At 38.5% G+C, this 72,089-nt stretch overlaps 4 protein-coding genes across 14 annotated transcripts in view; all 4 read left to right on the top strand.

The window, feature by feature from the left end:
• The first annotated feature begins 8,512 nt into the window (after positions 1 to 8,512).
• On the top strand, positions 8,513 to 9,809 carry LOC307157282 (endonuclease domain-containing 1 protein-like). Its single transcript, XM_079869160.1, has 2 exons — positions 8,513 to 8,870; positions 9,037 to 9,809. The coding sequence occupies exons 1-2, from the start codon at positions 8,562 to 8,564 to the stop codon at positions 9,691 to 9,693; spliced, it is 966 nt and encodes a 321-aa protein (XP_079725286.1). The 5' UTR covers positions 8,513 to 8,561; the 3' UTR covers positions 9,694 to 9,809.
• Positions 9,810 to 15,031: 5,222 nt separating this feature from the next.
• Positions 15,032 to 21,653, top strand: LOC307170621 (H-2 class I histocompatibility antigen, Q10 alpha chain-like). Of its 2 annotated transcripts, XR_013823410.1 has the most exons (8): positions 15,032 to 15,187; positions 16,794 to 17,066; positions 17,158 to 17,445; positions 17,524 to 17,805; positions 17,946 to 18,077; positions 19,325 to 19,372; positions 19,878 to 19,958; positions 20,635 to 21,653. XR_013823410.1 is itself a non-coding variant. In XM_079891808.1 (7 exons), exons 1-7 carry the CDS (start codon positions 15,097 to 15,099, stop codon positions 20,673 to 20,675), a joined length of 1,155 nt encoding a protein of 384 aa, XP_079747934.1. In that variant the 5' UTR covers positions 15,032 to 15,096; the 3' UTR covers positions 20,676 to 21,653. The 2 variants fall into 2 exon arrangements, 1 of the variants encoding a protein (XP_079747934.1); XM_079891808.1 differs by lacking the exon at positions 19,878 to 19,958.
• Positions 21,654 to 28,836: 7,183 nt separating this feature from the next.
• Positions 28,837 to 46,379, top strand: LOC307164590 (H-2 class I histocompatibility antigen, Q10 alpha chain-like). Of its 5 annotated transcripts, none has more exons than XM_079881581.1 (8): positions 28,837 to 29,153; positions 31,557 to 31,829; positions 32,171 to 32,458; positions 34,880 to 35,161; positions 35,295 to 35,451; positions 40,238 to 40,284; positions 40,478 to 40,590; positions 44,045 to 46,379. In XM_079881581.1, the coding sequence occupies exons 1-5, from the start codon at positions 29,009 to 29,011 to the stop codon at positions 35,354 to 35,356; spliced, it is 1,050 nt and encodes a 349-aa protein (XP_079737707.1). In that variant the 5' UTR covers positions 28,837 to 29,008; the 3' UTR covers positions 35,357 to 35,451; positions 40,238 to 40,284; positions 40,478 to 40,590; positions 44,045 to 46,379. The 5 variants fall into 5 exon arrangements, with proteins under 5 accessions (XP_079737707.1, XP_079737708.1, XP_079737709.1 ...); XM_079881584.1 differs by having other exon boundaries at positions 28,869 to 29,153; positions 35,295 to 35,373; XM_079881582.1 differs by lacking the exon at positions 40,478 to 40,590.
• Positions 46,380 to 62,148: 15,769 nt separating this feature from the next.
• Positions 62,149 to 72,089, top strand: part of LOC307145602 (ankyrin repeat and fibronectin type-III domain-containing protein 1) — a 14,886-nt gene continuing 4,945 nt past the window's right edge. For 2 of the 6 annotated variants that reach the window (XM_079848931.1, XM_079848933.1), the window contains exons 1-11: positions 62,149 to 63,442; positions 63,532 to 63,724; positions 64,740 to 64,940; positions 65,060 to 65,173; positions 65,300 to 65,397; positions 65,480 to 65,570; positions 66,953 to 67,051; positions 67,136 to 67,223; positions 68,326 to 68,455; positions 68,698 to 68,820; positions 69,627 to 69,848. In XM_079848931.1, coding sequence (XP_079705057.1) covers positions 63,290 to 63,442; positions 63,532 to 63,724; positions 64,740 to 64,940; positions 65,060 to 65,173; positions 65,300 to 65,397; positions 65,480 to 65,570; positions 66,953 to 67,051; positions 67,136 to 67,223; positions 68,326 to 68,455; positions 68,698 to 68,820; positions 69,627 to 69,848 — 1,512 coding nt within the window. In that variant the 5' untranslated portion in view covers positions 62,149 to 63,289. Of the gene's footprint in view, positions 63,443 to 63,531; positions 63,725 to 64,739; positions 64,941 to 65,059; positions 65,174 to 65,299; positions 65,398 to 65,479; positions 65,571 to 66,952; positions 67,052 to 67,135; positions 67,224 to 68,325; positions 68,507 to 68,697; positions 68,821 to 69,626; positions 69,849 to 72,089 lie in introns of all 6 variants that reach the window. The other 4 variants (XM_079848930.1, XM_079848932.1, XM_079848934.1 and 1 more) reach the window with 4 other exon arrangements.

The raw sequence follows: 72,089 nt of genomic DNA on the forward strand, positions 1-72,089 counted from the left end.
AGAAGACTTTAACAGACATGAGCACAAAAAAGTCAGTTTAATATGACACACAGACATCAACAATCAGCGTATGAATCTCAACAATGGTGACAATCAAAAGTACTTTACTGCAATGCATGCTGGGTACCAGCATAGTACAAAACTCCCAGCATGCATTGCAACATGAATAAATTATGCAGCTGAATTGACCTATAATTTTATTTGATTCTAAATATTTGCTTTTATTTTTTGCTGTTGGTTTTGTTGTGAATTAGTAGCTTTTCAGTGATGTTCTGAATTAATCTGTTTATCTAAATATTTGTGATTGTCACCATTGTTGAGATTCATACGCTGTTTGGTGATATCTGTGTGTGTCAACAAAGGCTGATTTTTAAATGTCATATTTGTTAAAAGATTTAATTCGATCGTTATATTTCTGGAACTAATGTTGCAGTAACACAGGGTTTGTGACGTGAAAATATTAATGAACAACATATTTGTTAGATTATAAAAACCTCAGTGAATCAGGCTATTTCATGATGATTATAAATCCATCAACAGGTAACCAGCATCACCTGATATCATTTCACTTTAACTTTCTTTGCAGCTGCAAATGTGTTTGACTAACACACTGTCACAGTGGCTAAAAAAGACAAAAGGTATGATAAGAGTTAAGAGCCCAACTAATGGAAGCACTAATCACTGTTATGGTGACTTCAAATGAAACACATTAGAGTTAAACCTCTGTTAATTCTCAATAAAACTTTTGTAGACGTCTGACAGAAATAAAGTCAGTCTGGTTAGTAATAAGGGAAGCTGGTAATGCTGTTTGTGGAGTTGTTTAATCCTCCTCTGCTGAGATCTTCACAGATTTAATGTCTTCTTTTCTCTTCAGTTGATTTCATCTTCGACTGTGTCTGAAATTACTCCATATTTAATATACACAGATTATTTTGGCTGCGATAAGGTCCAGTTCTGGTTTATTTCTTTACTCTTGGCTGACATGTGGCATTGCTATGCAGAGGTGTAAAGTCCAGGTTCAGGAAGTAAAAGTCCTCCTCAGTATTTTGTTCCAATCACCTGGATTTGCTATTTCAGACAGGAGAGAGAACTAATTAGTGAAATCAAATGACTGAGTTTATGGGTGGAATAAACATATGTCAGGACTTTTACTCTTTGGCCCCTGGATTACCCACCTCTGCCTCTTATACACTTGTTGGGAGTTGGTTCGTAAAAATGAGTGTGTGTGTGTGTAGGCAGGGCTGTCAGTGTCGCTAGTGGGGTGAAAGGTGTGGACAAAATCCAGCAGTTATACTATATAGGCCCCTGTTGTATGAATAATTTTAATATTTATATTAGTTGTTTGCCTGAGATTTAAATGCAAACCACAAAATCATGCAATTTGGTTAAATCATTTTCTAAATTTCTGCTTCTCTTACCTCCCTAAAAATGGTTTAGTCCGATCTAAAGTATTTATTAATTATTCAGTCAGTGAAAAACACCAGAAGGACCCAATAAAATTGTAAGTCCCACCCCAGCTCGTGAACAGAACCAATCAGAGTTGAGTCTGCAGTTCCTGAAGTGAACGGTGAACTTGGTGGAAGAGCAGGAGATTGACTGACAAAATGTCGGGGAAAAGAAATCATAAATCAGGGTATCAGAAACGCCATGAACAGAAGGAGAGGGAGGCCAGGAGAGTTGTTGTATCCCAGTCGATCAAGACGTTCTTAAAGACAGGTTGTTTTGTTATTTCGCTGGGAATAAGAAAACTACCGTTTACAGCCTGCCAGTCCTGTCACTCTTCATTATCAGTGCGCTCCACAATCCACCGAATGATTAAGTGGTCAAAATTCCTGTCTTTTTACACTATTGTAAATAGAGTTAAAAAATTGACACGAGTCATGACCAAGCGTCCCACACAAGCCCTGCAAAGCTTGTCATAAACCCCGCCTCTCCGTGTTATTCAAAGTGACGTGAGACCAACTAAACAATTAAATTACACTTCAAATATCTTTTTTCCAAAGGTGGTTTCTGCCATTTCCTGTAGTTTTTATCACGCTAATGTAAGTTCAAGTGTCTGTTTCAAAAATAAGTTGGATTTTAGTTAGTTACGTGATGCTATAAAAATGGTGGCGTGACGTCATGATTGACAGCTGTGATTGACAGGTTCTCTTGTTGTACTGCAATCAATTTTTTAAAAAGTGCACTCAGGTGCATTCCGCATTCTGCGATAGTGAGGGCGGAGCGTTGATTTCGCGGATTTACTTCCTGCTCACTACTGCGCAGGTCTGTTCCCGAGATCGCTACTGCGCAGACTCAAACCCCAAGATGTCAGCGCCATAGGATTCAACGGAGAAAAGTGAAGCACATTAGAAACTCTCACTTCCTGGGGTCGAGCATACTGCGCACACTGAAAAAAGTGAAACATCAGTGCAATTCATTCAAAATATATATTTACATTGGTCCAATGGAAAATTGTGATTTTCAGTTTATACACTCTCAGAAAATAAAGTACATAATTGTACCTTTAGGGGTACAATGGCTTGTCACTGGGGCTGTACCCTCAAGGGTACAATATTGTACCTTAACCTTTAAAAGAAACGGTACATATATGTAACTTTTAATGCTTTTTGATCCTCAAAAAGTTACATATATGTACCTTGAGGTCCAACACTGATGTGTTAATTGAACTCTCCTGGGAGTTTATATGACTCCAGACTCAAGAGTGTTAAAGTTAATGAGATAATTAAGTGATTAATTTAGTGATGATTGAGCATTATTGAAGACACCTGATGTTAACAAGCAGAATCACTGAAGGAGGAAATCACTAATTGTAAGTTACCATTAAGGTGACGGGTGTTTGCTTTAGTTGGGCTCTTGACCTTTATATGTTTACTTTAAATTTTGTTTGTCTGCTGTTATTGATTTATAACAGTCAGATGAACAAAGAGACAATGTGATCTGATAGCGTTAGTTATGTTTTGACAATCATGTTGTGATCTAAAAAATGAAACTTATTGAGATAGTTTGGTTTAACTTGTTAATTACAGCAGCTTGGCTTTCAGTAATTTTCATATAATCCAAAATATATAATAAACATTGGTCTGATCAAAACACTTTCAAATTAATTTATTATGACCGCCGCTAGCGTAGCTAGCGAAAGCGGTCATATAGGGATTGTCAAATTTTTTTTTTTTTTTTTTTTTTCGTCACCTTACTGAATTTTTCGTCAACGATACCAGGGACACCGAAACACCGGGGAACATGAAATTTGGTGGGCATGTAGCCCCACTAGACTTGTACGGAAAAATTTCTTTTGGTCCCCGGGGGCCACTCCCCCCCCCCGCGCTGGGCCCCCCCAAACCCCAAAAAATGCAGTTTTTCCTAAATAACTACCTGAACCGTGGCACCGAGGATGAAGAATTTTTTATGGTATGTTGGTGTACTAGACTTTTACGGAAAAATTTCGTTTGGTCCCCGGGGGCCACTTACCCCCCCGCGCTGGGGCCCCCGTGAATTTTTCTTCAACGATACCAGGGACACCGAAACACCGGGGAACATGAAATTTGGTGGGCATGTAGCCCCACTAGACTTGTACGGAAAAATTTCGTTTGGTCCCCGGGGGCCACTCCCCCCCGCGCTGGGCCCCCCCCAAACCCAAAAAAATGCAGTTTTTCCTAAATATCTACCTGAACCGTGGCACCGAGGATGAATAATTTTTATGGTATGTTGGTCTACTAGACTTTTACGGAAAAATTTCGTTTGGTCCCCGGGGGCCACTTCCCCCCCCCCCCCCGCGCTGGGGCCCCCGTGAATTTTTCGTCAACGACACCAGGGACACCGAAACACCGGGGAACATGAAATTTGGTGGGCATGTAGCCCCACTAGACTTCTACGGAAAAATTTAATTTGGTCCCCGAGGGCCACTCCCCCCCCGCGCTGGGCACCCCCAAACCCCAAAAAATGCAGTTTTTCCTAAATAACTACCTGAACCGTGGCACCGAGGATGAAGAATTTTTTATGGAATGTTGGTCTACTAGACTTTTACGGAAAAATTTAATTTGGTCCCCGGGGGCCACTTCCCCCCCCACGCTGGGGCCCCCGTGAATTTTTCGTCAACGATACCAGGGACACCGAAACACCGGGGAACATGAAATTTGGTGGGCATGTAGCCCCACTAGACTTCTACGGAAAAATTTCGTTTGGTCCCCGGGGGCCACTCCCCCCCCCCCGCGCTGGCCCCCCCCAAACCCAAAAAAATGCAGTTTTTCCTAAATAACTACCTGAACCGTGGCACCGAGGATGAAGAAATTTTTATGGTATGCTGCTCTTAAGGGCCCACATCAACCTAGCCCATAATTACTCATTTGTGATTTGCGCCCCTCCCATAAAAAATGAAAATGCAATATTATTCTGCTTTAATCGCCCCTATCTTCAGTGGAGATGTTCAGAACTGCACCATATTTCATGTGTATGATTATCTTGACATCCTCTGGGGGTATCCTCTGCTAAGTTTTGTAGAATTTCATCCATGGGGGGGTATAAAATAAATTCATTTATGTGCACATTTAGTGACTGTACACTCATCGGCCTGTAGATGGTGCTGTTGAGCGAAGGGTTGCTGGTTTAGGATGATACTGTCACACACACACATGCAGGAATACAAACAAACGCAAGCATGCACACACACTGACATCCACACGCACAGACACACACCCATACACACACATACAAATCCACATGCACAGACACACACACACAAACACACACGCGCACACATGTACGCACACATACATACACGCACAGACACACACACACACACACACACACAGACACACACATACACAAACACACACACAGACAGACATGCACATACTATTACTTTTTTTAGGTATATACATAAACACGCAATACAGCCAAATTACTCCACATCATTTATTTTTGTGGAAAGCCAGTGCAGGCCTGAGCGGCGGTCATATTTTGTACCGCGATGCGGTACATCTATGCTGCGTTCCAAACCGCATACTTCCCTACTATTTAGTATGGGAAAAAGAGTAGGCGAGCGAAAAAGTATGTACGAATCCAAAAGAGTAGGCGAGAATTACCTGGGTGACGTACGAATTATCGCGAGATTCGGACTTAAGTGCGTCCCAATATGCCTACTTTCCTACTATATAGTAGGCGAAAACAGTACGTGAAGGAAGCAGTACGTTCGAAACATCAGTATTCATAAAAGAGTAGGCGAGAAGTTCCCGGATGGCTTACTTCTTCCGGCCAGATTTTTGAGTGCTCATCCGATGGATACTCTTCTATCCCAGGAGGCCACGCGAGAGGATACGTCATTATAAAACATCGCAGAGATCAGCGACGCGGGTGCTTTCAAATGTGAGTAAACACGTTCCTTTTGTTAAAATTGCATGTGTTGAACTACTGTAGAGTAAACTGTTGAATTGTTGAAGGTGTAAAGACGTTACACAGTATAGTATAGTTGTGATTTTGCTGTAAAAACACGTTTTATTATGTATAACGTTAGCTAACAGGGGAGCTCCAGTAAAGACACGTTACGTCTCTAAAGTGGATTTACATAAACAAACCATACATCAAAGACGCTTATTTTAAATGTCTATTTACATCTGACAGGAAAATCTTGAAATATCACAACATGAAATAGACATCTGAGTGAAATGTGTGCTATTATGTAGAACAAATCTATAAAGTAACTAACGTTAAACATAAGTTATCTATTTTATTTGTCCATTAGCCTACTGTTGATAAATTGAGGAACATTTATGTTGGATAAAAAGTTAAAACAACCTCAACATGTAAATGTAGTGTTGAGTTAATAAATCATAGAGGTAACGTGGATCTTGTCTGGATGTTACAGGGTCAGATGAACAGATGTGTGTTTATCCAGTGGAGAGTGGCTCATGAATCTGAATGCTGCCATCAAAGGCTTTGCGTGAGTATACTACAGAAATGAATAACAACAACTATTTCAATATTAAGTTGTAGTTTATTTTAATTATTGTAATTTCAAACAGAGCTATAACATCACCTTTCTGATTCTTGATTTCTGTGCATTTGCTGCAGATCTTTTGTGGTGGAGCAGGACCTGCAAGGGAAGATGATGGCGGCATTTGTGGAAAAAAAGCGTTTTTGTCTTCTAAATAATACTGAAATCAAATGACATTGTGTGGTTAAAATTACTGCTTTTGTGTTATGTTTGTGCATTTTGTAGGATCTGAAATGTGAGCGGGCTGGTGTGAGCACTGAGGATGAAGAGCACAGAGCTGAATCCTAGAGATGGTCCCTCCATCACTCCACTTGCCTCAGATTGTGAAGCACAACACATCACGCAACAACCTCCGGCACAAGGGAACGGCACCTCTGGCGGTCAGCTGATTCATCAGAATAAAGCCGCAGAATGGGAACCGCTGTGTTGAGACGGCAGAAGGATGTGGGGTTCAGCGCCTGTAGCCTACATACATGATTGTAGTTTGAATAAAGCTTTGTTTCATGTGTTGACTTATGCATTTGTTTATTATGTGATGGTGACTTTCATTCATTCTTTTACTAATTTATTCATATTTCTCATTGTTGTCAGTAAATAAAATATAATTATTTAATTAATGTTTTATTTAATTGTTTGAAAGAAAATGTAGATATGTTCATTATATACACATCTAGAGTGTATTCAATCATGCATAGCTATGTCATATGACATACATTACAATTTGTTTGTTTTATTGAATTATATAATTTTCAGTAAAAAGTCATATAATTAAGTATTGGTCAGCATTTATCGTTGTTATTATTGTATGTTTTGGGGTGGGATAGAAATGCAATTCATTCTGAGGTAATATTAATTTTTAATATTAATGATACTTACATTTTTCGAGTATAAAATCAACAGTTTTCCTCCAAAGGCAAATCTTCGCACAGCTGCCCTTTGTGCAGACATTACAAACGCTGAGGAAACCCGTTCTAGGTAGGGCTGTCGAGTTACTGATGTTATGAGATCTGTAAAAAATCTCATATTATGTATGCAAACCCATATATATATATATATATATATATATATATATATATATATATATATATATATATATATATATATATATATATATATATATATATAAAATGGGTTTGCATACATAATATGAGATTTTTTACACAGGAAAAAAGAACCTACAAGGTTGAATATCTTAATATATATTTTCTTAAATAATTCATTATAATACATTTAAAAAACATTTTTTTGTTATTTATAGGCCTGAGAGATGAAACGACAGTTAAATTCAACAAGAAAAAGAGGAAAAAAATAAAGCAGTTAGCCACTTTTGCTTGTGGATGAAAATATTTGGATATAAAAAATTAACAACATATTCAAGAGATGACAATTTTGGGATTTCGTAATAAAAATAAATAACATCGTTAAGGATAAAACGGTAGTTCACATTAGTAGGGACCCTTTTTAAAAAGTCAGAGGGACCCATTTAGGAAAAGTCAGAGTCCTACAGCCACATTTATTTTATTTTAAGTTATTACATTGTAAAATTTAAAAACGGTCAAAATGACCGCCTTGGGAGTTCTAGTGTTAACTAAATCATAAATACAATTTGAGAAAATCTAAAAAAATTAGCTGTAACAAAATTACATCAATTGTTTTAAGTTAATCCAAAGTATATTTTTTTTCAGTGATAGAGGGCATAACACTTACTTTGAGGCAAAGTGAAAACAGAAGGTACACTCTCAGAAAATAAAGTACATAATTGTACCTTTAGGGGTACAATGGCTTGTCACTGGGGCTGTACCCTCAAGGGTACAATATTGTACCCTTGGCATAGGGTACATATATGTCCCCTTGTGATTTGTACCTTAAGAGACCAGTCTTGTACCTGTGGTGACAATTTTGTACCTTTATTTAACAGTACAAAAATGGACCCTTCAAAAATGGTACAAAATTGGCTTTGACAGGGTACAATCATTGACTATAATGAGATTTATATATATATATATATATATATATATATATATATATATATATATATATATATATATATATATATATATATTACACACACGCAAATTTAAAATAAAAATGTATTAAATCCTTTTCATTTTCACATTTTCCAACATTTCATTTTAAACTCAATGTCTAACTGTGACATATAAATTATCATCTGAGTAAGTGTCATTTGCCTGAAAGTCCATTTCATGTCCTTTCATCTCGACGCCGGTTACTTCTATGCCTGCTTCTGATATTTTCTGAAGGACTTCCTCGGTTGAAAGCCCTGTAAGAACCATGAGTAACCGTGCTATGACTTCTTCTCCACCGATGGCCAAAAGAAAGAAAGAAAGACCGCAAACTGGACGTTCTTTTAAATGGAGATTCAAGCAGCCAATCAGGGCTGGCTCTACATATGTGATATTGGTGGAGGGTGGTGGGGGCCCCGAATCCTCTATATGGCCATGTGTGTTGGCGTGGTCTCTATTGCAACACTATATAAACACGTACGAGGAAACATTAAGTGCATTGAGGCTCGAGTTTGAGACGTTTCTGTGGAACTGAGCCACCAAAGATGCATCTGTTTGTCACCGCTGTGTTGCTGGTGTTGGGTTTTCCTTTCATCGTGACTGAAGTTGTTGATTCATTCAGCACATGCAGCAGTTTCTTTTTAAAAGAAGAGCCTCCTTTTATTGAAGGCGTTCTGAAAGATTCAACCTCGCTGGATAGTAACCGTTACAAACTAATCTGCCAGAAGTATGAGGGCGAATACAGATTTGCAACTCTGTATGACATAAACATGAAGATCCCTCTTTTCTCAGCTTACAAATTTACTGCGGTTTATGGAAAAAACCCACATGTTCCCTGGATGATCGAGCCACAGGTAATGTTTCTCATGGTGGATTATTACAGTTATAATTGAATCCTCATTATTGATCTGATTTACTTTTCTACTATAATAGTTAGTATTAATGAATTATTTCGTTTAGTTCTCTGAGAGTTTTAATGACTATAAATCTCTTTTTCTTTGTTCATTACCTCTTCTGTAGCTTGAACCTTTAGATGGCAGGATGGCTCGACCAGGTGCATATCAGGCTGTAGATGGAGACTACTGGAAAGAGGAAAAAAAGGAAAAACCGGAATGGAATCATGGTCACTTATTTCCCAACGGCCACGCACCTGAGGAAATCACTGCCGCATCTACATACACAATGACCAATACTGTCCCACAGAATATTAAATTGAATAGTGGTAAATGGAGAGATATGGAGCAAAAGGTTAGAGGTTTCATGGAGACTAACTGCCGTGATGAAAACAACGCTGCTAATATCTTGGCCTATGTGCTGACAGGAGCTGTGCCTGGCAACACACGCTTGAATAATAGAGTTAACATTCCCTCACACATGTGGACCGCATTCTGCTGCTTTAATACTAATACTAAAGCATGGGAATCCCAGGCTCACTGGGCTGTAAACAAAGATCTGAATGAACCAATCCCTGAAAAAAAACTGAAGCAATTAGAGGAATTTCTGTTGATTAAATTTAAACAATCCTCACTCTTCAACGACATCTGTAACAGTTACGTGAAAGATGATCAGCCAAGCCGGTGGTTCTCAGATCATTTCCTGCATGATTTTGTACCTGTTTATGGTCATGGTATACCAGGTATACCTGGTAAATTATCTCGAGAAAAAAAACTCAGCTAAGCTTGTCTAAATGTGAAGGTGGCATGAAAGAATAACGGTAACAGGTTTCTGACCCTGTTGTTTCATTGATCACTATGTAATGCAAAACAAATAAATGCTTTCAGAATAAATGCTTATAATCAAAATCAGTCTGTAGTGTTGTTTATGTATTGAACATGAAAAGCACATTGAGGTCATTGATTTTGGCTGTCACAACAATATCTTTCTTTCTTTAACTAAAACAAAAGCTAGACAGAAGTCTGAACAGATATTTTGTTATTTTCGCTGCCAAGCTGAACAACAACAACATAAAATAGTCTATCTTAGAGATGATTTTAATGTTTCTCTGAAATACGGACTGGATGATGCTTTGTTCAAGCTTTATGTATCTCACAAATGAAAAACTACTGTAATATTAATCATTGGTGCTCATTTCACTCATTTTTTTTTTTACTTTTCAGTTATCTTGAATAATAAATAAATAAAAAACACCCTACCTATGTCATTCTTTATAATGTGAAGCAGATAAATTTGGGAAAATTAAATCAAGATGTGATGTTAAAGCAACATCCTGGTTTAGGTTGAGGTGGGGGTTCACCTCATTTTTTTTTATTCCCCACTGAAAATGTTTGTTACAAATAAATTACCAAACGGTAAAATTGAATAATGTATAGGAACAAAAATATGCAGTGCTTTTTACAATCCAAAGCAACTTCCTACTTCCCGCACCGTTGAATTAATAAGGACAAGATTATGATGCTTTTGTCACATTCTTACTATTCCTTCTGTTCTCCACCAGAGGACACTATTACAACACTAATACAACTACAAATTGCAGCTTTTGTGAATCCAACAGAATAGCCACATCATCCATTAACATGAACATAGCCTAACCATTATTAAACACTGTATTTTATAAAGGCATATTAAATATGAAGCGCAAGCAAGCCTCTTTCAGTGGGTCAAAAGTCAACAATAGAAATGAAAAACAAATCACTCCACATATGATCAGGGTCTCCCTTCACAAGTTTACACTTCCCCCGACTGCGCTCAGAGTTATACTCTCATCTTCACTTTCTGAATCCATATCCGCCTGATCCATTGCTGAAACTGCCTTTTTTCTGCTGGTCCGCATTGTTTTGCACACCGCTGCAGAGTGGCTGTTCTTAAACCCGAATGCTGGACATTTCTCTCTCTTCTTCTTCTCATGTTTCTGGCCACAGTATCTGAATTGTATGATGACCCATTCCCATGAGGGCTCTCCTTTTTCTCTGTGTTTCTTCTTTGTAGACATGTAGTGTCGCTGATGTCTTTGTCTCGGTAACTTTGGCTCTCTGTCTAAACAGTTTGAGTCATAATGTCCCACACACTACTCTGTCTCTGATGAGGGAGTCTGTGATCACCCCAAAATTGCATGTTGCTGCCAGTGTCATTAATTCAGTCACACAGTCACATATTTGTCCAGACTAAAAAAATTAAGAAGAATTTTATCTTTCAACAGTCTTATCTTGGAAATCACAAAATCCATCCAACTTTGATATCACTTCATCAATCAATAAACCCTCTACATCCGTTCCAACTCCCAGAGTTTGGCATACTTCTCGTCCTTTTATTTATATTCACCTGTTTTGTCTAGCATAATCAGATTTACATAAACATTTAATTCTTCCTTCCATCTTTTCCATGCAATTGCCAAATTACAGTCATCAAAGTCTATTTTCCCTGGCGGTTTCAATGCTCTCTCCATCCTGCTAGAGCTATTATTGCATGTAAGAACGATCAATCATTTACTCACTTTGTTTTTTGTACAATCCTGTCCGACCTTTTAACCGTCAGCTCTGTTGCAAACACTCAGAAGTTCTCTCGGATTTGAGCAGCGGTTATCCACACGTGCGTGTCTCTTAATTACGTTCCTCGACGAAATGATGATCATTGGATTCCCCAGCGGTTTGTTATCAGTCTTTACTGTCATGTCCCCCTGCCACCATGTTTCAATATTCGGTACATAATCATGAAAGAAACAGGCTTGCATGTAGTTCCATGAACTCTCAACTTTCTACTCACAAAGAGAGTGTTACTTTTAGGGTGTAGTATAAGTAGGTGAATTGGGATGCATAATTATTCTAATCTCACATACTATATTGGATGGATGGATACTATGTACATTGGGACGCAGGGAGAGTTTCGAAAGCGACCATTCACGCTAGCGAAGCTAGCCTTCACTGTAAATCTTGCTGTAAAAAATGGCCATTTTCCATTAAAATAGTAATATACCGTAGAAAACAATGCATTCTAGTTAATATCACAGAAGGGAAGAGAAAAAAGAACTGAAAAAAAACACAAGAATGTCTCGGTTACGTATGGTAACCCTCGTTCCCCGAGGAGGGAATGGAGAGACGTACGTCAGAGGTGATTCTGATGAAATGGGGATCTCGCTCGAGAGCCAATCTACTTTAAGTGTAACTAAACGAGCCAATGCACACTGGCATGTGATAATTGCACCAGCTGCTGTGCATTTAATGAGCAGAAGTCGCATCTTTGTTTTTCCGCTGAGGAGCCGTACCCGGGGTGGGGCAGCGAGGTGGAACACAGGGACTCGGCTCGGGAGTCACTGAGGTGGAGTCTGAGTGTGCCATGCAACACTTACCTGGTTCCAGGGTGGGGCAGAGAGTGTGTGGGAAGGCCTGGTGGCGTCCCAGAGACGCACACTGCTGCCCGCTGGCGATGAGAGAGGGGGATGGGAGTGGCAAGGCATGGGAGCGTCGCTCACTGCCATCCGCGCCCTCTTGTGACCCAGAAGATGGAAGAAATTGCTCTTTTATTGAAAATATGGGTACATCTGGACTCTGAGGAACAGAAACAAAGTTTTCCACAGCGTCGCCGAAGAGGCCGGCCTGCCAGGTTCAGCCACAGGTGTGAACAGAAGTTCTTGTTGAGAATTAACTAAGGTTTAGATGTTTTATTGAAACTAATAATGTTTGTTTTAGTTGGGAGCTTGACCCTTAACTTTATGACATTAGATTCTCTTTTGCTGGTGCAAGAAAAAGCCAAGAGGAGGTTCATCAGGTGTTTTTGTCTGCTGTGAATGGTCCTTTTTTTATTGCCAACATTGTTGAGATTTATGTGCTGATATTTTTATATCTGTGTGTCTAAATGACTATGTTAGCTCTGTTGTTTTTTTTTTTTTTTTTTTTTTTTAAATCATTCATTATAACTGATTGCTGTTGGAACTATTCCTGTAGTTTCACAGTGGTGGAATTTTAAGTCTGTTAATAATGTAACACTTCTGACAAGGGATTAAACACTGGATGAGATCAGTGAATCAAGAGAATACATACATTTCATCACCAATACAAAACTATCAGCATTCAATCATCATCATCATCATCAGTCATCATCATTTTTACCATAACAAATGTAGCTTGCAAAAAAAAAAGTTAAAGGGGTGATGAACTGAGAAATCAAAGTTTCCTTGAGCTTTTGACATATAAGAGATCATCATACTATAATAATATCCTGTAAGTTTCAGAACTGAAAACTACCCTGTTAGCCCAATAAAAGCTTTTATAGACATCAGGCTCAGCAAACGACTCGTTTTTCAAAGTGGGGAACTATGACGTCAAAGAGGATAAAACACCGCCTCCACAAAAGAAGATCAACGCCTACTTCAACACTGCCTGTTTAGCCCCGCCCACCGATTCGCCCAAACATGCTAAATAACATAGGACGACATGATAATTGCTACCGGATCGAGCTACTTACAAGCAATAAACATGCTGTTTACTAAATATTGTGCAGCGCCTGTTTGTGGAAGAAGACAGTCATAAGCTTCCTTCGGATTCCAGCATGGTTAAACTTTATTAAATCAGTCAATCAGCACAATTTCCCGACACGGATCTGCCAGCAACATGTAAGTAACCATGTGTACTCTAATGCCTGATCTGCGATCAGTGATTTCAGTGTAATTATTCAAGTTCAGATATCTTTCTCTTAAAATCGTTCAATACTGTTTATGCATCAGTGACTAAACGATCAACTTCACATAATTTCTCGTAGTATTATGAAAATAATCTTTTTTTAAACTGTTATTAAATTATATAGCCTACACAGAAAGCGATCAAAGAACGATCCCTTTCGCCCAAGCTGTCAATCAAACCTCACAGCGCGAGCCGCGAGAGCTTATCTGGACACTTACCAAACTCGTGATGAAATAATGACACTGTTACACTACACAACGAAGCTCTTACTGTGTACTCACATCGTGTTTGCATTGTGATTTGGTGTAAGCATTTGTGAGAGTGCAAAAATTGCGTTGCAATGATAAGATCTTTATTCAAGCGATCAACAGACTGTCTGTCATCTGCTCAGTCAGTGCTCATCATGCTGCAACCTTTCATGTGATGGAATAGATTTAAATATAATGCTTTAAACGATACTTTTCACGATTTGTTAATCTCGATAGCTGTAATAGTAAAAACGTAGTAAAAGTTTTCGAGAGAGTTCATGTAATACTAGCTATTTCATTGCAAGCATGTCAGCCAATCACAGCAGTGGGCGTTTACACTGCAGTCTCACAGCAGACACGCCCATTAAAACAGAGCGTTCAAATCTGAGGCAGAAATCAGGCTTGGAAAAATGGCTTTTATTTATAAATTATGACAATTTTTTATGTAAAAATCATACTAACATTATAAGGGCACCCCAGGCAACATTATAAAATAATAAAACAATCCAGTTCATGACCCCTTTAAAGCAGTCAGAGAGAATAAAATCTGTTTTTAAAAAGGCAAGGGTCAAGAGCTCAACTAAAGCAAACACTGACCACCACAATGGTAACATCAAACCAAACGTTTTCAATTAAACATAAATATCTAAACATCTGTTAATTTTCAACAAGAGCTTCTGTAGATGTATGACAGAAATAAAGCCAAACTGGTTAGTAATAATTGTAATAATGTGTAATGGATGGAAGTCAGTTGTAGTTGTCTCTTTATTTCTGTTCTTGTTGTTCCCTGTTTCCTTCAGTGATTCTACACAGCAGGTGTTCATCACTAATGATCAACAATCACTTACATATTCATATAATCATCTCATTGCAAAACTGTGTGAGTGTTACTTTTACTCTTTGTAGTGTGGACACTACAGGATTTTCCAGTGGGTTGAAACTGGATTAAAGGTGTAAAATAAAAAGACACACCCACGAAATGTATCTTAATAGTAATAAACTGTAAGTTAAAAACAGTTATAGATTACAGTAAAGAACTGTACAATTAACAGTAAATTACTGGCGTCGTTTTGTCAGTATTTTATTGCCCAGATACGGATGACGTCATCATTCTGTTCTCTCTGTTTAACCTTTGACTAAGGAAGGAAATACCGGTATGTAAAGAGGAAGAAAAGTGTAGACATCAGTAAAAAGCACACATGGCTTTTCAATTATTATCACGAGTTTCGAAAATCTTCCCTGTGCTTTGTGTTTTGCTTCTTGCTGAGACTTTGTCTTCACTTCAAGCAGGTAAATGATGAATTTTTACTCAGATAACCAAAGTCAAAGTAACACGTGCACGCTTCCTGTCAGACTTCCTGATCTCTGTAACGACAGAACTGAAATTTGAGTACAAACTTATACTAACATTGTATATGAAATATAAAAGTATGTACATACATATTTATGACTAAATTATTCAAGTTTTGTCAACTTAAAACATCATGCAAATGTATAGGTTCAACAGGATTACTTTTTAGCAGCCTTTAATTTATCTAAAGATTAAGGTCTACTGAATTATCATGCTGACAAAATAACCTGAAAAAAATATTTAATTTTAGTTTATCCAACAGGATCTTGTTTGATCCCATTAGGATTGTTTAAGATTTGGGATTTTGTCTAATGTGTCCCTCAGAGAATTGAAGGCCTTGCTTTATATATAATTGCAATAGATTTAGTCTATTTGTGTCTTTAACTGAAATGTTTTGAGACTATCGGGAGTGTTTTGATGTTTTAGCAGCTCTCTCTTTCAGGAACACGCCACTTTTATCACATTTACACTGAAGTTAGGGCTGGGCGATATGGCCAAAAATATTTAACACTATAATTGTTTTATATCAGTTGATAGCCTATCGATAATCATCACGATAAATGTAAAAAAATAGATATATCTTTATTTCTTTCAAGTTTAAAGGCAGATTTTTGCTCCTAAGTGAAAGTTGTAGAAACGAGAGCGTTAACTGTGGTTTTAAACTACTCTTTATTGTCAGAACATATCATGACAAACACTTGCCGAACTGGTGAACATTTCACAAATCTGAGGTAGAACATTCAAACATTTGTCATTTTTCCCTAACAAAATAAATATCTTTATTGGAAAATTAACTTCTTAGTTTCTGCATGTGCTAATGGGGAATATTGTTTCAAGTCTTGAAACTGGTTTGTGTTGCCTGACTGTGATGGCACGACTCTTCAGCACAGTTTGCAGTGCAGGCTGCAATATTAATATTACGTGTTTTGTCTCGAAACGGATATTTGACAGTGAGTTGACAGTATTATTAGCTTGAGTTAGAATGCAGATTTACTATGTTAAATTTATGTTCATTAACAAAAACAGTAACATCTGTTGAAACATTTTTTAACAACCTCATTTTTATTTGGTAAAATGTAATATTCTGACTCGAGTTTTATTAAAATTAACCATTGGTCATCCAGTATCATGCATTTAGATCATGATAACCACAGATAAAACCAGGCATATCCTACGGCACCTCACTATCATGGCAAAATGTAACTTCATGGTTTCTATGGTATTTGTATGAAAAACAGTAGCATAAATACATTATTAAATACTGTAATTATATTCCATTAGTCCTATAATACATTGTCTACATTAATAATATAATACAATTCAATATGTTTATCCCACATTTCATGATGCAGTTAATATTACTAGGCTAACGTTACAGTAAATCCATGGTAAATGATGGGAATTTGTAGACGGAAAAGCCTTCTGACTGTATCGTTGCGCACAGTGTTTCTCCTGTTCGTCAGCGCTGTTTCATCTGTTCAGCTGTTGCCCAGCCCTAAATGAAATTAACAGTAATTTCCTTATTGCTATTGCGTTTCATTGTAGAGAAACACTCGCTGTATTACATTTACACTGGTTTGTCCAAACCTGTGAATCTGACGGGAATCTACAAATTCACTGCTATGGGTCTGCTAGACGACAGACAGATCGACTATTACAATAGTAAAGATAAGAGAAAGATTCCCACACAGCACTGGTTGAAAGAGAAAATGCAGGAGGATTACTGGGAACAAGGCACTCAGACGAGAAAGAGCAAAGAACAGTGGTTTAATGTAAGCGTCCAGACTCTGATGGACCGCATGAGACACAAAGAATCAGGTAAGAAACATTAATACCGTTTAACCTGCTTATACACATGATCATTTGATTTATTATCATCTAACATACTTTTTTTTTCTGTCCATTTCAGATCTTCATGTTCTTCAGTGGAGAGTTGGTTGTGAAGTTGAGCAGCTGGGAGATAAAATGAAGTTTCTCAAAGGCATTTATGAGTTCAGTTATGATGGAGATAACTTCCTGTCTTTTGATGATAAAGAGGCTCAATGGGTCGCTCCAGTTGACGCAGCTCTACCAACCAAGAGAAAATGGGACAATATGCCGATCCTAAACCAAAACACCAAAGGCTACCTGGAGAAAGAGTGTGTGGACTGGCTCAACAAATTCAGAGAATATGGAGACGAGGACCTCAGAAAAACTTGTGAGTAAATGTGTTTGTATTTGTTGATACCATATCTGCAGCTGTTATAGAGAGAGACCTGACTGATTCCAATTTCAGCTCCTCCGAAGGATCATGTTTTTGCTAAAAAGTCCAATGACACAACCAAGCTGAAACTGACCTGTCTGGCCACCGGCTTCTACCCCAAAGACGTGATGTTGACCATTAGGAAATATTGCACATCTCTGCCTGAAGATCAGATTGAATCCTCAGGAATCAGACCAAACCATGATGGATCCTATCAGCTGAGGAAGAGTGTGAAGATCAAGGAGGAGGAAAGAGATGAATATGATTGTTTTGTGTCCCACAAGAGCATCAAAGAACCAATTATTTTTCATTTGGGTAATGAAAGCAGTTACACATTGAGACATAAATATCACCTGATAGGCTATTGAAACAAAAAATAATTGAAAACTTCCATTGTTTTTGTTTGTGATATCCTTATTGATTAATACTATTTTCAACTTTTTACATTTGTATAGATCGTAAATACAGTGACTCTGACCACCAGCCACAGAAAGCCATAAGTTTCACTGGAGTTGTGATTGGCGCTGGGCTTATGCTGACAGTTGTTGCTTTAATTAGCTGCATCTTAAAGAAGAAAAAGATTGTTGGTGAGTAGTGATGGAGTAATGATGATCCACGCATTCTTGTTTTTGGTTTTGTGTAGTAAAGGAATAATACTTAATTTCTTTTCTACTGGTAAAATGGGCCAATAATAGAGATTTGACACTGAAAAGTCAAAAGGATAGAGGATGCAACACAGAAATGTAACCGTTCATTGTTGGTCCACTGAGTATTTAATTGATTGATGGTCATGTCTTAATTTTATTGTGTCCTTCTCATGGGCATTTCATACTATTTGACTCAAATAAGCTTGGACAAATATAAGATCAGAATATGGACTTGTTTTAGATATTTGATAATATAAATAAATGAACGAGAGCCTGAAGAAGATCTTCTAAGCACAGGTACTTCTAATCCAAAAATCTGTTCACTCTTATGCACAGTTTATTTTGACTTTGACACAATGACACAGTCAAACAGATACCAACTCATCTGACTCAGAACATGCCTTTAATTAGATCAAATGAATTCATTAAAAGTAAACCATTTAAAATGAGTAACTGCAAATTGCTTATAAAATATGAAGTAAAATTTAACAAAGATTTCTGAATAAGAGACAGATATCAAAGATGAATTAAGAACACTATTTTTTTTATTGCCTACATTGAAGACACCAGATGATAACGAGCAGAATTACAGAAGAAAAGAGAAACACAAGAACAACAACTGACTTCCAGACACAGCCTAAGATTAAATCAACTGAAGTTAAAAGACATTAAATATATCTTATTACAAACCAGACGGACTTTATTTCCGTCATTCATCTGCAGTTCTTTTTGAGAATTAACAGAGATTTAGATGTTGATGTTTTATTGAAAATGTTTTTTTTTTCAGTGTTTTTTTCAGAAAGTGTTTCCATTACTTGGTCAGTTTGACTCTTGGCTTTTTATGTGAGATTGTGGTCTTTAAAACAGTATTTTGCTAAAGCACATACTTTGTTTCAAATGAAATAGATTTAATTATCATAAAGAAAAATTACTGGTTAATCTCATAAATGATCAAAAGTACTAATAGCAAAAAACTAACCAATAATATTGGTTAAAATGTATCAATATCCAATTAATTTTGGTCAGTGATAAGATTAGTGAATTATTCTACTTTATGGAGCTAAAAAACTATATCATCTGATCATCTTTGTTCATGTTTGATCACCTTTGCAACAAATTATGTCAGTGTCACAGTTCAAAATCTCTGATGCGGGATGAATTGCTAAACTTGAATATGTGTGTTACAGGTCTTATGACAACAACAGGACGTGGGAACAGCGATTCAGCTGAATCTGGTGAATATGCCTCTTATTCACGTACAACCCCAAATCCAGAAAAGATGAGACGTTTTGTAAAATGCAATAAAATCAAGAATCTGTGATTTGCTAATACTCTTTCACCTTTATTTAACTGACTACAGTACAAAGAAAATATTTCCAAAGTTTTCACTGACCAACTTAAGTGTGTTTTTGTAAATATAATCACATTTTTATATTAATGGTCTCTGGTTGGCAAATCACTGATTCTTGATTTTATTGCATTTTACAAAATGCCCCATCTTTCCTGGATTTGGGGTTGCTATTTTAATAAAGCATCGCTAAATGCCTGGAGTCCAAACTGGTTTCATCATGAATCTCATCACACACACAGCAAGAACGAGCAGAGCCTCATCAGTATTCAACTTTGTTTGACACACATGCTGCTTTTCTGCTTGTCAAAGTTTCTATAAATACACATATTAATTTTGATTAAAATGTTCAGTGTCCAAATTTAGTTGTTTTTTGCATCTCCATTTGATAGGTGATCTCACAAAACTGTAGATAACCAGTGACAGTACATCTAAGGATGTGCCAAAAGACGCTTAAAATGTGAACTAATGAGGTAACTTTATTTTATACCACGGGTCTGCTGAATGCTTGATTCTGATTGGTTGACAGACGTTCTGAGTTAAGTGTGACCAATCCTGTTCCTGGATTGCAGAGTTCAGTGATCTAACATATTTAGGAAATATTTACATTTTAAGTAAGGGATAATGTATAGAGAGGCGGTTGTTATAGCGAATAACAAGCCCGACAGGCTGAACGAGACCCCGACGCGAAGCGGAGGGGTCTTGACAGCCTGAAGGGCTTGTTATTCGCTATAACGACCGCCTCTCTATACATTATCCCGCTTATTACATGGCTACCTACAAAATAAATAAATAATTTGACACGAATTATTGATTTAAAAAGGAGTTTATTGATTTAAAAACGATTGTATTGCTTCCGCCAAAGAAAATAGTCCGTTCCGCGTCCATAGCAACGCGCTGTTTTTCATGGCAACGGTCTGTTATACTCCGCAGCGGTCTGTTATAAAGAAATAACAGACCGCATTCTACATTGGAATTCAGCCAAGCCATGTAATAATTAAATGTAATATATGTAAAGTAAATATTGTAGAAACTGTTATGAATGTGTTATTTATTATCTTTAAATTAAATTGTGTTATCGCATCAAGTGCACAGAAGGGTCCATAGATTTCAATGGTCATGATGTAGCTGTTTATGTCTGTGTTTCAGGACTCCCACCACAATCAACACTGCAACAGATCAAGCCCTGATATAGAGAGATGTGATATTGGTCAATATCAACACTATCAGTATTATGACGGCTTAGAGAGCGGTACAGAGGAACAGAGGAGCCCATTTTTTGTCTTCAATGCTTGCTGCACTATTTTCTATGAGTCTAGACTCCTGGATGCTAACGCTAATGTTTCTGACCCCGCCCTGCGCCAGGTTATCACAGAAATCACAGATAACGTTTCAAAACTGATAGATGAAAGGTCATGAAAAGCTGCTGTCACTACTTGTGCATCAAGATAACAAAAAACTTGATGACCATGAAAAACGAATCACTGAAACTGAGAACTGAATTTCCGCAGTGGAAGATGCTGACAAACTGGAGACGCTATAGAGACGAGTTTGTGAGATAACGGATCATTTGGATGATTTGGAAAACAGAGGGGGAAGGAAGAATTTTTGTATTAGGCCTGCTGTTATATAGACACGTTTTGTATGTTTAAGGTCTGCATGTTTGTCAGCGCTACATGTTGACTAACTTGTTAAGTGACATATTATGCCCCTTTTCACAAGATGTAATAGAAATCTATGGTGTGCCCAGACTGTGAAATTTAAGCTCAAAATACTCCCAGATCATTTATTATAGCTTGTCAAAGTTGCCCCTTTTTGAGTGGTTACATTTTTGGTTAAATTTGACACATTAGGTAAATCAGTTCCCTCCAGGACACCAGTAGATCTCATCCTAATATCTGATCTTGAGATCAGTTGAGCCGCGTTCGAGGCCGTTGTAAATGACTCAACAAACACACACACACACACACACACACACACACACACACACACACACACACACACACACACACCTGTGACCGCATTACATTAGTGTTACTGCGCAGCTGCCGTTTGTGATGCTTTGTTGCTGCATGTGTTGCTTAGCAACCTCTTAGGAACTACATTGCTTGGCGGAGGAATAAATGTGTTATAACGTTATATTTTTTGTTGCTGGTGTTTATTTTATGAATAAAATAAATATTAAAATGAATATATTTATGGTGTAACCATTTTATAAAAGTGTGTATATATATATATATATATATATATATATATATATATATATATATATATATATATATATATAGGAATAGTATAATGTTAATGGGTGATGCCCTCTTGACCCACACTCCTAACTAGTAGGTGGCGGTAATGCACCTAAACTGTGACTGACAGTAAACAAGTGAGAGTTCACAGAGTTAAACCTAAAAGTCTGTGTGTTTATTAAATTAAAGCAGAGATGTAGCACTGCCTTTTCATTGTATGTATGTAGAGGCTTTATGGCTTGATATTCATGATTGGCTTTACCCAAAGGTTCCTCATCTCAAAGTCTTCTCTCACAAGGACATTATTTATGGACTCGTTATGGAGAGCAACAAAGACGATTTTTAACATCCTTATCCTAGTTAAATTTTATATACACAAATTTAAATATCTGAAAGTGAATTCAATGTTCTGTGTATTTCACAATGAGTTTCTTTCTTATACAAATGCCCTTAAAATGATGAAAAGTAAAAAAAAAAGCAGAACAAATGTTTGCTATAATTGAAGAATATGACTTGAAAAGTAAACCCTAGCCGACCTCATCTCCCCCCTCTTCCTTTCCTTTCCTTTTCTTTTCTTTTCTTTTTTCTTATTTTCTGCAATAGCCTACACTTTTGTAGCTAATTCTACTGTCATTATATAGTTTTGTTACCATGTTGTTTGTACATGAAATATTGTTAAAAAAGTAAACGTCATGACGTTTACCCGACTTTAGTTTCCGGTTGCGTGTGAAAAAGGCCAACTGGAACCAAATATATCAGGAGGGTCCAGAAAAGACATTCTTCTTGATGTTTTACAGTTAGCGAGTGGATTGCAAAAGGCGGGATTACAATTTTCCTTCTTATGGGTTCCAGCCCATAGGGGAGGAGGGGAATGAGCTGGCTGATATATATGCCAAGAAAGCAGCAGGTAAAGACAAAATTGATGTTGACATAAAATACAGCAAAGCAGAGGTTAAGAGCATTATTAAAACAAGAACTTATGAAAAATGGCAGTTCTGTTGGGATAATGAATCCTTTGGGAGACATCTTTTTAATATACAGTCTAAAGTAAATAAGATTGCAGATTCAGTCAGAGCTAGACATGAGGAAGTGGTGTTGTCCAGGCTGAGGATTGGGCACACCAGACTTATTACTACCTTATTTCTTGAAAAAGCATGTTGATGGTAACTGTGAGCATTGTCTCAGGCAGAGGCTTATTGCTCAAGTAGAGGCCAATGAAATTATCTTTGAATATAGAAATATTTTACAAAGAAGTGCTGGGAAGTGCTTTTTTTTTTTTTTAAAGAATACAGACCTTTTAAAAAGAATGTAATTTTATAGAGAGAATGTAATGCTGGGTACACACCAAAAGATAATCGGGCTGATTTTGGGCCGATTTCCCCCCTTCCGACAATCCTAGCTATGTCCCGATTATCTTGATGGTTCAACAGATTATCTTATCAGATTTTCCCTTGGTGTGAGGTGTGTTAAGAGTGTCCGAACCTGCTCGGAAGAACGTCGGAGCCGCCCCGATCGCGAATCGTAAATATTAAACATGTTTAATATTTACGATCAGAAATCCTAATGTGTGGGGGGAACCCCGAGGACAAACGCGCGCACGTTCTGGAGATTATCACGTGAAATGAAACAATATCCAATCAGAAAGTGAGATGATGGAAGACGGTCATTCTCACACACACACACACACGCACACGCACATATGCAGGAAGCTGAGTGTTATAAGGGTTCAGTGAGGGATTAAATAGGCTAACTTTTTCTAAAGAGAAAATAAATACAATAAAGAATAAATTAAGACAATAAAGAATGAATATATTTCTGTAAAGGTTATATATAATGGTGGGTACAATGTTTTTTTTTTTTTTTTTTTTTTTTTTTTTTATGTGAATTTTCTGTGAAAATCATTCCAAACACTATCATCATAATTTCTTCTTGCATATCATCCGACATGCTTATTCTGAAGTCTCGCGAGATTTTGCGAGATTTCCTGTGTTCACAGTCGAGAATCTGGTTGAAAATCTGTTTGTGTGTGGTGTGCTGTCTTTGTCACATCATGGCACACCACACACTATAGGAGCAAAACGCTTAAATCTAGGATTTTTTGTCCTCATGTTTGTGGTCTATCACATTTTGAAAATCTTATAAGATGTAAAAAATCTTTTGGTGTGTACCCAGCATTACTCCTGTTCTACACTCCAGTCCAGCGGTGGCGGTAATGCAACAAATAGTTGTCAACCGTCATTTAAAAATAGAAGAAGAAGAAATATATCAAATGGGCTACCGAATCGTAAACGCCGGGCCTTCTACGCGTCGAATAGCGTACATCCACTTCTTTTTTTTACATAATCGTCGCTTGGAAATGCATGAAAACTCAATATATGGTTCTCGCCAGGGGGGCAGGGATTTGTATTATTTTGAAGGTACCCCCGGGCGCCGCCATTGGCTAGCGGAACCCCACCTGCAGTTAGCATCCCATTGACTCCCATTCATTTTGGCGTCACTTTGACAGCGAATAACTTAACATCTGAGGCGTTTAAAGACTCCATTTGTCCATTATTTATTTCTAAAGAAACACGAAAATGTATAAAAGGCTCCATTACCTTGTAGCTTACGTTATGGCCCTGTAGAAGCAGTTTTTGTAAAAGTAGGCTAACGATTGCGTCACAGCCACGCGACTCTCTGTCGCACAGTAGGAAATTACCGTATGGACGGGAGGAAAAGCTCGCAGGCAATCGGGAGGACGTCGAGGCAAAATGACAAAGTAATTAATCAGAACACCTACAAAAAGTTTCTCCTGCTCCAAGATCATGGACAGCTCCTACTCACGCTCTCCGTCTCTGCGAGTTTCGGAAGGTAATGATTCAGATTGATCTTGGCACAGCTACTAGAAGACAGACGGTTTGCTCACGTCACATCTACGTCGTCAAGCTCAGTTTGAGTCTGCGCAGTACGCTCGACCCCCAGGAAGTAAGAGTTTCTAATTGGCTTCACTTTGTCTCCGTTGAATCCAATGGGGTCGCTGTGTCCATTTCTTTTACTGTCTATGGTTCTCGCTGCTTATTATTTGTGCAATGAGGGACGCTACATTGACATGTCGAACGGAAGTAGCTTTATCTGCGTTCGGTCGTTGATGAATGAACGATGTAAACATCAGTAAAATCTACACATTTTTTAATTTTTCAATTGTTGGCTTTTTAATTATGGCAACGGGTTTCCCGAAAATCATAGCTCTGCTTTGTGTTTCGCTTTTTTATTGGACTTTGCCGTCGTTTCAAGCAGGTAAATGATGATCTTGTGATTCAACAGAGAACGAAAGTGAAAGTAACACGCTTCCTGATAATAAATTAATCGAATTGACGTGCTTACACATGCAATATAAAAGTATATTTATATAGCCTACTCGCATACCTTAGTCAGTTAGACGCCGTATTGAATTTATCAGGAATGAAAACAAGGATCAGGTAAATGATGATCTTGTGATTCAACAGAGAACGAAAGTGAAAGTAACACGCTCCCTGATAATAAATTAATCGAATTGAAGTGGTCTGCATGTTTGTCAGCGCTACATGTTGACTAACTTGTTAAGTGACATATTATGCCCCTTTTCACAAGATGTAATAGAAATCTATGGTGTGCCCAGACTGTGAAATTTAAGCTCAAAATACTCCCAGATCATTTATTATAGCTTGTCAAAGTTGCCCCTTTTTGAGTGGTTACATTTTTGGTTAAATTTGACACATTAGGTAAATCAGTTCCCTCCAGGACACCAGTAGATCTCATCCTAATATCTGATCTTGAGATCAGTTGAGCCGCGTTCGAGGCCGTTGTAAATGACTCAACAACACACACACACACACACACACACACACACACACACACACACACACACACACACACACACACACACACACACACACCTGTGACCGCATTACATTAGTGTTACTGCGCAGCTGCCGTTTGTGATGCTTTGTTGCTGCATGTGTTGCTTAGCAACCTCTTAGGAACTACATTGCTTGGCGGAGGAATAAATGTGTTATAACGTTATATTTTTTGTTGCTGGTGTTTATTTTATGAATAAAATAAATATTAAAATGAATATATTTATGGTGTAACCATTTTATAAAAGTGTATATATATATATATATATATATATATATATATATATATATATATATATATATATATATATAGGAATAGTATAATGTTAATGGGTGATGCCCTCTTGACCCACACTCCTAACTAGTAGGTGGCGGTAATGCACCTAAACTGTGACTGACAGTAAACAAGTGAGAGTTCACAGAGTTAAACCTAAAAGTCTGTGTGTTTATTAAATTAAAGCAGAGATGTAGCACTGCCTTTTCATTGTATGTATGTAGAGGCTTTATGGCTTGATATTCATGATTGGCTTTACCCAAAGGTTCCTCATCTCAAAGTCTTCTCTCACAAGGACATTATTTATGGACTCGTTATGGAGAGCAACAAAGACGATTTTTAACATCCTTATCCTAGTTAAATTTTATATACACAAATTTAAATATCTGAAAGTGAATTCAATGTTCTGTGTATTTCACAATGAGTTTCTTTCTTATACAAATGCCCTTAAAATGATGAAAAGTAAAAAAAAAAGCAGAACAAATGTTTGCTATAATTGAAGAATATGACTTGAAAAGTAAACCCTAGCCGACCTCATCTCCCCCCTCTTCCTTTCCTTTCCTTTTCTTTTCTTTTCTTTTTTCTTATTTTCTGCAATAGCCTACACTTTTGTAGCTAATTCTACTGTCATTATATAGTTTTGTTACCATGTTGTTTGTACATGAAATATTGTTAAAAAAGTAAACGTCATGACGTTTACCCGACTTTAGTTTCCGGTTGCGTGTGAAAAAGGCCAACTGGAACCAAATATATCAGGAGGGTCCAGAAAAGACATTCTTCTTGATGTTTTACAGTTAGCGAGTGGATTGCAAAAGGCGGGATTACAATTTTCCTTCTTATGGGTTCCAGCCCATAGGGGAGGAGGGGAATGAGCTGGCTGATATATATGCCAAGAAAGCAGCAGGTAAAGACAAAATTGATGTTGACATAAAATACAGCAAAGCAGAGGTTAAGAGCATTATTAAAACAAGAACTTATGAAAAATGGCAGTTCTGTTGGGATAATGAATCCTTTGGGAGACATCTTTTTAATATACAGTCTAAAGTAAATAAGATTGCAGATTCAGTCAGAGCTAGACATGAGGAAGTGGTGTTGTCCAGGCTGAGGATTGGGCACACCAGACTTATTACTACCTTATTTCTTGAAAAAGCATGTTGATGGTAACTGTGAGCATTGTCTCAGGCAGAGGCTTATTGCTCAAGTAGAGGCCAATGAAATTATCTTTGAATATAGAAATATTTTACAAAGAAGTGCTGGGAAGTGCTTTTTTTTTTTTTTAAAGAATACAGACCTTTTAAAAAGAATGTAATTTTATAGAGAGAATGTAATGCTGGGTACACACCAAAAGATAATCGGGCTGATTTTGGGCCGATTTCCCCCCTTCCGACAATCCTAGCTATGTCCCGATTATCTTGATGGTTCAACAGATTATCTTATCAGATTTTCCCTTGGTGTGAGGTGTGTTAAGAGTGTCCGAACCTGCTCGGAAGAACGTCGGAGCCGCCCCGATCGCGAATCGTAAATATTAAACATGTTTAATATTTACGATCAGAAATCCTAATGTGTGGGGGGAACCCCGAGGACAAACGCGCGCACGTTCTGGAGATTATCACGTGAAATGAAACAATATCCAATCAGAAAGTGAGATGATGGAAGACGGTCATTCTCACACACACACACACACGCACACGCACATATGCAGGAAGCTGAGTGTTATAAGGGTTCAGTGAGGGATTAAATAGGCTAACTTTTTCTAAAGAGAAAATAAATACAATAAAGAATAAATTAAGACAATAAAGAATGAATATATTTCTGTAAAGGTTATATATAATGGTGGGTACAATGTTTTTTTTTTTTTTTTTTTTTTTTTTTTTTATGTGAATTTTCTGTGAAAATCATTCCAAACACTATCATCATAATTTCTTCTTGCATATCATCCGACATGCTTATTCTGAAGTCTCGCGAGATTTTGCGAGATTTCCTGTGTTCACAGTCGAGAATCTGGTTGAAAATCTGTTTGTGTGTGGTGTGCTGTCTTTGTCACATCATGGCACACCACACACTATAGGAGCAAAACGCTTAAATCTAGGATTTTTTGTCCTCATGTTTGTGGTCTATCACATTTTGAAAATCTTATAAGATGTAAAAAATCTTTTGGTGTGTACCCAGCATTACTCCTGTTCTACACTCCAGTCCAGCGGTGGCGGTAATGCAACAAATAGTTGTCAACCGTCATTTAAAAATAGAAGAAGAAGAAATATATCAAATGGGCTACCGAATCGTAAACGCCGGGCCTTCTACGCGTCGAATAGCGTACATCCACTTCTTTTTTTTACATAATCGTCGCTTGGAAATGCATGAAAACTCAATATATGGTTCTCGCCAGGGGGGCAGGGATTTGTATTATTTTGAAGGTACCCCCGGGCGCCGCCATTGGCTAGCGGAACCCCACCTGCAGTTAGCATCCCATTGACTCCCATTCATTTTGGCGTCACTTTGACAGCGAATAACTTAACATCTGAGGCGTTTAAAGACTCCATTTGTCCATTATTTATTTCTAAAGAAACACGAAAATGTATAAAAGGCTCCATTACCTTGTAGCTTACGTTATGGCCCTGTAGAAGCAGTTTTTGTAAAAGTAGGCTAACGATTGCGTCACAGCCACGCGACTCTCTGTCGCACAGTAGGAAATTACCGTATGGACGGGAGGAAAAGCTCGCAGGCAATCGGGAGGACGTCGAGGCAAAATGACAAAGTAATTAATCAGAACACCTACAAAAAGTTTCTCCTGCTCCAAGATCATGGACAGCTCCTACTCACGCTCTCCGTCTCTGCGAGTTTCGGAAGGTAATGATTCAGATTGATCTTGGCACAGCTACTAGAAGACAGACGGTTTGCTCACGTCACATCTACGTCGTCAAGCTCAGTTTGAGTCTGCGCAGTACGCTCGACCCCCAGGAAGTAAGAGTTTCTAATTGGCTTCACTTTGTCTCCGTTGAATCCAATGGGGTCGCTGTGTCCATTTCTTTTACTGTCTATGGTTCTCGCTGCTTATTATTTGTGCAATGAGGGACGCTACATTGACATGTCGAACGGAAGTAGCTTTATCTGCGTTCGGTCGTTGATGAATGAACGATGTAAACATCAGTAAAATCTACACATTTTTTAATTTTTCAATTGTTGGCTTTTTAATTATGGCAACGGGTTTCCCGAAAATCATAGCTCTGCTTTGTGTTTCGCTTTTTTATTGGACTTTGCCGTCGTTTCAAGCAGGTAAATGATGATCTTGTGATTCAACAGAGAACGAAAGTGAAAGTAACACGCTTCCTGATAATAAATTAATCGAATTGACGTGCTTACACATGCAATATAAAAGTATATTTATATACTCGCATACCTTAGTCAGTTAGACGCCGTATTGAATTTATCAGGAATGAAAACAAGGATCAGGTAAATGATGATCTTGTGATTCAACAGAGAACGAAAGTGAAAGTAACACGCTCCCTGATAATAAATTAATCGAATTGAAGTGCTTACACATGCAATATAAAATAATATTTATAAACTCGCATACCTTAGTCAGGTTATACGCCATATTGAATTTATCAGGAATGAAAACAAGGATGAGAGGGATAGATTCCCGTCTTTACGATGGCGCGCACTGCATAAAGGTCATAGATTGTGTAATTTTCATTTGTCATAACTCACAATTTTCAAAACTGTTTTATTGAGCTTTTGTTGACTTGTCTTTTTTTTTTTCTTTGGAAAGACGTTTCGACACAGTGTAAAATGTATTGAACACGCTGTACTTCAATCCCTCACAGCCTTTTCATTCCTGTCAAAAAATAAACACTGACTAAGGTGTATAAATAAGTTTATTCGAGTTTTGTGTGATTGATATCAGCATTGGACATGTTTTTACAGATTCAACAGGGTCATTTGTCAGCAGCCTTAAAGGGTTAGTTCACCCAAAAATGAAAATTCTGTCAGTGATTAGTCTCCCTCATGTTGTTCCAACCCGTAAGACCTTCGTTCATCTTCAGAACACAAATTAAGATATTTTTGATGAAATTTGAGAGCTGTCTCACTCCTTCATAGGCTAATCAGTAATTTCATCTGCTGACCCAGAAAAGTTAGTAAAGACATCGTTAAAATAGTCTAAGTGACTACAGTGGCCTAACCTTAAGTTTATCAAGCGACGAGGATGCTTTTTGTGCGCAAACCCCCCTAAAAATAACGACTTTATTCAACTATTCATTTACTTCAGTGTGGGCCTCTGACGTGAGTTCACGAGAGTGCTGTGCCCATGACGCATGCGCGAGAACTGAGAAGATGACGCAGATGGGTCTCGATGTAGTGATTAAAATGGTTCTAAAGTGTGCATTTCCTGAATGTCCGAATCGTGAGAAACCAGCGAAAATATGTAAAAGTGCCTTACCAATGCTGCGAAATGAATGGCTTAGCTTTCACATTTTCCCATCAAATGATCGTAAGCATAAATAAAATAAAGTCGTTATTTTTGTTTGTTTTTGCGCACAAAAAAGTATTCTCATCGATTGATAAACTTAAGGTTGAGCCACTGTAGTCACTTGGACTATTTTAACGATGTCTTTACTAACTTGAGACAGCTTTCTCACAACAGATTTCATCAAAAATATCTTAATTTGTGTTCTGGAGATGAACAAAAGTCTTACGGGGTTGGAACAACATGAGGGAGAGTAATTTCTGACAGAATTTTCATTTTTGGGTGAACTAACCCTTGAAATTAATATATCAAAAGAATAATTTTATGTTCAACATTTTTGTGTGGTAAGCAAACATGTAAAATGTAATTGTGACATTTATTTACTGTTCCTGATGGTTATTAAGCGTTCACTAACGACTATACTAAATACAATCTAGAAATAGTACAACGGAAAGTTAATAACAATGAAATATAAGTGGTTAATAAAGTACATTGAAGTAAGGGAACATTGCACTATTATTAAAGCGAAGTATTTTTCTAAAGACATCACTTTTCCAGTTCTTTTAAAATAGAAATTTCTTAAGATCAATCTAGAAGTAAACACAGAAATTAACAATAAAAGCATTTCTAAAAGTTGTCACAAGTCATAGGCTATATAAACTGAATGGGATTCATATATGTCAGTCATGTGAAATGAGATAATTAAGAGATGATTGAGCATTAGTGATGAACACCTGCTGTTAACAAGCAGAATCACTGAAGGAAAGAGAAACACAAGAACTACAACTTTCAGACACAGACTTATATGAAATCAACTGAAGATAAATAAGACATTCAATATCTGAAGATTTCAGCAGAGGAGGATTAAACAACTCCACGAACAGCATTATTTACCAGCTTCACTTATTACTAACCAGATTATTATTTTTATTAAAACAAGTTACAGAAATAAAGTCAGTTTCATTTGAAGTTGCGAATATGGTGATCAGGGTTAGCTTTAGTTGGGCTCTTGATCCTTGACTTTTTAACATTATTTTTTCTCTGACTGTGTGTTTATTAAGCACATTTGCTATGACAAGGAAATTAATGACAAGAGAAAATGTGATCAGGTGATGTTGGCTATCTATTGATGACATAATCATCATAGTCACAGATCTCTTTCAGAGTCATTATTATGTAGCTAATGTTTTATTAATTTTGTATCATTGCAGAGAAACACTCGCTGTATTACATTTACACTTGTTTGTCCAAACCTGTGGATCTGCCGGGCATCTATGAATTCACTGCTATGGGTCTGCTAGACGACAGACAGATCGACTATTACAATAGTAAAGAAAAGAGAAAGATTCCCACACAGCCCTGGATGAAAGAGAAAATGCCGGAGGATTACTGGGAAAAAGGCACTCAGTCCAGAAAGAGCAAAGAACAGTGGTTTAATGTCAATGTCAAGATTCTGATGGACCGCATGAGAGACGATACATCAGGTGAGGAACATTCATGCTGTTTAACCTGCATTTGCACATTACTGTTTGATTTATATGGAAGCTTGTTTCTGCCACAGAAAAAAAAAAAGTAATTGTGTATTTTTATCTCGCAATTCAGATTTTTTTTTCTCGCAATTGCAAGAAAATGTCAGACTTGTGATCTTATTTTTTCCCCTCAGAATTTGGACAACTCACAATTGTGAGGAAAAAAAAGAGTCAGAAATGTGACATTAAAAGTCGTAATTACCTTTTTAATTTTTTTTTCTGTGGTGGAAACAAGCTTCCGTTGATTTCTTGTATTATCATCTCACACACATTTTGTTGATGTCTGTCCATGTCAGATCTTCATTTTCTTCAGTGGAGAACTGGTTGTCTAGTTGAGCAGCAGGGAGATGAAGTGAAGTTTCTCAAAGGTGTTTATGAGTTCAGTTATGATGGAGAGGACTTCTTGTCTTTTGATGATAAAGAGGCTCAATGGGTCGCCCCAGTTGACGCAGCTCTACCAACCAAGAGAAAGTGGGACAATGTGCCGATCCTAAACCAAAACACCAAAGGCTACCTGGAGAAAGAGTGTGTGGACTGGCTCAACAGATACAGCGAATATGCAGACAAGGAGCTCAGAAACAGTTGTGAGTAAATATAATATTTTGATTATCAGCAGCTGTTATAGAGATAGCATTCAGGCCGTATTCACATTAGGCACAGTTCCCTTGTACCGGGCTCAAGCGTGATTGTTAATAAGATAATGTTAAGGCCAGAGCACGCTTGCGTCATTTATGTTGCCACTTTTTATTTTTGACCAAAATAAAAACAGGAAGAAAAGCACTTTCGCTAATAGGCTTCCTAATAGAGTTATCATTTATTCATTGCAGTGATTTTAATTTAATTGTGCTGCACGTATCAGAATATTATTACGGAGGCAGAAGACGTTGATGGAGGAATTAGCAGTTTTAAGGGCCTTTCACATTGAGCGTGATTAAGCAACGTGAATGTACGATGCGATGACCCTCTTGAATCGAAACATATAGATCCTTATGCAACTATATAAATCGCGACAAAGCCAGATTTTCTTTGACAAGTGTGTTGATTTTTTTTTCCCCCATCGCCCCATGATCAAACAGGCTGTCCAATTAAATTTTAACTTTAGATCATGTGCCCGGAGCTGATGGTGTTGCACAAAAGGGTGGGGTTGGTGGCGCTGTTTTGAAAACCTGTGTAAACACCAGGGGCCCTATCTTGCACCCAGCTCAATTGACTTTGTACAGCAATGCATGTATCATTCCTATTTTGCACCCGCGCAAAGCGGACTTTTCCCTCCAGAGACGCACGTCAGTTAACTAAGAAATACACTTGCGCTCCCCGGGGCGGTTCAGCGCAAAGAGGAGGCGTGTTCCGGCGCAAACGTTCCTTCATGCTATTTTGCAGGTTTAGAAAACAATTACGCCACTGACCGAAAAAAAACAGTTTAAAGTCAGTGGTGCGTTGCGCATGTTATTCATATGCTATTTTAAGGGCGCATGCTGGGCCATAATCAATGTAGCGTGTGCACAACATACACTTTGATTCTCTCATCTACACAGAAGCAGCAGTTCTCATTTTTGCAAATCATACATTATTACGATAGATAGATAGATAGATAGATAGATAGATAGATAGATAGATAGTTTATTATAAAAGCATACATCTAGCTTACACATTTACCCAAATTATCATACACCTGTTTAATGTTTAACCGAAGTTAATTTGGGTGTGTTTCTCCATCCCCAATGTCCCTGATGAGAACGTTGCTCTCCTCGGCTGTGAACCACTCCTGGCGCGCGCCTGGCAAATCCGCCGTTATAATAGGAATCCGCTATAGAACAAGTGCGCCTGCTCTTAAAGGGAATGTGAGATGGCGCTCTGATTGGTTTATTTCACGTTACGCCCAAACCACACCTATGAGTAATGAAGCTACTTCAGACCAACCCCTTTTAGATTTGCGCCGGGCGCAAGAGTCATTTATCCCGCCGGGAAAATAGCAACAGCGCCCAAGACCCGCCCACAAAGTTACTTGCGCTTTGCGCTTTGACACTTGCGTTTCAGATCGTTAAAATAGGGCCCCAGGTGCTTGTAAGTCAGAGAGCATTCATTTGTCAATCACATTACTCCTGCCCTTCTGGATGACGACGTCCTGTTCCTTTCACAAACAACACTTCTACAGATGAAACATGAAGGAAAATAGATATATGATTATGCAGATATATGTTCTGTATGTGTTTTTTAATAAAATGTGTTACCATTGTGTAGCATTCAGTCCATCATAAAACACTACAAATAATTCATGCCTCCCCTTAATCAAAATCCACTTTAGATCGCAAAAGGAAGTTATTACAAGCACTCGATGATGGGTTTTGAGCAAAAACAGTAATAATCTCATAAACTGTGACATGTAGCTTTGAAGCTAGTTGTAGCGCTAATGCACCTGCTGCGATTGTATTTTATGATATATTTGGTCAAAATAATTCTCATAAGCTTTCTGTGTAGTACCAAACTTGATTTATCTTAATTTACTGTTGTATGTTGTGCAGCGGACACATGAGGTTAAAGCCAAATGGAAAAACCTACGAAATGCAAACATGGGAAAAAAATTATTCTCGTCAGCGCCACCTATCGTGCAGGCGTAGATTAGCTGGAAGGCAATCAATTGTTTCATGTTAGGTGCTGAAATGGCTTTTATTCGCAAACTACAATTACTGTTCATCAATGAGGTGAGAACCAGACTCGTTATAAATCAAAATATACTGAGGCTACATTCATTAAAAAATGTACTGTCCAAGTAGTAATAGAAGTTATTTGCTGTCGTAATGATGACAGTAGCGCACACAAAATAGTAGCTGTTCACGGTTAGCGATCACACTACATGCGTACAACGCAAGAACCCAACTGAACTGCACCCGAGCCCACCTCTTTCAAACGAACCAGACTTTGGCGGGGTCAAATGTGCTCGGGCACAGTCCAGATCGCCTAGTGTGAGAACACCCTCACTAATGAACTGATTCCTGTGTTTTCAGCTCCTCCAGATATTTATGTATTTGCAAAGAGGTCTACCAGGGACAGATCCAAGCTGAAACTGACCTGTCTGGCCACCGGCTTCCTCCCCAAAGACATGATGATGACCATTAGGAAAAATCACACATCTCTGCCTGGCGATCAGATTGAATCCACAGGAACCAGACCAAACCATGATGGATCCTATCAGCTGATGAAGAGTGTGGAGATCGAGGAGGAAAGAGCAGATTATGATTGTTTTGTGTCCCACAGAACCTTCAAAGAACCAATTATCAAAACATGGGGTAATTAAAGCGGTTACACATAGAGTCAGAAATATAATCTGAAATTGAAATAAAACAATTGTGAATTTAAATTTGGTTTGTTTGTGATATCCGTAACTACATGCTATTTTTCATATTTTATGCATCTGTATAGATGGAACATGCAAGGATTGCTTTCAAGTGACTTACGTATTGTCATGGGATGTGCAGAGATGAACCCAAAAGCAGACGAGGTGCTGACACTCAAGATTTATTAATACACAAAAACAGAAAACAAAACCCACGAGGGGGCAAAACAGGACTGAAGACAGGTAATTTAGACTAAGACTAGATAACAAATAAAGACTAAACTCTGACTTGATAATGACGGGAAACAAACTCACAATACTGAAATAACAGGTCTCTGACAAAGTACTCACAGTGTAGAACAAGCAATGTACCACAGGGGATAACAGACAATGTAAGACAATGTACCGACACAGGACAGAAAACATGAGGGGATTAAATGGGAGCAAACTAATCAGGAACACAGGTGATAATGGGTAAAGCAATCAAGACAAAACGAGGATAACAAGGGGGCGGGGCAAGAGAACGAGACAACACAAGCACATGGCCCAAACAAATGGCCATGTGCTTGTACACAAAACATGGGTCTGTCATGATCCTGCCTCAAAACAAGAAAGATCTAGGACATGAAGGCAGAATCATGACAGAACCCTCCCCCCAAGGAGCGGCTTCCAGACGCTCCCTAGAGGGAACATGAAACACGGGACAAGACCGACTGAGACAGAGACACAAACCAACAATACATGACAAAAACTAATAAAGGCAGACATGAAAACACAATGACAGGATTGGGGTGACATAATAAAAATAAAAAACAAGGAAGAGGCGGCGGAGACAACACAGAGTTCATAGGGGAATGTCCAGGGTGGATGGGAGGACTGGGGGAAAATACAAGGTCATTAGGGGGCAGTCCAGGGTGGATGGGTGGACTAGGGGTCTTGGGTGGACTGGACGAGGGCTGACGGCGAGGGGTCCGGGCAGACATGGATGGGGACACACGAGGGACAGTCTTGGGGGAAACAGTCCGGGGTGAAGTGGTGACAGAGGGAACAGCTACAGCCGGCAGCGGAGCGAAGACAATGGGTGAGACAGGTGGTAAGGGAGTGGAGAAAGATGTAGACTGTGATGCTGGGACAGGGCTGGACACATTAGTTGGGACAGGACTGGACACAGACATCCTCCTGTCAGCTGGGACAGGACTGGACCCATCTGCTGGAACAGGGCTGGACACATTAGCTGGGACAGGGCTGGACACATTAGTTGGGACAGGGCTGGACACATCAGCTGGGACAGGGCTGGACACATCAGCTGGGACAGGGCTGGACACATCAGCTGGGACAGGGCTGGACACATCAGCTGGGACAGGGCTGGACACATCAGCTGGGACAGGGCTGGACACATCAGCTGGGACAGGGCTGGACACATCAGCTGGGACAGGGCTGGACACATCAGCTGGGACAGGGCTGGACACATCAGCTGGGACAGGGCTGGACACATCAGCTGGGACAGGGCTGGACACATCAGCTGGGACAGGGCTGGACACATCAGCTGGGACAGGACTCTCCAGAATCTTGGCTAGACTGGACAGATACTCGGACAAGACTCTTGCAGCGATGACAATCGGCATCTCGTGGCTCGCCGAAACCGACCGCAAAACAGCCTTAGCAGCTGAATCGGCCGCTGCTCGCTCTGCAGCCCTCATGACAGCTGGCTCTGGAACAGCGCTTGCAGAAGCTGGCTCTGGAACAGCGCTTGCAGAAGCTGGCTCTGGAACAGCGCTTGCAGAAGCTGGCTCTGGAACAGCGCTTGCAGAAGCTGGCTCTGGAACAGCGCTTGCAGAAGCTGGCTCTGGAACAGCGCTTGCAGAAGCTGGCTCTGGAACAGCGCTTGCAGAAGCTGGCTCTGGAACAGCGCTTGCAGAAGCTGGCTCTGGAACAGCGCTTGCAGAAGCTGGCTCTGGAACAGCGCTTGCAGAAGCTGGCTCTGGAACAGCGCTTGCAGAAGCTGGCTCTGGAACAGCGCTTGCAGAAGCTGGCTCTGGAACAGCGCTTGCAGAAGCTGGCTCTGGAACAGCGCTTGCAGAAGCTGGCTCTGGAACAGCGCTTGCAGAGGCTGGCTCTGGAACAGCGCTTGCAGAGGCTGGCTCTGGAACAGCGCTTGCAGAGGCTGGCTCTGGAACAGCGCTTGCCGAGGCTGGCTCTGGAACAGCGCTTGCCGAGGCTGGCTCAGGAACAGCGCTTGCCGTGGCGGGCTCAGGAACAGCGCTTGCCGTGGCGGGCTCAGGAACAGCGCTTGCCGTGGCGGGCTCAGGAACAGCGCTTGCCGTGGCGGGCTCAGGAACAGCGCTTGCCGTGGCGGGCTCTGGAACAGCGCTTGCCGTCGCGGGCTCTGGAACAGCGCTTGCCGTCGCGGGCTCTGGAACAGCGCTTGCCGTCGCGGGCTCTGGAACAGCGCTTGCCGTCGCGGGCTCTGGAACAGCGCTTGCCGTCGCGGGCTCTGGAACAGCGCTTGGGAAAGCGCTTGCAGTAGCGGGCTCTGGAACAGCGCTTGGGACAGCCTGAGATGAAGAGCGAGAGGCTCCCTTTCTCCTCTTCTTTCTCCTTGGTCGCGAAGCCGAATCGGAAGCTGGACTAGCGACCAGTTGGAGATGTTCTGCGGAGACAGTAACAGGTAATGGCAGGGAAGTCTCAGGCGGCGTTGACTCGGTGGAGGAAGACTCAGACGGGGAATCCCAAGAAACCCGTCTCCCTCGTTTACCACGGAGCTCAATAGGTGCAGAAGAGACCTCAGGAGAAGTGGAACCAGCCGGATCACCATGGGCAACAACGGCCAGAACGCGATCCTCCGGGACCACTGGCAGCGAGGCAGGTGTAGACAAGGAGCCCCGCATCTCCCTTCGAGATAAACAGTCCACCATGTCCGTAAACGGCCGGTCTACCAACCTCTCTCGTTCAGCAAGAGGGGGAGGAGCGTTGAGACCCGCTAAGAAGTAGCGGTTGAGAAGGATGTCAGGGAGGAAAAAACGCTTCTCATGAGCGACCCGAGCGTACTGCTTTATGGACCTCTCTCCCTGAGGCGGAATGGGCAGCTTGCCGATCCTGATGTCTGAACTTGTCTTCTGCCACCATTCAACTAAAAGGTCCGCTTGGGACTCGACAGGCGAGGACCTACTGTCTGCTGGGTTCTCTTTTGGTCGGTACATTCTGTCATGGGGATGTGCAGAGATGAACCCAAAAGCAGACGAGGTGCTGACACTCAAGATTTATTAATACACAAAAACAGAAAACAAAACCCACGAGGGGGCAAAACAGGACTGAAGACAGGTAATTTAGACTAAGACTAGATAACAAATAAAGACTAAACTCTGACTTGATAATGACGGGAAACAAACTCACAATACTGAAATAACAGGTCTCTGACAAAGTACTCACAGTGTAGAACAAGCAATGTACCACAGGGGATAACAGACAATGTAAGACAATGTACCGACACAGGACAGAAAACATGAGGGGATTAAATGGGGAACAAACTAATCAGGAACACAGGTGATAATGGGTAAAGCAATCAAGACAAAACGAGGATAACAAGGGGGCGGGGCAAGAGAACGAGACAACACAAGCACATGGCCCAAACAAATGGCCATGTGCTTGTACACAAAACATGGGTCTGTCATGATCCTGCCTCAAAACAAGAAAGATCTAGGACATGAAGGCAGAATCATGACAACGTATTATTGACTGGAGTAGCGATTGGAGCTGTGATTTTGCTGGCAGTTGCTTTAGTGCTTTACATCTTAGTAAAGAAAAACATTATTGGTAAGTAGTGACTGATTAATGATGATCCATATATTCAACTCAATCTTTTCGGTTTTTGTGATGTAAATAATTACAGGTAAAAATTGGCCAAAAAGAGATTTAACTGACTTTGAAATGATGAAATGGATACAACACAGAATGAAAAGGATACAACAAATAAACATTCATTGTGACCCTGCTGACCCAATGAGCAATTCATCGTCTGATGGTCATGCCTCAATTCTGAAATTTCTATAGTGTTGTGTCCTTCTCATGGGCATTTCATAATATTTGACTAAAATATGCTTAATATACATGATCAGATAATGGAGTCATGGGCGTAGCTTAACGTTTTTTTTCTAAAGTAATCTTACAAGTTTACACTCCCTGTACCAATCAAGTGGTTGTCATGGCAACCAGATACATCGCACATGAATAATTTGCGTTACGTCCATTTTTGCCGGGCTAGCAATAAATGCGTTGAAAATAATGCAATAATGTTTGTCAAAAGAATCTCAAAGTAGGATTTTATTAAGCAAATCAAGGAGTGAATTACCCAAAACAGATATCTTTTTAAGAATTAACCCTCTGGTGCTCTTTGCGTGGCGGTGAAAAATGACAGATTTTTATTTTTATTTTTTTTAATGAAATGAATTTACTATATTTTAGTTTTATAATGTTTTTTATTTTATATTTCGTATTTTTAGGGGATTGTAATGTACTAAATTATATTGACGCTGTATTATAATCCATTTATTCACTTTTTTGAGCATAGACCTGAAAATTAAATTCTCCTCAACCACCACCAATGTGCAGCATCCACCTGGATGATGCAACGGCAGCCATATAAATATAAAAAAAAAAATTTTTATATCAAGGTCAAATTTTGAACGCAGCTTGTGTAGATTTATGGCTTTGATTTTCTTGTAAATTTATATTTATACGATCGTAGGATATTATCCGCCAAAATGCAGATTCGTCACAAAACAACTTCTTATGCAAATGAGATTGGGGGAGGTATTAGGAAGTTTGATTTGATTTATTAATACATTACTACATTATATGCATATTTAATTTTGAGTTGAAAATATTATTAATTAAAATTCACAGTCACAAGCTTTTAGTCACAAGCTACTCCCATGAATGGAATTGTTTTAGAACTGTTTTTTTTTTTTACATTACACTTAATTTACAGTTTAAAGAATATTTAAAAATGATTATATCTCTCATGCTTTAGGTAGCAGAGGCAGAAACAGATACCGGCATGATGATCTCTAAAAGAAGGTACGAGTATTCATAATATCCAATCACTCAAATATACCAGTTTAGATCATGGATAGGCAACTAGCTCTCACTCTGATCAAACTCACCCAATCTTATTATTATTGTTAATAGTAATAATATACACTTTCTCATACTCATACACATTTTAAATTAACAAAATATGTGATGTGTTTTCCTTTTTTCTTTTTTCTAGATCTGCAAAGTTACAAAGCTCAATGTCTCCCACTAAACGATTTATTCATAATCTAAAGGCAGATCCAGACCTAGCTAAAATGCCTCGATCGAATTCTCCCTCACTTATTTACTGTAAGTCACTATGTGGAAATATTTGCATAATGCAGCCCATATAGTGAAGACTTAGCCTGACTTCGTCATACTCATATTCTAGTCAGAATGTGAGTCTGATACCGCTCCATAGAGATTTGATTATGGGGCGTGTCTCAACCGAACTAGGGAAAAAAAAAAACCTCAATCAGAGCAACAGAGTAAATGACGCATGTTCTTCATTCATATTTTCAACCAACAAAATGTCGCGGGCGCGGCTCTCTGTTCCTCTTTTAAAATGAATGCGCTGTCGATATCTTCTATAACAGACGCGATGGCGGAATCTACACATGATGTTTCATAAACAAAGTTCGGGAGGAGCACGTACAAATAATCAATCCAATATCAACTTGTCATCAAACAATACCATGTCTAACGTTACCGAGGAAGCATATTCACTCTGTCAACTTACCTAACACTCCTTGACAGTTTTTCAGCATCTCTCGGTCCCTCCACCACCCCGAATCCTCACTCTTGTCTTGTTCTCTCACAACCAGGAACACGAGTATGGGGGGATTATGGCTGGCTACCGAGCCCACAGCCCTCTCCTCGGACAGCACGTCATATATGCATTTATTCTATCTTACTTATTTGTGTGAACTCTGTGACATCTCATATAGCCTACGCATTTATTCTATCTGACTTATTTGTAAGTGTGAACTCGTGAAATCTCAATTCTCCAGCTGCAGTCGTCTTTGTTGTAAACTAATTCAAATCAAGCGCTCTTTAGTGACGTGGGTGATTACGTAACCGCAGACCATCTGTCCATCATCGATTAAAGCCCGCCCTGGCAATTTGATTGGCTCGGCCTTCTGGGAGCCGAGCATAATTACTCCTCAACGGATCGAGTCCAGACCATAGACTGTAAAAAAATATGGACGTAGTGTCCGTGACGTCACCCGTAGGTTTCTGAAGAGCATTTTTGAAGCCTAAATTGGGCGGAGCCGTCCGTCGCCATCTTGGCCTTGCGTCACTCCCGGATAACAGAAAATAGGCAAACAGGCGGGGCGTGAGTGGAGCTGAGGAGCCTGGCCATAGATATGAGCCTGGCTATCTGAAAGACACCTAGCTCGACGTGATCGAGTTAGCTGATGATGTAAAGCCAATTAAAAGTTCCTGTTTTTGCCCTTCGAAATATTATAATAGTTAAAATACATGGCTACAAGTGAGACTGTGTATTACTTCGAGAGTGTTTGTGTGTGACAGTGATTTATGTGCATACATGTCAGTCACTCTTTCATGGTCCGTCAGCCCGGCATTGCTCAAGTTCGTAGAGAGCTTATTCAGTCCATTTTAAATTCTGATTTTGGCCGCCTCTCAAATGGGTTAAACCGTTAAACCATAGATATATTGCCTTTGAAGTGCAAGTAAATGCGCTAGAAAATCCGCGCTCATTCATGGATGTGCATTTATTGCACGGACGGAGAAAGCTAGCCTGACTACGTCAGACTTCCTACTTCCGCTAATTTCATTTCGCTCCTGTAGTCAGTCTGAGATAGCAGCGTATCTTTCAGTTTTCCACCGGCCTGAAAACAGCCGGGCCAATCAACGAACAGAGGGCGGGCTGAGAGCCGTGACGTAGACGCTGATTGTACCGTGGTGGATGCGTAGATTTACTTCACATAATCTGCAAAAGTCGTTCACAGCCATGTTCACTCCGGTATTTCGCTCGATGGTTTAGTTTTTGCATCATACATGCGTTTACAGTGGAAGTTAGATGCGGCTGAGCATGCGCATAACACATGCCATAACCAAACGTTATGTGATTGGCTTACGGGTAACCAATGATTTTAAACTTCAGACAAGCGCCCCCCCCCCCCCCCCCCCCGCGAGAGAGAAAACACTTCTCTATTATGCTATTCCAGACTCTGTCTACGAAGCAAAGTGAAGTAGCAGAGTCTGGTATTACCAGGCTAGGAGAAAGCGCCGACGCCTGCATGATTTCATCTGACGGTACATAAGCATATTATAATCCATCTGTTCCGTGAGAGCAGAACGAACGAGCATTTATTGACGTTTTAAATTTGAAAACCCCAAAAAGCAACGAAATTGTCAGACATCCATTAGTGCATGTTCACAGAGGAAAACAACTGAAATACAGCGCTGGTTGTTCTCTCAAACGATACTCGACGACAACGACTGAATCCAAAGACGTGGGCTTTGTAACGTTACCCAAGTATTAAATTGTATGAAATAATCCCGAAAAAAAGCACAAACACTGCAGAGAAGGCAAGTTCAGCAGCTAACATTTGCTGAGGTGAAGTGACGGCTAGTAACAGCAGACAAACGCCTAGCATTGACATCAGCGGGAATCCACCTGTCACTCAAGTGGCCACACCCTTAAATTTAAATATTAATCAACTAAACGGATGAGTTATACAAAAATTCACCCCCCTCACAGTTGTTATGAAGGGCAAAATTAGCTGTATAGACCAAAGCCACAGAGAGATCCAGGCTGTAAACATGTTTTTTTCTGCTGTAAAGTTGGTCATTTTAACATGAGGGAGATGCAGATTTGACTCACTTCTGCAGCCAGGCCAAGCGGACAGTTAATGAATTGCAGTTTAACTCACTTCCGTGTTGGTTTCAAGAGAGAGACGGGGAGGTTGCCGTTTGGTCCAGACCGAACTGCCCAACAAAAAAATGATGTGGGCGGGGTTCGGGCTGGCACCCAGGCTAGTGAAGACTGACACACCGCTGTTCAGCCTTTCATGGCTTGGTTTATACTCGCCGCGTCCGCAAAAATGAGGTCATCGCGGAGTGGGCGGTCATGGGCGAGACCCCACTTCGCATGCCGGTGTGCACTGCATTTTTTTTAACTGCATCCGAAGATGCACAACTTCAAGCCGATTCTGTCCGAGTGTTTGCGCTTGTCCGAATTAATTGCTTACATTTACAAAATAAGCCTAAAATAGCATAAATTAGCCTTTTTAATGAAAATAAAGGTCCATTTTTAATACAGAAATGTTCATTAAATTAAAGATGTTTAATGAAATTCGAAAATATTTAGTTAAAATATCACAAGTATAATAATCTTAAAGTTTACTGGATTTTACACGATTCTTTAGTTCTTTTCTAGCATGGATTGTTAAGTGTAATAAAAAAATAAACATCGTCACGTGTGGTCTTACTTCTCACCGCTGCATCCTGATGGTTTGGAGAACAACTCACGTCGCCCCCTGTCGTTTCAAAGAATAGTACAACGGTGAGCGCGTCAAGTATAAAGGCCTCGTCCGTTGTACTTGTATTCGATGTTTAAGCATTGAATCAAATGAAAGAATAGCCTACAGTAGGTAGTAATAACACTAAGTAGAAAGTATGTATTTTGAGGAGATTCCCCCATCTATGTAAAGCGCTTTGAGGTCTCAGAAAAAAAGCGCTATATAAATGTAACGAATTAATTTTAGCAAAGTATTACCGAGTTGTTGTGTTGCAGACCAAGCGTAGAAGACGACAAAGGATCCGAGCCAGGAGAAGAACAAAGGAACACAAGGCTTTTTATAAGAAGGTCTTGGAGGGACTGAAAGAGTTAATGACAGATCAAGATTTTGGATTGGATAAATTGTCTATAAGAGATTGAATATGTGAGAAGGGGGTGTGATAGGAAGTATAAAAAGTACAGTGTAATATGTCAATGTCAGACACTGTAATACCCTGACAGCCTCTCCTCAGTTCAACTATCCTAGCCTGCCACCTGCAGTTGAAGCTTGTGAACTGCTCAATGCATGCTTTGTTTTATTTTATTTTATTTTGTTATTTGGTATGTAAACTAATTGATTTTGAAATAATAAAATTACTTATAATCAATACAAAAAGAACCAGCCTGCCGTTAGTCTCTGCTGTATAAAGAATTGAGCTGAACTAAACCACGGAGCAGTCTTTCGACTAGATTGTAAGTATGGGAATTTAAATATTTATTGTTTTGAACGAATTCGACTTACTTTACCTAACCTGAGAAAAATTAAAATAAGGTAGAAGGTGTTTAAAATTACGCACCATAAAACATTGTAATCGTTTTAACGATGTGCAAGGCACTGCGAGCTGACATCGCTTTTGTCTCTCGTGCTTTCACTGTTTCACACTGCACACCGGTTTCACACTGCACTGTTAGCAGAGCGTGCAGTGCGTATTTTTTTCGCCGCCCATGTTAACAGATTAAACCAGGCTTTAGAGCATTCACACCGCGCGCAGAGGCGGCGCGGCAGTGCGTAGTAGAGCAGAGCAGCAGTGCCGCGATCGTTTCGGCGCCGAGTCTATTTTTGCTGCGCCGCTTTTGCTGAATTAAAGTGACAATACATTGATCATGGCCAAAATACACCGCAGATTTATCCAAAAAGTGCATTGATGATATCTATTGTGTTTTAAACAGTCAATCAAATGACCAACAGCAATTTAAAAAGAAAACAAATGTCCAAAAACAAACTTGTTGCCATAACAATAAAATCAAAGATGAAACAAAAGTTATATAAATGAAATTATTAATAAAATAAGCTTCTTGACAAGTTTTTTCTCTTAAATGTATTTGAAAACGAAAAAAAGCAATGCCAACTTATCCATTATGGAGTACTCTGTCTGTAGCCTGCCCTACACGACCCGCGGTTCAGCCGCGCGTGACAAACGCTGCCAGTGTGAAAGTAAAACGCACGTGTCCTGCTCCTGCTCACCATACGCACTGCTCCTGCGCTGCTTACTAACGCGTGCAGTGTGAAACCGGGTAACTCTGTGCCACCGCATAAATATTGATGTGTTAAAAAATAATGAGAATATATATATCCGAGTCCTGATCGGGAGGTAACGTCCGATTCCGATCGAGTCTGAAAACACGTGATCGGGCCCGATTTCCGATCATGTGATCGGATCGGGACATCCCTAGAAAATAGGCTACTATATCACCATGCACAATTATAAATCTCCCACTGTCATTCTCAAACAAGGTGTTCCACAGGGATCAGTTCTCGGCCCATTACTATTTATTATCTACATTTTGCCTCGGACAAATTATTCACCGCCATGGTTTTCAATACCACTGTTATGCCGACGATATCCAGATATATACTGCTTGCCGCCCAGACTCTATTCACCAGACTGCATCACTATCATCATGTATTAATGAACTAAAGACCTGGCTCAACTGCAGTTTTCTTAGTTTGAATATGACTAAAACAGAAATCTTAATTACTGGTCCACCATCTCTAACAAAAAATATAACTAATACTCCCAGACTTGACCTTGAAGCTACATCAATTATTCCATCTGCCACTGTCAAAAACTTGGGTATCACTCTTGACCCTTCACTGACCTTTGACGCTTATATTAGTCAACTCATTTTTTCAACTCCGCCGTATCGCCAAACTCCGTCCCTATGTCAGCCCAAAAGACGCTGAAGCACTAGTACACGCGTTCATCACATCTCGCCTCGACTACTGTAATGTTCTTTTTTCTGGACTACCAGCACACTCTATCTCACGCTTGCAATATATTCAAAACTCTGCCAGAAGATTACTAACTTACGCTAAACAATCTGCTCATATCACTCCAATTCTGTTCAAACTGCACTGGCTACCCGTGTCATCCCGTATTACTTACAAAATTCTTCTGCTTACCTTTAAAGGGGAAATGAAGCAGTCAATCAAGTTTACATTATTAACAAGATGGATTTCCACTATAATCAACAATTATATAAGAAACATGACAAATGTAAACATATAAAAGAAAAAAGAAAAACCGTTATATCTTTCGCGGCCAGGGCGCCACCATTGTGCAGTATTCTAACATGTGACGTCACGGGGTTGGTTGGCGCTGTGCAGTGAATGACAGAAATAGAGAAAGATAGAGATAGTGAACGACAGAGATAGCGAAAGGCAAAGATAGTGTAAGAGACAGTGCACTCTAAAAAGAGATGTGTTAAAAAACAACACACAAGATGTGTTGATGGCATTTTGACACATGTTGTGTAGATTTTTAACACACAATGTGTGTTAAAATGTAACACTGGAAACACTCTAAAAAGAGATGTGTTAAAAAACAACACACAAGATCTGTTGATGGCATTTTGACACAATGTGTGTTAAAATGTAACTCTGGATAGAATAGCACTGGGTGGAGGGCAATTTTTATGAAAAAAAAAATTATAGGTATATTTTATATGGTATCCCATAAAATGCTCTAAAATAAATAAAGCAATATATTCAAATAAATAAATTAAATCTTAATTCATGAACACTTAAAGATTAACGGTTGTTTTTTTGCAGCCAATCACACCATGCCTCTTTTTCAATGTCTTTTTCAAATGCTGCTTTCACTTGTCATTAATAACCAGATTGACTTTATTTCTGTCAGACTCTACAGAAGCTCTTATTGAGAATTAACAGGTTTTGGTGTTGATTATTCATTGAATGTTTCATTTAAAGTCACCAGAATCGTGATTAGTGTCAGCTTTATTTGGGCTCTTGACCCTTGACTCTTTAACATTAGTTTTCTCTGATTGCTGTAAATGTGTATTTAATTTGCACATTTGAAACAGCAGAAATAATCATGAGAAAAATATGCTCTGATGATAATATTATCATCATGAACATGTAAGATTGTTCAGCAGAAGCTCAGAAAGAGTTTAATATTTGAAAGATGAGTGTAATACATAATAGATTAGCATAATGAAATTAACTTAAAATTAATTAATAAATACACAGTTCGTACCGAATCTTACAGTCTAAGGTATCAAACAGACATCAAGAATCAGCGTATGAATCTCAACAATGGTGACAAACAAAATGCTTCATGCAGCAATGCATGCTGGGTGCCACAATAGTGCAAATCTCATCCAGCATGCATTGCGGCATGAAGCTTTTCATTTGTCACCATTGTTGAGATTCATACGCTGATTCTTGAGGTCTGTGTTTGACTAAATTCTGCTGCAGATTAAAATTTTCAGAAAACATTTATTTTATTATTCTGCACTACTGGACAGCATGATGTCGTGTCACAGAATAATTATAACTAACAGCACATAAATAAATTAAATGTGCACCATCCATTTACTCATAAACCTGATCAGATCTGCACTTGTTGATTTTGACATCATCAAGAAACATCTGATCATATTTTCACTCGCCATAACAAATGTATTTTATTAAAATACAGTTAAAGCAGCCAGAGAAACACTAAAAGAAGAGTAAAGGGTCAAGAGCTCAAATAAAGGAGCCATTAATCACGATTCTGGTGACTTCAAATAAAACATTCAGTGAAACATCAACATCTAAACCTCAGTTAATTCTCAATAAGAGCTCGTCTATGTAGATTCATGATGTCTAAACCATCCAAATGTCCAAACAAACTCTTTATTAAACGTCACTGGACTCCATAAACACAAGTTAACAATACGTTTCAGTGTTCATCCAAACACTCAGTTGTAAAAACACAGGAAGTAACTCTGGCAAATACACACCGACTACAGTCACATGTGACACATATCTGACACAAGTTGTGTAACTATAACACATTAGTGTGTAAAAGGTTTCAACACACTTCTGTGTAAGAGGAATAACACATTAGTTGTGTTAAAGGTAACACAAAATGTGTAGTCCTTATAAACACAGAGATGTGTTAAGAATCGACACAGGTTGTGTGTTAAATTTGACACAACATGTGTTGTCCCTGAGCACACACACTACATGTGTTAAAACTGACACAATATGTGTTAAAATCTACACAACATGTGTTAAAATCTACACAACATGTGTTGTCCCTGAGCACACACACTCCATGTGTTAAAATCTACACAACATGTGTCATTTTTAACATCTCTTTTTACAAGTTGTGTTGTTTTCAACTCATCATTTTGAGTGCCGACACTCACCATCACTGTGAATGGTATGCAGTGTTTGCTATGTTCTCAGACAAACAGGCCAGTGTAAATACAAGTTATTTATATGCAATATTTTGTCAGTTGCTTCATTTTAATAAAATTCAAAGTGCAAACTCGGTTAACCTTTATTTCTTCATGAACTTTTGTCAAAAGCAGCATTATCAATTAGGGGTTGAAGTGTGAATAACTGAATAATGTCCAGTATAGTGAGTCTGTCCAGTCATTGAGCTTGAAACATTGTTTTGTACTTTGTGTGCACATGCATTCTGTACTCGACTATTGATTAAACGGTTAATATTGTTGCATCTGGCCCTTTCGATTTATTTTTTAAAATGACACAATTTGTGTGTTAAAATGACTTACACATTTATTGTGTTAAATTTGACACAACATGTGTTGTCCCTGAGCACACTCACTACATGTGTTAAAACTGACCAGTGGCGGTCTTAACATAGAGGCATAGGTAGGCGGCTGCTTGGGGCCCCCTACCAGCGGTCGTAGTAGGGGGGCCCCCAACCAACCTAAAAATAAAAAGCCCCTTATCATCATGAACGCTTCAAAAGCATGGTAAATTGTATTAATATTCTTAAGAAATACGTTGAAACGTTGAAGTAGTAGTTAAAATGTCCAATGTCCATGGTTATCCGTCTCTACACACCCCCGACTTTCACAATGAAATGGACTAGTCCATAATGGTGCGCAGCGCGAAAGATAAACACGCAGTGACAAGAAGACTGGGAAGTACACAAACAGAGACGAAACAAGACGAGTCTAAACGCGAAAATGAAACGAAGTTACCCAAGCGGCTCAAATAAAAGAAAAAAGCGAAAAGACGCCGATAAGTATTTGGCAACGCTGCCAAAGATGACAAACTTTTTTACGGCTACTGTTAGATACAGACAGGAACAACAACGTCCAAAGCGTTGAACATGCCGCTACAGCAGCAGCTAGCTGTGAAGTGCTAGGTGAGAATAATGTTAAAGGTGCCCTAGAATGTGAAATTGAATTTATCTTGGCATAGTTAAATAACAAGAGTTCAGTACATGGACATGGCATACAGTGAGTCTCAAACACCATAGTTTTCTCTTTCTTATTTAAATCTCGTTTTTGAAAAACACCCCTGAAAAACAGGCAAATCTCCACATAACACCAACTGTGACGCAACAGTTGGGATCATTAATATGTACGCCTCCAAAAATTTGCATATGCCAGCCCATGTTCAATGCCAGGCGGAACTGCACAGCCGCCGATTCGCCGAATCATCAGAAGTTCTGCAGGTGAAGAAACCGTTTATATACGGTCTATGGAAGAAACAAGCAGGAGGAGGATCATAGGGAAAATGGCAGATCTATCTATAATCTATCTATAATCTGATACCGCTACAGTTTAATTCGAAGTTGTTAGTTGCTCTGTCCATTTCACCACGGACTGTTTTTCTAACCTGGAACAATATCAAGCAGCCAGGCATCTCTCGGCGTCTCAAACGGACGAAGGGGGCAATTTCAACTAACTTTATATTCCCGCAAGCGGTAAGTAGTGATTTTATTAACGATAATTTACACTGTGTTATCTAGATCCAGCGCGATATTGTTTTTTCCTCGAGAGACATCGTGGCTTGCAAACGAGCGAACGATGGCAGTTGCTCAGTGTTTGGATGTACAAATGAACACAAAAATATTTTTTTAGCTCCTTCATCCGAGCCTCTGGAGAACCAGTGGGTTATGTGAATTTCTGATGTGTAATTGTTCAAGTTCAGACAGATACTCTTTCTCTCAAAGTCGTTCAATGCATCAGTAAATCGCGTTGCAGTGATAAGATCTTCATTCACGCGATCAACAGGCTGTTATCTGCTCAATGCTCATCACTGCAACCTTTTGTGTGATGGGAATAGATCTAAATACTTAAAAAACTTCTCATGATTCGTTAATCACGATAGCTGTAATAGTAAAAACGTATAAAAGCTGTAATAGTAAAAGTTTTCCAGATAGCTCTACATGTAATGCCAGATATTTCATATGCAAGCATGTCAGCCAATCACAGCAGAGGGCAACAACACTGAAGTCTCACAGCAGACACGCCCCTTCAAACAGACTGTTCAAATCAAAGGATGAAATCAGGCTAGGAAATATGCCTTTTATTTCTAAATTATAACAAATTTTGATCTAAAAAACATACTAACATTATAAGGGCACTCCAGGAAACATTATAAAATAATAAAATAATCCATTCTAGGGCACCTTTAACACACTCACATGGATATACGTGGATTTGCTTGGAGCCAAATGCAACTCTCACCTCTCCCCAGTTTGCCCCTCTTACATTACCCCCTTACTATAAATACCGTTTTGGCGCTTGTAAATGTGACGTGACAGATCCCAGTGGCACGTGAACTGAATCGATCATCTCTACTAGCTAATAGTGAATAAACACGAATGAACAATGTTGAAAGATACAGTACAACTTACCGAAATGTAAATTCCTCATACATAATATCGACCAATCAGTGTTTTTCAATCGCAGAAAGACGTCAATAAAACAGCTGGAGAACAATTATGTCACATAACGTTTAACATTACGTTACCTCAGGAAAGCCGTTTAATGACCATAATATATGTTATAACATGTTAGTTGGCTAGAAAAAAGAGCTATAGAGTAATTTGCTAAATATGTGTAATATATTACATATTTAGTATATATTTTTTAACTTATATTATTAAAATTGTTATTATAATAAAAACACATTATGTTTAATTTGAGTTATTTTTAACCTTAAATAATACTACCAGCTGATAGGGCTGTTTGATGTTTACAGCATTTATGTGAGTTTTTTTTTTCTTGAGAAAAATTAACGCCTGTCTTGCGTACCTAATATTTATCGAAATGAGTCAATTTTGAATCAAATCACAAGAATTGAATAGAAATCGTGAAATTTGTGTCAAGCAATAAGAAAAAAAGTAGCTTACCAGAAATTGTACCGTGTAAACATTGTAACATGTTTCTGTTTAGTTACTAAAATGTTTTGACATCACAATACTCTTATTGTGATGCAAGATTTTTCAGGTGTTATCTGAAACCTTATTCTCTGTTGGGTGCCATCGTGACTATTAGTTTGTGTAGTGTACACTTTGTGTGTTCTCTGCTTTCCATCTTCATTTTGGAGTAAAGAAATGTATGCAGGATTTAAAGGGAAAGTTTTTTTTTCCTCTCCAACATTTACTTCCCTGTAGATTAGCTTTACCTACCTATCCACCATTCAGTCAGTAATTTTTTTTTTTCGTTCTCTTTTAAAGATCAAATCCCATCGAGCCCCATACATACTTTCGCCTTGGGCCCCCAATTTGCTAAATCCGCCACTGAAACTGACACAACATGTGTCATTTTTAACACATCTCTTTTTAGAGTGTGAAAGATAGATAGTGAAAGACAAAGATAGTGTAAGAGACAGTGAAAGATAGATAGTAAAAGACAAAAATAGTGAAAGACAGAGGTAACGTTAAGTTAGTGTAAGAGACAGTGAAAGACAGGTAGCTTAGTGGAAGATGGAGACTGAGGAGCCACAGGACAGAAGACAAAAGGGAGGCCACTACTGTATTGCTCCTGGATGTAAAAATGAATTTTACAGGGTCAAAGCCAAGGACAAAACAGTCCATTTTCATAAACTGCCGCTAAAACGGAAAACTGTACTGCTGCGCTGGCTAAAGCCGCCTTTCCACTGCGCACGACATTCGCATTCGATTGTCGCATTTCGCCCCCTGGTGTCAGTCGCACGGAACTTTGAAATTGGTCGTGAAGCAACCGTTACCCTCGGCTATTCACAATGGTAAAATGAATGATGTTAATGAATGTAATGCATGCATGAATATATCCACACAAAACGAATGACCCTCAATACATCTAATATAAAAAACAGTCGATTTTATAGAGCTAATCAATATAAATATTGATTTAATAATTATACAAATATTTTTTCAGCCATAATTATTAATAACCGTCATTTTGCAGGAATAGCGTTTACATTAAAGTATTAAAATATTGGTAATTCTAGCTTCGCGCTCATAGTTTTGATTATAATATATCACATCCGGTCGACCGGTCGCATACGGTCTAGCCGCAGAAGTTCAGATATTTCAACGCATCCGAAGCTCAAATCGGATCCGAATTTTCCGCATACGCATATGATCGGAACTCCCCGCAGCTCCCGTACGACTCTCCATTGGAAATGAATGACTTCCGGTCCGACGGCTGTCGTTTGTCGTTTGCAGTGGAAAGGCGGCTTAACGGCGCTGAAGAGAGAGAGCCCTCCGATGGGCGCTGACTCCAGGGTTTGCAGTGAACATTTTCTGGAGGAGGATTACATTGAGGAGAAGACCTTTGAGTTTGGTAAAATAGTTGTTCGCCGGACCAACAGACTAAAGCCTGAAGTTGCTCCGTCTGTCTTCAATTTCACTGCATATAATGTGTGCTCTACTGACCGCCCAACATACTATGACAACAGCGGGACAGAGATGAAACACTAGCGGAGTGTTTAATAACCGGAAATTAAATAAAGTAAATCTGGTTAGTTTTAAGTGAAGCTGGTAATAAGTGTACGGTCATGCATTTCACCTTTTCGTTTGGCAAAATGACATCAGCAGAGGTCAAAATCTTGACATCAAATTGACATCAACACTTTGACGTCAATTTGACTTTCATTTTTGACCTATTTCTTGAGGTAATTTTGACATCAAGGTGCCCGCTGGGTCTCTTCCTTTTCTGTTGATGTTCATGCTGCAAAATCTTCATACTTCCACAACAAAATCAACAGCTCCTCTAACACACGATCACTCTTCAAGACATTCAACTCTCTCCTCTGTCCACCTCCACCTCCACCCGCCTCCTGTTTAACTGCTGACGATTTCTTCACCAACAAAACAACAACTATCAGCAGTCAGTTCCCAGCTCCACACACACAGGAACCCAGACTGACCCCTTCCATAGCCAATAACCCTCTCTCCTCCTTCTCTCCACTAACCGAGGAAGAAGTATCTACACTTCTCCTCTCCAGTCACCCTACCACCTGCCCTCTAGACCTCATCCCCTCACACCTTCTACAAGCCATCTCTCCCACACTTCTACCATCACTCACACACATCATCAACTCATCCCTCCATACTGGCACTTTCCCTACACCATTCAAGCAGGCTCGGGTAACTCCACTGCTTAAAAAACCAACGCTAAACACATCATTTGTAGAGAATTACAGACCTATCTCTCTCCTACCATTCATTGCGAAAACAAAAAACCTTTCCTTTTCCTTTAAATCCTTGCTTATCGGGCTGATGCTACATGAATAATGCCTGAACTTCGTATTTTGAGCACTTCTTGCGTTGTTTTTGCCTCTTCACTATGACTCGCTTAACTTAGTCCTAATTTGTAAGTCGCTTTGGACAAAAGCGTCTGCTAAATGACTAAACGTAAATGTAAATGTAAATTTAGGTTTAAAATCATGTGATTTAAAATGTTGTAAAATTAACTATTTTGCATGTATATAGAGATAAACTAGGATAACTTAAAGGAACCTTATGTAAGAAATGTATTTCAATTAATCATAAAATAGCCCTGATATGTCACTAGACATTAAGAAATCATGTTCATTTCAAATACTTATATCACTGACAGCAGTAGTCCGGCCAGGATATTGTCATTTAAAAGTGAAGTTGCATCCCTGGTGTTGATGTTGTCATGTTGTGTTTTGGCCTGATGCCCCACCCTCCACCATCTACTAATCACAAAGTCAGTAGTGTTTCGGCATCCGGGTTGCCAGCTCTGCTCTAGTTACCACAGCTGCAGCTACAAACGTGTCGGATAAAAAATGTAACTTAAAAGACATAATTACTTCGCAAACCATCTCTCATGAAGCATAAACATAATTAACAGGAAAAAAAACTTACTGTGTAGGACTCGTCACTTGCCATTGGAAGCTCCTTGTAGCAGCCTACGTTCCTGCTGGATCATGCAGCCAATCTGGCAACCTCGAGTCAGGGGGGAGGGGGAGGGGATACACCGCTCTACAGTAATTTGAAAGTGATTGCAGTACCAGTTTTGAACTATACCAGTATCTTACATACGGTTCCTTTAAAGGAGAACTCCGGTCAATTTTAACATTGAGCTCATTTTTTTGTACATTTGGAGTGCTGTCAATACAGAGAACAACGACAAAAATCGGTGTTGCCTACACCCGAGTTATTCTATTTTTAAAATTTGCACCCTGTTGACTTCAATGGGGCAAGTACTAAACCTGCTTTTAGCCTCTTAACATCCTTGATGTGTCATTACAAGTGCACAGAAAATGTGAGTGATTCCTTCAGAGTGAACACGAGTGAATCTGACTGCAGTAGATGTGAAAGAAATGTAGGTTTAGTACCTATGATCACGCGCGTGAACTCGGCAATCGACTACTTTGGACTTCACCCGAAAACAGGATGTAAACACAGGTATTTGCGCTGGCTTAAATAACCTCATTTTTATCCATTTCTTTCACATCTACTGCAGTCAGATTCACTCGTGTTCACTCTGAAGGAATCACTCACATTGGCTGGGCACTTGTAATGACACATCAAGGATGTTAAGAGGCTAAAAGCAGGTTTAGTACTTGCCCCATTGAAGTCAACAGGGTGCAAATTTTAAAAATAGAATAACTCGGTGTAGGCAACACCGATTTTTGTCGTTGTTCTCTGTATTGACAGCACTCCAAATGTACAAAAAAATGAGCTCAATGTTAAAATTGACCGGAGTTCTCCTTTAAGCATCACAATTATGTAAATAATTACTTATTCATCAATAATTACTTATTACTATCAGTACTAGGCTACTACTACACAGGTTAGAGCATCTTTTCAATATAATATTGTGCATACATGTCACTTAAGACCACATTAAATCTGTGAAGATCTCAGCAGAGGAGGATTAAACAACTCCACAAACAGCATTACCAGCTTCACTTATTACTAACCAGATTTACTTTATTTCTCTCACAAGTCTACAGAAATTCTAATTGAGAATCAATAGGTTTTGTTGTTGTTGTTTTATTGAAAATAATAGTTTCTTTTTAGACTTTTAGAAAATAGACTTTTTAGTCAGGTTTTAGTCGGGTAGTTTGACTTGACTTGTTAACATTAGTTTTTCTCTGGCTGCTGTAACTGTGTTTGTTATGGCAAGAAAATGTGACAGATGATATCTAATCTTCTTGATGATAAAGATATAATCATCATATAGTGGTCTATTTCACTGATGTCATCCAGAATCGAATCTTTACCTGATCATTTTGTATTATTAATTATAGCAAGCTTGTAATTCTATATTGTCCACTAAACATTTTGAACTCCAGCAGACTTACACAGACATCAATAATCAGCATGTGAATCTCAACAATGGTGAAATTCTTAATGTCACAAAGCATTCTAGGAGCAATAGATGATGTTTGTATGATGCACCAGAATGCATTGCGGCATGAAGAATGTCTCCTTTATCAAGATTCACACGCTGATTCTTTAATGTCTGCGTGTATCTTTAAATCTTTTTGGTGCTCAATCCCTCAGATTAGAACACCACTGGACAATCACAGGATTATTACAATCAAACAAAGACCTAAACAAAGACTCTGAATATGATCAGTGAGTCAAACACTACATGATGGTCATATCTTTATCATCAAGTAGCCAACATCATCTGAACACAAACACAGTTACAGCAGCAAGAGAAAAACTAATGTTAAAAAGTCAAGAGTCAAATTGCACAATTTAAAGGGACACTTCACCCATTTGCATTAAGCTTTGCATTGTTAGAAATCCAGTCATACTATTGAATGGTCATGCAACATTTTTTCATTTTCCCCCGAGACGAGAGAAATCTGTATTTACCTCTTTACACTTCCTCCTACAATGACGCAAAAATCGTCATTTTGCGTCATTGTAGGAGGAAGTGTAAGAGGGGGGGATTTCTGTTAAGACTACAAGCACTAGATCCACCCTTTCAAACCCGCCCATAGGGGGTTGGACCTAATGCGCTAACAGACCTATCACAGATCAGTGCGAGTGCGTTTGATTTCAACGGCAGAAACCTGCAGAAAACAGGGACGAAGAAAGCTGAGTAGTAGGGGTTACCGTACTCTATTTCCCGGACATGTCCGGCCGTCGAGATCGACAAAAATGTCCGGGATTCAGCTTTTGCTTTCTGCGGTCGCCATCCATTGTTTACATGCTCACCTTTTGTTTCAATCTAACTGAATTCACCCCGATTGGTGAATCTGAATGTAATGTTTACATGAATGCTAAACAAGTGATCGGTTGATTTGCGTTTTAACATTGCTAAGAAAATACCCGCACCTCCGTGAGAGATAGCCCATGAGACCGGTGCATCTCACAGGCGCGCTCATCAGTAATCACAGTAATACAGGGAGCAGGACGAGGCTGAGGGGCGCGGGAGAAAGACGCGAGGCCGGTGGCGTGATCGGTTGAAAGACGCGAGGCCGGTGGCGTGATCGGTTGAAAGACGCGAGGCCGGTGGCGTGATCGGTTGATGTGTGTTTTACCATTGCTAAGAAAATACCTGCTCCTCCGTGCGAGATACGAGAACAGTGCCTCACAGGTGTCGGTCGTCAGTACTCGCGCCTTTCTCCCGCGCCCCTCAGCCTCGTCCTGCTCGCCACAGTAAACATGATGAATGGCGACTGTAGAACGCAAAAGCCGAATCCCGGACATTTTGGGCAAACTCTTCACGGAGACTCACTCGTAGCCTAGCCTTGCCTTGATGGTTTTGTTTTCAACTGCGCTCGCTGTCTTACCGGTAGGCGTGGCTTGGGAGTGGCCTTGTAGGGCAGCGAAGCAAGTGCATTCTGGGAGTTGTTGTCTTTCATCCACATAAGCCAAAAATACATTTTCTGGCTTTTCTCAGTCTAGAAAGCTCCAAATTCAAAAATAATTTCACATTTCTTCTACATAAATGACCCACTTTCAATACACATTCATGTCTCCACGGGTGAAATGACCCTTTAAGCAAATACTGATCGCCATAATGGTGACTTAAAATGAAACATTTTCAACCAAACAGTAACATTTAACCTCTGTTAAATATCAATAAGAATAGACATCTGATAGAAAAAAATCAATCTGATTAATAAGTGAAGCTGGTATAAGTGCATTTCATCTTTTTTTTTTTTGGTGTTTATTCCAATCAACAATAAAAACTAAAAACAATGAATGTAAAACAATGAAGGTTGTCTGTGTAAGACATTTCCGTTATTTGAAATAAAATAGTTCAATGTTAGGCTACTTGAAGTAATATGTTAACTAATAAATTATTTCAATTTATTAAGCGTCAAAAAAAACAAAAACATTAATTTGTAAGAAGGGGCCCAAAATTCTGTCTTCCCCCTTAAACCTCTTCATGCGCCCCTGAGGATATCAGTCGACCCGACTTCATTATGGCTGAACATAGAGTCTATTTACTCAATCACAGATCCCTCTTCCAAATGTGCTGACGACTGAAGGGTAGATCCTACAAACCATATTGTAAGAGCCATTTTAATGCAATCATATATTTGTCCATTGGGTGGCGCTCTGACAATGATATATTAGGAGCACATGGGGAAATTAGACAGCAGGTGTACTGGTAGTGGGGAAGCACACAGTTTTTGACCATGTCAAACCATGTACTACGTGGAATACCATGCTGACCGTGCTTATAAGATTGTAATGTGTTGGATTGAGTTTAATGGTGCTGAACCATGCTTCACTGATAGAGAGTGATGTTCAAGGACATATGGAATATGGACAATGTTTGTTGCGCTGAATTTATGCAAGGTATGGACTTGACATTAGTACGCTTTGAACTACAAAGAATGAGACACCACAAGAAGCTAATGGAAAAAACACTTATTAATTAGAAAACCATATAAAAAAAATAAATAAAAAAAACATTGTTTGCATCTTACATCTGTGTTCATGGAGTTTCTACGTGTTAATTTTTTGGTCATTCCTATTACCAATACCAGCTGTTACAATACTATAACTGGTAATACTGTGAAGGCTTGGCAATCTGTTAAAGGTAAATTGTTTAAAATCAGTTTATACTCCAACATGTTCTTTAATAACCCTGATTATATTTCCTCCAGGTGTCAGTGATGTACGCATTAGACCGTGTGCTTTCAGACAAACCATGTATGGTGAAATATTAATAAAAAATAAACAATAATAATTTAGTAAAACTTTATCCCTCATGTCTGGCCAAACCTGCAAGACTTTCGTTCATCTTCAAAACATAAATGAAGATATTTGTGATGAGAACTGAGATTTCTGTCCCTCTATTGACAGTCTACGCAACTACCACTTTCAAGATCCAGAACGATGGGAAACTTGAAGACATCATTAAAGGGGGGGTGAAATGCTCATTTTCACTCAATCTCCTGTTAATCTTGAGTACCTATAGAGTAGTATTGCATCCTTCATATCTCCAAAAAGTATTTAGTTTTATTATATTTATAAAAGAAAGATAGGCTGTACCGAGTCTTTCCGGAAAAAAACGAGCGGCTGAAGGCGTGCCGTGTGGGCGAAGCTAAAGCTGTGCTAACGCGCCGAGCTAACAACACAGAGACATTTGTTCAACAGTTTTACTCACCGCCCGGTTCCAACGCACGGCCGCGAAACTTTATCATTGTGACTGCTCGATCCTTAAGCATTAGACGATCTGCAAATCCGTCGATCTGGGCTTTGTTTATAAAACAATCATCGTCGAAATGCAGGGAACAAACAGTCTTGCACAACCTCCGTTGATGATGCTCTGAAAAAACAAACTCCATCCACTGGTCCCTTAGCGCTGGGTTCTTTGGGAATCTGTGCAGGGTTGTCTTGCCCTGGCAACCAAAAACCCACTTCTTTGGTGACATTGACTTCCCTAAAGCCGAGCATAGCGCTTTGATGGGCGTACTGCTTTCGCTTTCTTCTCTCTCTGGTCTATGGATGCGCGCGCGCCCGCGTCCTCCCGGAGAAGTGCCCTTAGGACCCGTATAAGGTAATTCCGCTACATCTGACGTCACACATGCCCATACTCGAAAAAAACGTTCCGAAACTTGTGACAAACCTAAAGGAGCATTTTTGGAACAGAAATACTCCTTCAAACGTACAATTTAATTTTTGAAACTTTGTCCATGTTTAGCATGGGAATCCAACTCTTTAACAGTGTAAAAAACTCAGTATGCATGAAATAGCATTTCACCCCCCCTTTAAAGTAAATCCATATGACTCCAGTGCTTTAACTTCAGTTTTATGAAGCGACACGAGTGCTATGTGTGATGAAGATGACAGTGTCAAATATTCATGATTACTGAACTAGTTTGGTTCTTCTTTTGTTTTACTGTAAAGCTGCTTTGAAGGCACTTGTACTGTATAAAATGCTATAAATAAAACCATATTGAAGCACTCAAATACATGTGGGTGAGAAACTTAGTGTGGTTAAGTTATACTTGTGTCTGTCAGTGTTTTATCTCCATGGCAACCACAGTTTAGACGCGCGTCACCGCCAGCTCTGCTGCTCATCAGTGAAACCACTTCCTGTTGGCGTTTCAGAGAGCGATTTCTCAACGCGACAGCTGCATGTGGCTTTAGATACATCGAAGTGTCCGGCGCGTGGGACTGTTGTTCCATTTCCTGTTGCTGACGCAGGTCAAAGGTCGTTTAATTGTCCATAAATGAACATTTGGCTCCAGTCAGAAGCAGTGAAGTGAGAAACGGTTCCAGTAGAGCTCACTGACAGCGCAGCTGAAGAAGAGAAGCGTGTGTGTTGGTGTATTGAAATCTCTGTGGCTTTGAGTGTGTGGGTTTATTGTCATTTCTGACCTGTTTGGTACGAGACGAGAAGAAGTGTCTGCAGAAACCGCAGTGAACATTTCACACAGTCATCATCATGACAAACACTCAAGACAAACAATCACTGGCTCATATGACAACAGAGTCTGTTATACAAAACATATTCATGTTCATTATGCAAATGATGCCAGCGAATCTTAAAAATGGCGATCAACCCCCACTAGTCTTGATCTTTAACAAGTATAAATCATGACTGTATTGTTCTCCACTTGTAGGCGGCTGTGAGATCCTACGCCACCTTCATGGAAACAGCAATAAATACACAGAAACAGTGCTAGAAAGGAGTGTATAGTGAAGGAGCTATACAAATATTCACTAGACATCAGTCAAGTAGCACACGTCTATTTGATGTGATGTTTACATCTGGAAGACGTATTTTTAAGAGTGTTTGCTCATCTGCAATACGTCTATAGGATGTTTCCTGTCAGATGTCAAATAGACTTTTAGAAGATGTCAGTTTAACATACATTCTAAACCTCTATTTGACATCTGACAGGAAACGTCCTATAGACGTATTGCAGATGAGCAAACACTCTTAAAAATACGTCTTCCAGATGTAAACATCACATCAAATAGACGTGTGCTATAATCAGCATCAGGAGCATGAGGATATTATTTGTAGACAAAAGACGCTGTAGTTTTAATTCTGTAACCCAGTTGACATTTCAGTCAGTGTTTATTTACAAGATAGCACAGGTCTGTAAGACGTCTGATCTGTTAAGCATTTGCTGTGTAAAAACATCTGATAAACGTCTTAGAAAAAGCAAAATCATTAAAGGGATACTCCACTTTTTTTTGGAAATAGGCTCATTTTACAACTAGAGTTAAACTGTTGAGTTTTACCATTTTCGAATCCATTCAGCCGAGTTTCTGATATTTAGAAGAATATCAGTAACCAGACAGTTTCTGGTCTCATTGACTTCCATAGTATATATTTTTTTCCTACTATGAAAGTCAATGAGACCAGAAACTGTCTGGTTACTGATATTCTTCTAAATATCAGAAACTCGGCTGAATGGATTCGAAAACGGTAAAACTCAACAGTTTAACTCTAGTTGTAAAATGAGCCTATTTCCAAAAAAAGTGGAGTATCCCTTTAACATCTTAAAGACATCTTCTAAACGTCTATAGACATACTTCTGCAATACGCCTATGTGACATAGGCATATTGCAGAAGAGCAAACGCTCTAAAAAACACATCTTGCAGATCAACGTTGATACCGCAACATTGTTTAAATGTCTTGAAACAATCTTATCTTGATACATCTCGGTGTTGATAATTATTTTGTTAAACCTTTCACATAACATTGAAAATCAATTTACCAAAATATCACAACACAACACAACACATAAAACTATAATTGTGTAGCATTAAATGTTTTTTCAATGTTGTGTTATGATATTTTGAGACGCTTTTGCATTCATTTAGCATAATGTTATTTCACATAGGTTTTTTTTTTTTTTTTTTTTTTTTTACCTTTTACATCTCTCTATCATTAACGTTGTTTTAACTTTTTTCAATGTGTTTGCTAACCTTTTTTTTACGACCATTTAGCATTAAATTGTTTCAACGTTTTTTAAATTTTGAAAAACTAACTGATGAGGATCGGTCACGTGACTGCGTAGAAATGATTAAATACTACGAATAAAAGTTTTCATTTAGGGGTAGTTTTTGGGTTATATTTATTATTTACATGTCACAGTTTGTAGTAGCCTATGTCCTCATTTCGATATATAAATATACACACATCCGTGACTGCGCGCGCGCACTGGCTCACACTGAGGGTGTTTGTGGGCTAGTGCACACTGCCGTGTTATTAAGAGTTCGTCTTAAATGACGGAAATTTAGACTTTTAATGAAGTTCACCATGACGTTATAAATCGGAGTTTCATTTTAAGACTGTCTGTGAAACTTTGGAGGAGATTGACAGAGTTCATCTGTGCTCGTTTGTTTCTAACGGTAAAACATTTAACATTTATATTTCATTTATGAATGTGGAAACAGCTGTGTATAGATCAAATCATCTGCCGAATGAATACATGTAAATGTATATTCATGTTTTTCAATGTTCTTCTCAATATACCTGATCTGGTTTTGTATAACGGACAATTAGCTCGGACTTGGTGAAAAAAACTTTGAATGTCTCATAGAAAACCGCAGCTCTCAACGACATTTTAAAGAGAAGACATTCTTCAAATATAAGGCATATTAAACATCCGAAGATGTGTTTACATAACGGATTTTCGCTTTATAACGCGATTCAGATTCAACATGACAAAATATGCCACACAACACTTTTATCTCATCTCGTAGCCACTGATTGTGATGATGATATTATCTTTATTTTTACCAACACAATAGTTTGGTCGGAATGTCGGTAAGTTACAGTATGTCTGAAGTATGTCTGACAGTATAAGCAGGAAGAGTGTGAGTAAAAGAGGAAGATGACAATCATCATGAGCTTTGCAGAAATAATCAGATAAATACTGAACTTTAACAAACGTGTGAAAAAGTGAAGCAGTTCCTCTGTGTTTTAAGTGAAAAACTAGGGACTGATGATGATGAAGGAGTTTCGATGTAATACTGGACTCGAGCTGATTTCAGAATCTCATCCTATGCTATGTCTGAAGCTATACGAAGTCGAACTTATGACTTAAAGTCATAATTAAGGCATTAAAAAGTCGAATTTATGACGCAAAGTCATAATTTTGACATAAAAAGACGTAAATATGACATAAAAAGTTAAAAGTGTGACATGCCGAGTCAAATTTCTCTCTTAAAAAGTTGAAATGATGACATACTAACTTTAGACTTATAAGACATCATTTGGACTTTCCATCTCATAATCATGACTTCTTCATAGATTTTATGCTCTATTAATGTGTATGACGTAATGATGTCATCCGGTGTGCTGTGATGATGGCTCCGCCCCAGAGGAGGCGTTCCTTCGGCCCCGTCTCACCCAAACGCATCTACAGGAGCCTGTCCGTCAAGCTGAGGGGCGGAGCTTCCCACGGTGAGGCGGAGCATTCTGATTGGAGGAAGCGGCTGAGCAAAGGACCAGCTGATGTAACAACTGCACACACACACATATGTAGAGTATAATATAGATGTCATGATGTTTACGTGTGTGTGTGTATGTGTGTGTGTGTGTATAGTACGCGTGTCTGTGGGATGCTCTGGAGAGTGAAGACACCCTGGCCGTGCAGCACCTGTTGTCCAGAGAGACGGACGAGCGAGTGAACGCCGTCACTGAGTTCGGCCTGGTGCCGCTGGACGTGGCCGCTCTTACCCACAATGCCTCACTGCTGAAGGTGCTGGTTAAGGCCGGAGCAAAACACAACCCCAACTGTGAGTGACTCATTAGCTGTGTCTGAAACCGCTCCCTATCCACTGTATAGTGCACTATATCAGGTGTCGGCCATTTTGTAGTGGTGTCCGAATTCTGAGTGAACAACTTCATTCCCTACATTCGTTCACTTCTTTTACCTCTCTGAATTCGAGTGTACACTTGCTGAAGCACTATTTCCCACAATCCAATGCGGAGAGGGCTGAGCGTGAAAGTGCGGGAGCGAACATTTATTTCATGCTAGTTTTATTTTATTTTATTTTTTTACATTTTTATTATTCATTACTTGAATAAAACATATTAACATATTGAGACAATATTATATAGATTCATTTTAAATTAAATTATGTTAATAATGTAAATTTATATAGGTATATTATTTTTTATTAAAATATATTTATTTTATTTATTCACAATTTAATGTGTTTTACGAACAGCCAGGTGTTTTAATCATTTGTGGCATCGTTGTTAAACTGCAAGAGATGATAATTTGGTGGATGATTTAAAAGTCATAATTTACTGTATAATGATTTGGCTTAATAAAATAAAAATGTACAATGAATAATTAGGTTTTATGAATTTGTTTGATTTACAGCGTTTTTATTGATTCATGTGTATTAAATAATAACCACATATACAGAATCCCCAAAAATCTGAATTAGGGAGAATTTGGCAAAAATAAAAGGGAATTTGGGGGAATTTTCATACAACCTTATTATTGTTAGAAAAAAAAAAAGATAAGTAATGAGTCATTTAATAGATTATATTTAATAATAATAAATTCTTAAGTTTAGTAGATCAAAGAACCCCATTACTGTTAAAATTGTTATAATATTTATGTTATATAATGTTTTTAAAATATAAAATTTAAACCATTAAAAGTAAATCAAGACAAATTAAAAGGACAACAGAATTTGTAAAAATAAAAATTTCCAACATAATTTAGTTAAAAATGAAGCAGATTTGACACTTCAGTGTGTTGAAGAAGTACAAACGCCTCTCTTTGTGTCGCCGCAGTGAGCTCGTCCTCTGATTGGTCACTGAAGCTGGATGAGCTGGTGTCATTGGCCGAGCAGAAGCTGGAGGAGTGGAGGGCGGAGCTTCAGCTCAGAGAGAAGGCGGAGCTTCAGTCACACGCAGACGCGCAGAAGAGCGTCGATATCTGGACGCAACGCTGTGAACTTTACCATCGCATGAGGGAGAGATTCCACTCGACAGGTATGAACACACACACACACACACACACACACACACACACACACACACACACACACACACACACACACACACACACACACACACACTCAGATGTCATGTGACTCCTGTGTGTCCCTCAGCTCCTCCTGGTCCTCCCGCTAGCGCCGCTCTGCTGGTGACGGGCGACAGCTGTGTGTGTGTGCGTGTCAGAGAGCCCTGCGGTCACACACACGGCCTCATCACCAGATACAGAGGTGAGATGCTACATCATTATCATCACACTGTTCCCTGATGAAGTCATCACTGACCCATCCATCTGTGTGTGTGTGTGTGTGTGTGTGTGTGTGTGTGTGTGTGTGTGTGTGTGTGTGTGTGTGTAGTTGAATGGAGCACTTCAGCTGGTTTCTATCCTCTGTGTGGAACTGGATTCATCACTGACAACAGAAACTCAGAGTTCAGCATCACCGGACTGCAGACTGTAAGACACACACTCTCACACTCATGGCTATATATATGATACACACAGACTCTGACTGGTGTGTGTGTGTGTGTGTGTGTAGGGTGTGCAGTATTACGTGCGGGTCAGTGCATATAACATCAGAGGCTGGGGTGAGTGTGTGAGCAGCAGCCCGACGAGTGTCGCCCCCTCCAGTGAGTACTGACAACTGCAGACTCGTCACACATTACAGTTACTATTAGTTATTATAGGTAACTAAACTAATATTACCATACAGAACCAGTTGCTTAATTAATTAAACATTAACTGAAGGACAATAAAAAATAAAAACTGGTTTGCCAAGAAAACGTTTCTCATTTTCATTTAGTTTAACTTGATCTTCTAAAATAACTAAAATAAAAAATTTATACAAACAATATAGACATATATAATTTTTTTTTTAAATTGCAGTTTTTGTTCTATGCAATCCAGAAAAGAATTAAAAGAAAATTTAGAATGCAACAATTTCTTATAGTTTTCAACAAAAAAAGAAAACACTAAAATATGAATTATAATAAAAATAAAATAAAAAAAGACAAAAATTGTAACAATTTTTTATTACTAAAATGAAAAATTATATAATAAATATGAATAAAACTAATAGTATCTAAGTGATATAAGCATAGCACTGACCACTGTCAATTTACTTATATAATAAATTATAATTAATATTAAAGTAATAAATGTTTACATTTTATGAATTCAATTGATTCAATGTGCTTTTTTATTTGATTTGATTTGATGAAAAATGTAATACACCATTAAAATGAAAATACTGAATTTGGGGGGGTAAAATAGGTGTGTTTAAAAATAAAACATTTTCTTAAAAAAATTAGAATTGTTAACATTTTATTGTATTAATAAATAGCTAAGTTTTACTAATTTAATTGATTAGACATTTTAATAATTTTTTTTTTACAGGTTTGTGTCCTTTGATTTATAAATTTCAATAGACATCTTATGGTCAAGTGTGCATAATTATGAATAAACATTTTTAAAAAGCATAATAATTATTATATTTTTTATTAATATTAATTAATAATAATTATTATCATTGTTAATATTTGAATAATACACAATTACACCATTTCTAAAGTGATAAAGTGAAATGTGCTACTTCTCTAAAGCTTGGGCTCACTATAATTTTATTTAGAAAGAAATCAATACTTTGATTCAGTAAGGATGCATTAAATTGATCAAAAGTGACAGTAACGACATTTATAATGTGACAAATGTTTTCTATTTCAAATAAATGCTGTTCTTTCATCGTGTTCACCGAAGAATCCTGAAAAATAAAATGTATCATAGTTTCTTGAGCATCAAATCCTCATATTAGAGTGATTTCTGAAGGATCATGTGACACTGAAGACTGGAGTAATGATGCTGAAAATTTAACTTTGATCACAGGAATAAATTAAACTTTACTATATATTCACATAGAAAACAGATATTTTACTTAGGAATAATATTTCCCAGTATTTTAGATGAATGAATGTGGTTTAGTGAGTGTGTGACGGTGGAGTGTCGCCCCCTGCAGGCTGGAGCGAGTGTATCGGTGTGACGGTGAGACGCAGGGATCAGGCCTCAGCCGTCCGGAGGATCTCACAGCAGATCACAGATCCTGAGCTCCTCACAGGTACACACACACACACACTACATGAAGAAACACACACCTCACTGGATACACACTGATCAACACCTGTGTGTGTGTGTGTCTCAGAGAGCAGCAGCTCTGTGAGGAAAGTGTCTGTGTCTCGCGGCCTGAAGCAGCTCTTTCACTCCAGCAGGTTCGTCCGCCTGTTACAGAGGTGAGAAACACATCTACACAAAGCAGAAACCATATAAAACACACTACATATGACGTACACAAACTGAAATACAGACCTACATCCCGTCAAATGCGGATTTGTGTGCGTTTCCTCACTGTAAAGTCACTTTATATCAGCCGTTCTCCACCAGGGGGCGTCAAAACATTTCAAATAAGATTAAACATTCGCTATAAATTTATATATTTCATATTTTATTATTAATTAGTTTTTGTGTCTTTGAAGAATTAGGATTCTCACAGTTTCGGAAAACCGTGATAAATGAGAAAGCCTTGTTTTAAAAGTGTGATTTCTAGACCTGAAAAAGTCATGGAAATTCATCAAATCTGTAAAACATGGGCATTTTTATAATGAATACATCATTTATAATGAGTTTAAAAAAGTTTCAAAACATTTGAATAGTATTTTGAATTAGTTTTTGTATTAATGTTTTCTGTTTGCATTTTAATAGAAAACACACAACAAATTACTCAAACTTATTATTTTATTAGTTTTTTGTTAATGTCTATATGTCTTATACATTTTTATTTTAAACTGAATAAAATAATTTAATTGTAAATGTTAGGGTTTTTTTATTATTATTTTTTTTTAGTACTTCCAATTTGAACTAAATGTAATTAAAAAATGTGACAAAAAATCTTTTTATATATATATTTTCCTCACATAAGATGTGTCCATAGGTTTTTGAGAAGATATTAGAATTTTGAATACAAAACACCGTCTTCAACTAAAAATATTCAACTTTTGATGTGTTTTGGTCGTTCATTTACACGACAACAGCGTTTTGGGGGCCTGAAACACAAACTTGTGTAAACTGGTTTCAGAGTGCAAGTTTATGAACACAATACTGTTATTGTCTCTGTGTAAACGCATGTGTATCTATAGGCACATAGTGTTTCTTTAGTCACAAACTTCTGTGTGTGAACAAGATCACTTTGACAGCGTTGTCATCTGTACACGAAAAATGCAAAGGAAAAACAAAAGAGTTAGAGTTGCTTCTCAAGCTTTTTGACGTCTAAACTTAAAGTTCTGTCAGTGTGTTACTGTCATGTCTCTGTGTGTGTGTGTATGTGTGTGTGTGTAGAGGTTTGTACCTGGCGTGTGTCTTCTATCAGAAGGACTGTGTCCTGGTGTCCTGTGACGATCGGCTCCCTCTAGTGGAGGTTCAGTGTTGCTCCGCCTCCGTCACACAGGACTTCCTGTGGTTCACTAAGGTCAGCATCACTCGTGTGTGTGTGTGTGTGTTTCTCCTGTGGTTCACTAAGGTCAGCATCACTCGTGTGTGCGTGTGTGTGCGTGTGTGTGCGTGTGTGTGCGTGTGTGTGTGTGTGTGTGTGTGTGTGTGTGTGTGTTTCTCCTGTAGTTCACTAAGGTCAGCATCACTCGTGTGTGTGTTTCTCCTGTGTGTCTCCTGCGTCTGACTCTCTCTCTCTCTGTGTGTGTGTGTGTGTGTCAGCTGTCGTGCGCGTGGACGCAGGTGTCGTTCCTGCAGCAGGTGCTGTCGTCTTCATCGCTCTCCTCGTCTTCATCGCTGCTGCAGAACAGACTGAGTTTCCTGAGGGCCGTCGCTCAGCTGCAGGTGCCGCTCAACACACTCCTCCATCATTAACGCACTCATGCAGTTTTGCTTTTACTGTTTTTAAGTCTATAAAGTTTTATTAATTTTATTTCAGTTTTAGTTGTTTATTTTTGCTTTTACTGTTTTTTTAATGAGTCTATAAAGTTTAAATATTTTTTATTCCAGTTTTAGTTATTTGTTTCGCTTTTTATAGTTTTTGTTTTGTTTTGCTTTTACTGTTTTTTAAATAAGTATAAAGTTTTATTAATTTTTATTTCAGTTTTAGTTGTTTTGTTTTGCTTGTTATAGTTTTTGTAAACAAATCTATAAAGTTTCATAAATGTTTTGTTTTAGTTGTTTTGTTTTGCTTTTTACTGTTTTTTTAAAAAAGTCTATAAAGTTAAAAAAAATTATTTCAGTTTTAGTTGTTTTGTTTTGCTTGTTATAGTTTTTTAACAAGTCTTTACAGTTTTATAAATTTTTTTTTTAGTTGTTTTGTTTTGCTGTTTTATAGTTTTTGTAAACAAGTCTATAAAGTTGAATATGTTTTTTGTTTTAGTTATTTTGTTTTGCCTTTTTACGTTTTTTTTAAATAAGTCTATAAGGTTTTATTTTATTTTTTTTCAGTCTGTTTTGCTTTTTTACTGTTTTTTAAATAAGTCTATAAAATTGTATAGTTTTCAACAAGTCTATAAAGGTTCATTAATTTTAAATGTAGTTTAGTTGTTTTGTTTTGCTTTGTTATAGTTTTTTAAACACGTCTTTAAAGTTCTATAATTGTAAATTATATAATGCAGCTCATTTGTCTCGTGTGGGTCTCGTGTCAGGCGTCAGTGGGGTGTGTGGATCTGGGGCAGGTGTACTTCGAGCCGCTGAAGGACAGGCAGGGTAACGTGCTGCTGGTGACCCTGAGAGAGGTCACGACCCCGCTGACCCCGTCTGACCCCCCGCTGCACTGGGTTCCTGTCAGCACACTGGAGAAACACCAGATCCAGACACCAATGCTCCCCGAACCCACCGCTGTCGAGCTGCTGACCGAGAGACTCAAGGTCAGAACACACACACACACACACACACACACATAAAACCACACAGCCCATCTGTCCAGTGTTAAGGTGAAATGTCTCCCTCTGCTGTCAGACGTCTGTCACAGCGAGGGACGGATTAATGTTAAAGAGACAGTTCACCTGAGTCATTCATCATGACTTTCTTTCTTTGAAACACAAAAGAAGACATTTTGAAGAAGGTTGGAAACCAAATCAGGGAACTACACTGCGACCAAAATGGTCGCATATGCGACCTTTTGAAATGCCATTGCGACCAAAATTTTTAATGGGTCGCAAATGTATCACTGATTATTTTTGTACCTATATTTTAGGCAATATGCTATGATTTACTATGAGCATTTATTAAAACAGAAATGTGTATTTTAAGAATACGTTTTATAACGTGCTCTGAGCATTCAACACATCAAGTTGGCTTCAGCCCCGCGACCGTTACTTAGATTAAAACGTACCATTGTATCTGCGCGACTCGCGAGCTCTCTCTCTCTCACACAAACACGGACGCGCGTACACAGAGAGAGAAGATAATTGTAAAATGAAAATTGACGGGCTATAATTTAAATTTTGTTCTTGCTTGTTTTTTTTTTTTCTGTCAAAATGTCAGAAAGCATATTGTATTATCCATCCGTGTTTTTAAAATTCGTTAAATGACGGACGTTTTACAACACAGCCCTCGTTATATGTCGGATTCGTCAAACTTAGCCTAGGCTACTTGATATTATGTTTAGAATAAGTGATTCGTTATGCTATTATTGGACTCCTGTCTATTCATTGTCAACTGTTTTCTATAAATATGTTTGTATTGGCTAACATTTATGCAGCTAATGCCTGTCTGTTTAAAATGTGCAATGTTCAAACGCAAAGACAGCACGTCACAAATAGAAGCTCTTTTCCCTGTGATATTTAGTATCATATTTGGTTATTGGAATAATAAATTAAGTAGCCTATCTTTATTGTACACCTGTTTTTTTGTTTGTTTTTGTTTTTGTTTTTTTTTTACTGTTTTCTAGGGGTTTCTTAATTTTAGACAAGTTGACCAGCACACATTATATGCAATGCAATATAATGCATGTGTGTCCTATGTGTGACATATTTTGCACACAGGTAAAGGTGCCCAACATAAGTCATTTCTAAAGTAAAAAAAAAAAAAAAATTTTTGGAAAATATCTCTTTATTTAATTATCAGTAAATTTGTTTTCTATACAGAGATATCGATATCGGCCATAACAGCAATATTGTCTAGGTACTGTCTAGGTTATTATCGGTATCGGCCACAATTTTCACATCGGTGCATCACTACTTAAGAGTTCAGGAGTCTGCCCATGTGTGCCAACCATAGCATGTTGAAATCCATTTGGCACTTTATTGTGTACTGTATTTTCTATTGCAGTAAATCTATCCCAACCAATGTTAAAGAAAACAAAAACAAGAAGGCATGTGGTTTAAAAGATGGCAAGTAAAATAAAAAGCACATCTGTATGTAATACAGTTTCATTATTGTTTATTATTATCCAGAGCGGCTTACTATAAACAATTTGTGCGACCAAATCATGTTTTGCGCCAGTAACTGAAAAAGTTAGTAGCGCAAGTGCCACCAGTGGAAAAGGTTAGTGTAGTTCCCTGCAAATGACTTTGGACCCCATTGACTTTCATTATATTGACAGAAAACCCCACTGAGATATTTTTCTCAAAATGTCTTTTTTACATGAATAACTTATGATTAGAATGGCTGAACTGTCTCTTTAATGGAGCTTTCTAGTTTTATTTGTATTTAATTTTTTTTGTATTTTAGGGCTGCCAAAGTTAATGCATTTACTGATATAATTTATAAATGTTTAACATCTACTGGAATTATAATATTCTGTTATTTTTATTCTAGGTTTTTTTTTTTTTTTTGTAGTTTAACACAGGTGGATTGTAAAGATTTCCATTTTTAATATACCATGGCATGTATAAAACACTAAATCCAAAGGCAATATGTCACCATTTTGTGTTTATATTTTAGATAGTTTTGGAGTCATGAAAGTGTAATTTAGTGTAATTTCACTGTTTTTCATTGAACAAAGATGCTTTAGTGTCATTTTAGTCTTTGTTCATGTTGAGTTTTATTCCTTTTCATTAGTTTTATCATCAGTAACTGTGTTCACAACCCATTTGACTTCTGTAAAGGGGATATTTAAAGAGAGAATAAATGTGGGCGGGACTTGATGTAATCATGATGATCTG

The sequence above is a fragment of the Squalius cephalus genome (assembly GCF_949319135.1).
Source record: "Squalius cephalus genome assembly, chromosome: 1".
NCBI classification, from domain to species: domain Eukaryota; kingdom Metazoa; phylum Chordata; class Actinopteri; order Cypriniformes; family Leuciscidae; genus Squalius; species Squalius cephalus.

Coding starts and splice junctions, on each gene's coding strand:
- LOC307170621 (XM_079891808.1), top strand. CDS start 15,097: ATGGCTTTTCAATTATTATCACGAGTTTCGAAAATCTTCCCTGTGCTT. Junction 15,188..16,793: donor TTTGTCTTCACTTCAAGCAG/GTAAATGATGAA, acceptor GTTTCATTGTAG/AGAAACACTCGCTGTATTAC. Junction 17,446..17,523: donor CGAGGACCTCAGAAAAACTT/GTGAGTAAATGT, acceptor TTCCAATTTCAG/CTCCTCCGAAGGATCATGTT.
- LOC307157282 (XM_079869160.1), top strand. CDS start 8,562: ATGCATCTGTTTGTCACCGCTGTGTTGCTGGTGTTGGGTTTTCCTTTC. Junction 8,871..9,036: donor CCTGGATGATCGAGCCACAG/GTAATGTTTCTC, acceptor CCTCTTCTGTAG/CTTGAACCTTTAGATGGCAG.
- LOC307164590 (XM_079881581.1), top strand. CDS start 29,009: ATGAACGATGTAAACATCAGTAAAATCTACACATTTTTTAATTTTTCA. Junction 29,154..31,556: donor TTTGCCGTCGTTTCAAGCAG/GTAAATGATGAT, acceptor GTATCATTGCAG/AGAAACACTCGCTGTATTAC. Junction 32,459..34,879: donor CAAGGAGCTCAGAAACAGTT/GTGAGTAAATAT, acceptor CTGTGTTTTCAG/CTCCTCCAGATATTTATGTA.